This window comes from Grus americana, chromosome 17 (genome assembly GCF_028858705.1).
Source record: "Grus americana isolate bGruAme1 chromosome 17, bGruAme1.mat, whole genome shotgun sequence".
NCBI classification, from domain to species: domain Eukaryota; kingdom Metazoa; phylum Chordata; class Aves; order Gruiformes; family Gruidae; genus Grus; species Grus americana.
In genome coordinates, this window is record NC_072868.1 from 1,495,145 (window position 1) to 1,562,641 (window position 67,497).

Consider the following 67,497-nt stretch of genomic DNA (forward strand, 5'->3'; position numbering starts at 1 on the left):
AAAAAGACACAAATTACTTAAACGAATGGATTTTCATTTAAGGTTTAGTTCTGTGTATACAAGACTCACTGCAATGGTATTGCTGTCCATGTGAGAGGCTCAGAGATACTATTACATTTTAGCAATAAATAGCTATAATACTTTTCTCGCCTGTTTCTGAGTGTTGTGGTTTAACGCATCCAGCAGCTAAAACAACCCCACAGCTGTTCTCTCATGGCCCACCACACATACAGTGGGATGGGGGAGAGAATCGAAAAGGAAAAAAAAGAAAAACTCACAGGTTGAGTTAAGGCAGCTTAACAGGACAGAAAAGGAAGGTGGTAATAATAACAATAACAATAATAATAAACAAGTGATGCACAGCACAATTTCTCACCACCTGAAGCCAATGCTCAGCTAGCTCCTGAGCTGTGATTCTGCCCTCCGGCTAGCTATATAGAGAGCATGATGTCATATGGTATGGAATATCCCCAAACCAGCACACTGAGAAAGCATTGGTGCTTCAGAGCTTGTTCTCTAAACAGTACAGTTGGAAGTTGAAGATCCCAACTCTTCCAGGAGACCTTTTACTTCCGTAGACTCAGGGCAAGGGACAGCACATCTTGTGCTGTTCCCCTCTGTGCTGGGCTATTCAGCACTTAAAAAAAAAAATCCTTTTGAATTCTCTACGCAGAGCTGATGAACACTACTGCCTGACCAATGGTTCAATTCACTCATTAGTCACAAGTATCTCCTGGTGATGTTGTATGAAAACACCCACAGCAGGCTTGTAAATGACTGACTGATCTGCGTTAAGTCTTTCTAAAGCAGACAGAAAACACTCGATGAACTCAGGAGATCTTCCAAGTGCTGTCCACTATAATGGAAGAGAAAGAGGTCACTCGTCTGTTGTACTATATGAATCAAGCTTGTATTAAATGAGGAAAATAATGACACAAGAGATTTCCCCCACTTCTCTAACTCAAACTCAGTAGTCGCTTTGTTAGATTAACTCAGGGCAACATCCTGAAAATTGAAGGTATTGGTGGTGTCTTTGGGGGATTGCTTTGCTGACATTGGTGCTCACAGTCTTGAGGTGTTAAGCGAACACAAACGGCTGGGAAAAATCTTGGGAGTAGGTGTAAATGTGGCTTTTTCACCTTAAATATTTAAATTGTATAGTATACAATATAAAAATGTATTAAATATACATTTATAGTTTATATCAAAAACACAAATCATAGTATACACCATTAAATAGCAGTACAATGTAAAGGCCAGCATATTCAAGCAGCGTTTTTTTTAATAGATTGGATTTTTCTAACTTCGAACATATACTAAAGGGAAACCAGGACACGGAACTTGCCAACTTCAGGCTGGTATTAGGGATTGCTGCAACGGTGCCTAGAAAAGCACCCCCACCAACAGAGCTCTCTGCGCTTCCCGGCCTGCGAGGGACCTGCCAGGAGCCAAGGCAGAGCTCTCCGCATCCCAGGGCTTTGCTCCGCCTGACCCCGAGTTACGGCACGCCGGCTTCGGACGCGCTGCCACCAGCCAGGCCGCTCGCCGCCTGCCTGGGCCCGGTCCCACCCAGCCGTCACTCAGAGGGGGGTGAAGCGGGCCCGGTCGCTGCTGGCTTGCTGGCTGGCTGGCTGGCTGGCTGACTAACTAAAGCCGGCCCGCCGGCCCCTGTCGGCTCAGCCACGCACCGCAGAAGCTGCGGGTGAAGGGCCGCGGGGGGCACCAACCACCTGGGCCGCGATGGCGGGGGCAGCGGGCCGAGCCCGGCGGGGCTGAGGGCGGTGGAAAGGCCCGGGCCCACCCGCCCCGGGACGCGCCCCCGCACATGCGCAGCGCCGCCCGCCCGCCCCACTCGCCGAAGCCCGCCAGCGTCCGGCGCACGCGCAACGCGGGCTGTCGCCTCGCGAGCGCACAGGCACGGCGCTCTGCGCATGCGCATAGCCACCCTGTCCGCTTCCCTCCCTCCCCTCCCCCTCCCCGTCACCGCCTGCTCGCGGGAGCGTGATGACGTCCGCGCCGCGTTCCCCTTCCCCTGCCGGCCTGCGCCGTTACGTCCGCACCGGGCCCCGCCCCCCGCTATAAAAGCGGCGACGGGCGGCAGGCGCCATTGTGCTGCGGAGCAGGCCGCGGCGGTGGAAGCGTGCGGGCCCGGCAGCGCCGCTTCCTCTCTCGCCGCCTTCTCTCTCTCTTTCTCTTCCCCTCTCTCTTTCTTCTCCTCTCCCTCCCCCTTCCCCCCTCCCCGTCCGCCGCGGACATGCCGCGCGTCTATATCGGCCGCCTGAGCTACCACGTCCGGGAGAAGGACATCCAGCGCTTCTTCAGCGGCTATGGCCGCCTGCTCGAGGTCGACCTCAAAAACGGGTGAGCGCCGTCCCGCGGCCTAAGGGCCGGCACCGCCCGGCGGGCTCCCCGCTCCCGTCCCGCCCTCGCCTTCCCTGGGGCCGGGCGGGCCGCGCCCGCCGCCCCCCTCCCTCCTTCCCTCCCCCATGTTGTCCGCCGCTCCCGCCCGCGTTGCCGCGTGGCGCCCGGCGCAAGATGGCGGCGGCGCGGGGGGAGCGGGGGCGCTGCGGCGGGGCCGGCTCCCATTGTCCCGGCTCGGCCCCCCCTCCCTGCTCCGGGAGCGGTGGGCGGGCGGGGCCGCGCTGCGGCTGACGGGGCCTTTCTTCTTCCTCACCCCCCTCCCCTGCGTTCCCCCCCCCCCCAGTTACGGCTTCGTGGAGTTCGAGGACTCCCGCGATGCCGACGATGCCGTTTACGAGCTGAACGGCAAGGATCTGTGCGGGGAACGCGTGATCGTGGAGCACGCCCGCGGCCCCCGCCGCGACAGGGACGGGTACAGCTACAGTAGTCGCAGTGAGTACGGGCCCATCTTTCTGCGTGGTTCTAGGGCTGCTGCGGGGAAGGGGCAGGAGGCGAGGGGAGGCGCTCGGCTGTGTTGGCAGGGCAGAGCCGGGGGTGATTGAGTGGATGGGACCGAGTCCCGTGGGGCTGAGGGGGTTGGGGTGTCGCTATCTCTGCGAGCACGGTAGTAGGGGATGCCTGGTGCATCGCCGGGAGCCAGCTATCTGCTGACTTGGTGCTGCAGGCGTTTGTCCTGGCACCGGTGCTGCACTCAGATAACCCTTAAGAAACTTAGGAGGGCAAATATGCGAAGCGATTCTGGCTGCAAAATTGTCGCCTTCTAGAAAGGGTTTCTTGTTAATTAGAAACGATATGCTCTGCTAATTTATGGGCTCCAGTGTTCTTGGGAGCATATAGATGAAACAGTGATGTTGCATCACTAACGTTAATGAATAAATACTGTTGCATAATTGGGGTAGAAGCACTCGGCTGTGAACTTTCATATGAATGTTTCAGTTGAATATACAGAAGGGGTGGGGGGAGGTTTTTGAGCAGGAATCTGTTGTACTAAGTGGGGGATATTGTAAATATTTCTATGTTCAGCTAACTTGTGTAACTTTCTGAGCTGAGCAATATAGAATTTAACTGACCTAGTACTGTAATTAAAAGTACTAAGGTTCATCTTTCGGTAATCTCTAGAAGCTTGGTATTTGGGGAGGGTGGGTATCTGTCTTTTTTTTAAAAAGAATCAAATGTATGTTGTTTAAAATTGTTGCATGTTCAATTCAAACTTTTTAACAAGTCCTTGATGTTTCAATTTAAAAGTGACCAGTGGGGCTGAGGCTGTGTCCACTGAGGCTAAGATGACTGCCTTTCCTGATTGGCCATGGCTTTTCCATACATTGTGTGACCCTTGCCCTATGACCCTTTGGCTGACCTTACCGGAAGCCATGACGACAGCAGCCTTTTGCCATTAGACGCAGGGTGATGGTGAGGATTCCAAGGGTTAGACAAAACTGGTTAAACTGAACTAGGTGACTGTTACCTTGCGTGTTTTGTGGCCAAACCACCACCAAAAACCTCATACTGTGATGTAAGTACTTAGTGTAACTAGTAAACGTTTTTGTAAAATGTAGAAATGCATGTAATTGGTTAAGTTTTATATTTTACAATGTTCTGTAAAATAAAACTTAGCAAGGTGAATCTAATAAGGAGCAGTCACTCTCTAACAGATCTTAGGAGCACAGACTTGTAGGATTTTAGTCTGTTTGATTTGCCATTAATATAGATTATGGCAAAATTGCAAAGTTTATTGGAGGCTTAGAGAAATAAAGTCCTACTCCAGTAAATATAACTGTTTAACTAACTTTTTCAGAAAATTTAGTTTCCTTCATGCTAGGAGATGATCTAACTTTATTTCTTTGTACAATAAAGGTGGGGGTGGTGGCGGATATAGCAGTCGGAGACAATCTGGAAGAGATAAATACGGACCGCCTGTTCGTACAGAGTACAGACTGATTGTTGAAAACCTTTCCAGTCGCTGTAGTTGGCAGGATTTGAAAGTATGTATTAATGTTCTATCATAGAGCCTGTTGTGACTAGCAGGAAGCAATCGCATATTAATGTTCGTTTTGATTTAGGTAGAAGTAATTGGGAAGTATTTGTGCGTGAATGTTTAAATGCATCTTGCGTTTGCTCCTACTTGTCTTAAGCTAATGTACTTGCAGAGCATAAGCATGTGGAATGGTGATGTAATTCTTCCTCTACTCCCTAAAGGATTTCATGAGGCAAGCTGGTGAGGTAACCTATGCAGATGCTCACAAAGAACGTACAAATGAAGGAGTGATTGAGTTCCGGTCTTACTCGGACATGAAGCGCGCCCTGGACAAACTGGATGGCACAGAGATAAATGGAAGGAAGATCAGGCTGGTTGAAGACAAGCCGCGGTCAAGCCATAGGCGATCTTACTCTGGCAGCAGGTCAAGGTAACTTTTGGGACATGTCAGTCTCTGTGTCAAGACTGCTTGCACAAAGAGTGGGTATAGCCCTACCTGCCACAATTATCTTCAGTTGATATTTTAGGAATAGGATGATGCCTGAGAATGTGGAAGGAATTATTTTATGTAACACAGGAAAGCCAGGTGTGAGAGTTTTTCATGTGCGAAATATCAGATGTAAATTATTGACAGCATATCGAATCTATGTGGATTAATAGTATGACTTGATGTGGCCACACTTGGTTTTCAGAAGTTCTTTAGTAGCTTTTCTCTGTTGGACGGCATAGCAGGGCACACCAGACAAAGAATAAGAGACAAATTGCACTTCAAATGTTTCTAGGTCACGATCTAGAAGACGGTCTAGAAGCAGAAGTCGTAGAAGTAGGAGCAGCCGCAGCAGGTCCCGTAGTGTCTCCAAAAGCCGCTCGCGGTAAGTGATACATTGTTTTCTGTGAGTACAGGAATTGCTACTTACCGATGGATAAGATATTTACAACTGTAAGATGTAAGTACGCTTCAGTTCATGCAGAATAAACTCTGTCTCTTTTTGAAAGATCTAAATCCAGGTCACGAAGCAAAGACCGCTCACGTTCCAGATCTAAAAGCAGGAAGTCTAGATCAAAGAGCAAATCGAAACCCAAGTCTGACAGGGGTTCACGCTCTCACAGCAGATCCAAGGAGAAGTCTGAGAAGTCTCGGTCCAGATCCAGGTCCAGGTCTCGATCTCCCAAAGAAAATGGTAAAGGAGATGCTAAGTCTAAGTCCAGGTCAAGGAGTAGGTCTCGTTCCAATTCTCCGCAGCAGCAGCCATCTGCCAAGGCTCGTTCAGAGTCACCATCCAAAAGAGCTGCATCGAGGTCCCGTTCCAGATCTCGTTCAAAATCTCGCTCACGATCAAGATCTAGTTCAAGAGATTAAGACTAGAACTCTCCTCTTACATTGCACACTATTGCGGAACATTTTCCTACTTGTCAGGCCATTAGTGTTATGTTAGTACTTCAGAAGTTGGGTTTTTTCTCTTGCAGGAGTGAATGGCCTAAGAACTAAGTAATGAGGCATAAAGGTTTAATTTGTATCCCAAATTTGAAAATATGAGATCGGATGGTGGTACAAAGCAGGAGAAGTCCCCCCTTTTGTAGAAATTCAGCTAAAAGTTTGATTTTATAGCATTTCTGCAGGAGTAACTTAACTACTCTTAAGTGCAAAGTGGGTTTTATATTAAAAATAAACTGAGTATAAACAGGCTTAAATCTGGGCTTTTTTGAAAGTATCATTTTTTTCCTATTTTTTTCATGGTTTTAGAACTATGGGTATCATTAGCTTAATAGGTTACAGCTTGCTACCAAAGGCAGGATTGCCTTGCTGGGCAGGTCAGATAATTCTCTGGTTTATCTTAATTTGTGGAAGCAGGCTGCAAACTGTATAAACTGATAACAATACTAGGAAGATTTTTAGACCAGCAATAAACTCAAGTTGGAGCATTTGTGTTTTATCTTAACTTGCCAAAAGAACATTCCCCCAGTACTGTGACTGTATTAAAGGTAATAAAGGTACTCTGGAACCTGTATCGTACAGTATTGCTGAAAAATCCTACGGTTCAAACTTGAAAGAATGAAAGTTTTCTGACTTTTTTTTTTGCTTGAATATCAAGTGTCACTCGATTGTCAGACACTTAATGTGTCTCTTGGATGTGGTCCAAGTCACTAGTATGTTGTATGGTTTGTCAGCCTCTAAATACTTATTGGATATGAAAACTAGGTAAATAAAATTGTCTTCCCTCCCTTTTGATTCATTTATGTTAACATTTTGCTTCAGACTAGGAGAACTATAATCCTATTGTGTGTAAGTCTGAACTTTATTGGAACTGTAATCTCTTTGAGCTAGAGTTCTAGTCTTAACAAAGGCTTTGCTAAACCAGTTGCCAATTGACTTAAATTGTGGAATAGGACTCATCCCAAAAATTCCCCTTTATAGCTAAATTGATTTTTGTAACATGCAATAGCAAACATTAGAACTGCCTTGTACTCTTTATACAATGTGTAGTTTGACTTGTATAAAATTAAATTGGTGACTCAAACTCTTGTGTTTATTGCAGTGTAATGGGATTCTTTTTCTGCTTCATGCTGGGGAAATCACAGTTTATCCTACTTACCTCTTTTGCTGGAGTAACTTTGTTTTAGCAAGAGACTCGGGAGCTCTTGAAATGCACTTGGTGTTGTGCTCGAGACCAGCTAGCCAACCGAGCACCGTTTGTCCCAATGCATTGTCTGTCTCTCAAGCGTGGCTGGATGTGAAAGCAGCACCTCTGACTGGTCAGAGTTTTACACATCTGTTCAGATGAATTACTGGATCAGGTGTGAGGAGCACATCCAAATGCAGCTTGATGCCAACTTTCCTTTCCTGGAATTGCTTTATGATCTAAACAGTTCTCTTGAAAATTAACGTTCAGTTTCTTGCCCTTTCCTGATCACATCTAGAAAGCTTGATCTTCTGCCTGTTGGTACGAGTAGCCGTGCTAGCACAAGAAGGGGTGCCAGGATGAGTGAAGTTAGTTTTGCCTGATAAGCTCATGTTCCTCACGGTACCCGAATGGAAGTGATTACATGGCTTGCATTGCTTTAAGGCCAGGTTACTGTTGCTTTTATATTGTACGCTTTCCCAAGCATGGAAAAGCAGCTGTTGAGCTACCAGGCCAAGCTTCCTCGTGACTGTTTGTATGACTGTGGAGTCTTACAGATCGTTCTAGCTTGACTAAATCCACACTTAGAGTGCATTTAGTACTAAAGTTTTATTCTCTGCACTTGGAATGAGGTGACTCCTATGTTTAGTTAATTTTTGATAAGTATTTTTTTTTTTAAATGGAAGCTGTTTTACTTAAGATGTATTTTAGCTTAATGACTAGAAAAAAAAAAAATCTATGCTGTAGTTCCGATCACTGCAGGTAATATTTTCTCTGCACTGGATTTCAAACGTGGAGGACTTACTGGGGACTTTCTCCAGAAGTCAAACTGTGCAAGAATAGTTTAATGCAGATTTACAGCCCTAAGCTCCGCTTGTGGAAATACTTAACTCCCTTAAACCTGACACAAAATTATGCCCCTTGATTTTATTTATGTTGATCGTGATGTAGGTCATGCTTCACGGAGAATTGCTCCCCTTTGATTAGCCTCCAGGCATCTTCAGTAAAATGCATGTCACACTCCTCGAAACAAGAATTGAGCTCGGAGCTCGGTAGATTAAAAGATAGATATATATATATTTTCAGTATCTCTGTGTGTCTGCATTAATAAGGTGTTAATTACTTTTTTGCTTGTAGATACTGGTAACAGCTTGTTTCTAAAACATTTCCAGTGCCAGCATGAGAATGCCTTGGCCTTACAGTGGCTGTAAGCACTCTGCTCTTGGTTAGCAGTGCACAACAATGGTTTTTACCGAGTATATTAGCTTTCTGAAATGAGGCAGTTATGACAATGGTTATGTTTGAAGTCATCTTTATTCATGAATTACTTGCAGGGAGGGCCCAGACTGGATTTAACCAACTTGCCTGCAACGCCTTTAAATATTGAAGATTTCTTTTTCTGTTACTGGAGCCGCACGCGATGTCTCCCTTGGCTGCTATGCGAAAGAGAAATGGCCCTTTACTGCGCAAGCGCAGCGGGAATTCCTTGGCATGACTTGCGTCCCCCTGTGTTTGTTTCCTCTGGAAAGCCAGTAGGATTTCAGTACTGAGCCAGATACTGAGCCAGGGCAGTTAAATGCAGGGCGTGTGATAACTCTAAAGGAAACCCCCACCAAAACCCAAACACTGATCCCTCTGGCTCTGTCAGCACTAGTTGTTGTAGGAGAGGAAGACTCTCAGGCTGGGGTGTACTTGTGATCGCAAGTGTGATTATTGCTGAGAGCTTTTGTAGGTTTTACAAAACTGTCTTTTGGATTAAATATCTTAAACTTGATAGAAATGACCCTAACAGAGTTGCGTGCTTGCTATGTTTTGCAGCTGTAGCATGTCTTCTGCATTACCCTGCAGTAGTAGCAATAGGCAATGGCAAAACCGTCTGGCATTACCTGATTTTTTTAACCTGACTGGGGAGTCATCTTTTCAGGGATGCACTTTAGTATTGGGCATCTTCACTGTTTTCTTCTGCATTTGGTAAAACCAATAGAAATTTGTTCTTAAAGACAAAAGAGAAACATGCATGCCTTCTCATGAAATGTGGAATACAGGGTTGACTGTGCCCTGTAGCAAATTGCGAAGGAAAAAGAAAGTGAAACTTAAAAGCTGGGGCTGTGTTGGGAGTCTGTTCCTAGCCTTTTCCTGTATTTAAACAGGCGTCCCTCCCTGTATTTTGGTGTTTGACATAAATGCAAGTTCTGCCCTTGAATCAGCAATTTGTGTAACATAAAGTACCTGCTTTAAAGTTAGCTGGTGAAAACACCTCTACCCTTTAGTGTGTCTCACTTAAACCCTGGCAGACCTGGTGAGTCGGAGCTCTTCCATGAAGCCACCTTGGAAGCGAATCAAAATCTCCCTTGCATCATTTCCCTCGGACAGCAGTGACACTGGCTGTCACACACAAATGGGGAAATCTGGTATTAAACAAAATTCATCCTTGCTTAGAGTTTCTGGGTGACCCATCATTTCTGTGCTTTGAACTTAATCTCCTTGACTGCCTGTGTCAGGAGGTGATAAAAGAGAATTCTTTTTCCCAGCTCAAAAAGGTGTTTTCTTCCATGCGTTGGCCTCTAGCTCAGTGCTTTGATGGAGAAGAGAACAAATCCCGAACGTGCCTGGTCTGGTGAGGAAGCAAGCTGCAAAATGTGGTGATTCCTGATCTAGGTAGGTGACTGACCGGTCCTGCAGCGTGAAATGAGGTGGCGCTTTAGGCTTTGGGGACTATGCTGAGCATCTAGCTGGAAGGAAGGTAATTTGTCCCCAAAGCCAGCGAAGGGGCAGATGAATGGAGGTGCTCGCTTCCTCTTTGATGCCAAGGCCCAGAAAGGTTTATCTTAGCCTTTACATCCACAGCACGTGATTTTCAGAAGCTGATAACACTACTGAGTCCACTGCTTCAAAGTCCCCGTGCCACCATGAAAAAGAATGCAGCATGCTGTAATAGGCAGATTTAGGTCTGTCTCATGTAAGCGTTAGAAATCATTGCTTAAAAAAGAGCAGGAGATGGACTAAGAACGAGGATTTGCCACAAAACGTACCCTTTGAAAGGCCATTTACATCCCTAAGAAAACACAGGTACAATACAGTTGCTTGCTCTAAGGCAGAACACAACTCCTGTGGTTGATGTACACCAAAATAAGTATCTCACCTCGCAATATTACTATGCTTAGAGTGAAACTGTGAGTGGCTAGAATAGGTGACACTTGTTCTTCCTACTATAATGCTTCTACCTCTAAATTTTGAAGTTTTAGAGTCTAGTTACAATTGGGAGATTACTCTGTCCCAAGCGAGATTGTAACCGTCTTTGCGTGAGCGATGGGGAGGGGCATTTGAAATATGATTGCTGGATTTATTATTTACACATGGAATAACTTGAACCGTTTCCAATTCCTACTTCAATCTAGTTCAGGTTGGCATTGTAACATCTGCATCTCGTCCACACAGCAATTATGTAAGTCAAAGAGCAAAAGTTGGGAAAGTAGGAATTTGTCTCGGGAGCCTGGAAATCCCAAAAATTTAGCTGAGCTGATGTTTGGTACGTCCTTGAGAGATGATGCAAAATGCTGTGATCATTTCAAAGATCAGTTCAAATGTTGTTGGTCAGAAGGTAAAGTTCCTGCGACACAATTAGCGGATCTTTGCTGTGTTTCTTGTGTGCTTTGTAATGTCTATTTAGTGTGAATAGGAATGCATTACTTTGAAAAGGTGAGAAGCAAAACTAATACAAATACTGCTTTGCGTAGTGGCAGCTATGAACAGTTGAAGAATTTTAACTATCTGTTCTTGGGGTCGTAATGGTGTCTGTTAACATTGTGATCAGCCCTTTCTCCCATGTTTTGTTCTGCGGTTAGGTGGAAAGAATCAGCTAGCAGAATGTGGGCTCTTAACTCTCAAAGCTTCTTCACGCATTATTATTTTTGCTAAATGTGTATGTAGATGTCGGAGGGGAAGTTTCGGTTGTTTCATAATCCAATAAAAATTGAAATAAACAAACTGCTCTGAAGTGGCTCATAAACTTCTACCCTTGTAGCTACACCTGTCAATAATACGTCTAAGTTGGTTGGATGAACGTAGGTGAACGTTAATTGAGAGTATCTCAAATACTCATTTTTAAAAATTAGGGGGTTTACTCATTTTAAAAGCAAAAGCTTAAGTTTTGCTCCAACGTTTTGACTTTGGGCATGAACTGAGTACAGTGATTTCAGTCCAAACTACTGAAAACCGCGGAGGGAAAGCTCTGCGGGTGATGCTGGGGTTGGAGGTGACTGGAAGATGCAGCCTGTGCTGTCATGTGGATGGAGTTGTGGGGAGAATTACTGGTGCATGCAGCTCCTGGAAAAGGATTACCCTGTAAATGCGAATAAGAAACGTTAGTGCTGTTAAGTCAGTAGGTGTTAAATAGATCGCATCTCATCTGCTTGGTGTAATCACAATGAACAGCTGCACCCCCTGGATCTGCTAGTCAAAGAGCAATGTTTCTCCTAGAAATGGTCAAGTGCAAAAAGCTTCCCCCCCCCATGCGGTGTTTGTGATCCTTGTTCTGCTCGGTGTCAGCTGTCAGCATTCTTGCTCAACACCAACGTGAGAGGAAAATAATCCAGCAAACAGTCTCTCATGATCACGGTGATGCCGTACAATTAACCTGGGGGGAAATGGCAGGGTGCATCAGCTGCCCTGGGGTGGCACCTCCTGTTCTGCTCAGCTCTGGTACAAGCGTGGCACTCAGCGCAGAGTAAGTGCTCACGGTAACTGGGGAGGCAGGAGAAAACATTTTGAGAGAGCCCCTTCACTTACCTCCTCTGGGTCTATTTGCTGACAAAAATTGTTGCTCTGTGAGCTGAAAGCATAGTCCACCAGTTGCCATAATTTAGGTGTCACCTATGTACGTTTGACAACCCAGAGCAGAATTGTTTTGCAGTTCTCTATAGAGAGTGTGAAACTGAGGCACAGCGTTGCAGCGACTTGCCCAGTAGGAAGAAAAGCTACAGATGCCAGTTTGTACTTCAAACTTACTCCAGTCGCTTCATGTTTTGTAAGGTCTCTATCAGGCTTTTGGGTCAAATGAGCACGGGACGTGACTGTGGCTGAGGACAGGAATGGCAGGGACAACCGCCTGCAGATGCTGCCATCCTGTGAAGAGCAGACTGCGTGGGGATGAATCCTGGCCTAATGTGTCCCAGAGCGTCTCTCGTTAAGCACAGCCCTGCTAAGTCTGCACTAGTTAGGTGTAAGTGGTATTAATGGCATAGCAGAGTCTGATAAGCCATGTCAGAATAAATTTAATAAAAGCATTACTAAGAGCTACATTTAAATAAACAAAAGTTCATAGAATATCTCAAGTTGGAAGGGACCCATAAGGACCATTGAGTCCAACTCCCTGCTCCTCGCAGGACTACCCAAAATTAAACCACATGACTAAGAGCGTTGTCCAGATGCTCCTTGAACTCTGACAGGCTCGGTGCCATGACCACTTCCCTGGGGAGCCTGTTCCAGGGACCGACCACCCTTCTCAGTGAAGAACCTTTTCCTAATGTCCAACCTGAACTTCCCCTGACGCAGCTTCATTCCATCTCTTCGTGTCCTATCGCTGGTCACCAGAGAGGAGATCAGCACCTCCCCTCCGCTGCCCCCAATGAGGAAGATGAGGGCACCCCTCAGCCTTCTCTTCTCCCAGCTGAACGAGCCAAGTGACCTCAGCCGCTCCCCGCAAGTCTTGCCCTCGAGACCTTTCCCCACCTTGGCCGCTCTCCTCTGGACACACTCCAATAGTCTGACGTCCTTTGGGTACTGAGGCGCCCAAACCTGCACCCAGAACTCGAGGTGGGGCCGCACCAGGGCGGTGGAGAGTGGGACGAGCACCTCCCTTGACGGGCTCGCCGCACTGTGTGCTCGCTGCACCCCAGGGCACGGCTGGCCCTTGGGCTGCCAGGGCCACTGCTGGCTCCTGTTCCACTTGCCATCGCCCCGAGCCCCAGAGCTCTTTCTGCTGGGCTGCTCTCCAGCCTCCCGTCCCCCAGTTTGTAGGTATGAGTTAAGATGCCTTAGCACAGAGGTTGTGGAAATGGAAGTCAAGGCACAGGAGGGAGAAATATCTGGTATTACATCAGCCAGAGGGCTCACAGGGAAGCCAGGTGTGGTGGGTTGACCCTGGCTGGAGGCCAGGTGCCCACCAGAGCCGCTCTCTCACTCCCCTCATTCACTAAACAGGGGAGAAAAGGCATAACGAAATGCTTGTAGGTCGAGATAAGGACAGGGAGAGATCACTCACTAATTGTCGTCATGAGCAAAACAGACCAAACTTAGAGAGGGAATTCATCTAATTTATTACTAGGCAAAACAGAGTAGAGGAATGAGAAAATAAAATCAACTCTTAAAACACCTCCCCCCACCCCTCCCATCTTCCCGGGCTCAACTTCACTCCCGGCTTCAACCTTCCCCCCCTCAGCGGCACAGGGGGATGGGGAATGGGGGTTACGGTCAGTTCATCACATGGTGTTTCTGCTGCTTCTTCATCCTCAGGGGGAGGACTCCTCTCATCGTTCCCCTGCTCCAGCATGGAGTCCCTCTCACGGGGTGCAGACCTTCAGGAGCAAACTGCTCCAGCGTGGGTCCCCCACGGGGTCACAAGTCCTGCCAGCAAACCTGCCCTGGCGTGGGCTCCTCTCTCCATGGGTCCACAGGTCCTGCCAGGAGCTTGCTCCAGCGTGGGCTTCCCACGGGCCGCAGCCTCCTTCAGGTGCCTCCACCTGCTCCGGCGTGGGGTCCTCCACGGGCTGCAGGTGGAATCTCTACACCCCCTCATCCTTCCTCCATGGGCTGCAGGGGGACAGCCTGCTTCACCGTGGTCTTCACCACGGGCTGCAGGGGGATCTCTGCTCTGGTGCCTGGAGCACCTCCTGCCCCTCCTTCTGCACTGACCTTGGTGTCTGCAGAGTTTCTTACATCTTCTCACTCCTCTCTCCGGCTGCAAAAGCTCTCTCTCTCTAAGTGTTTTTCTTCTTCTTAACTATGTTATCACAGAGGCGCTGATTGGCTTGGCCTTGGCCAGCGGCGGGCCTGTCTTAGAGCCGGCTGGCATTGGCTCTGTCAGACACAGGGGAAGCTTCTAGCAGCTTCTCACAGAAGCCACCCCTGTAGCCCCCCCGCTACCAAAACCTTGCCACGCAAACCCAACACACCAGGGATGCCTCCTCTTTTTTTGCCTAAAGTAGCCGTTTCCTAGGAATTCATCATTCTGAATTCATGATTTTTTTATAGCAAGCATAGCCAGGAACAGGGACCTGATGGAGAAGGTGAATGCTGGGTGGCTTTTCAAGTGACTGAGTTTCACTCTACTACTGATTTGAATCTATCTGAAACTCCCACTCCAGCATAAAAGGATTTATACGGGAAGGCCTTTTCCTATACTGTGCCACTGAAGGTTTATTTCAAAGGGGGGAAGGAGGCAGTAGCAGCAAAGGAAATACCTGTTACTTCCTGATTTTCAGGATCTAATTGCTTCATCAAAGTTTTTGATGTCATCTTTTTAATTTATTAAAAATTTCAGAGTACAAAACTCAAGGTGATAAAAAACCCAGCAGATAGTCACACTAGAAACAAAAACTTGTGTCTGCACTCCCCGAAGCGAGCCAGGACACTCCTTGTCATGGTTAGGTATGGCAGTCGCCTCTTCCCAGCCCACCCAATGTGCGTTGAGCACCGTTCTCAGCAGCCGCTTTTCGTGCATTTTGGTCCTTGTGCTTCCAGTCTTGGTTCCTTCCACTCCTATCTTCTGCGGATAAGCGGGACAGACATGACGTGTCCAAAAGGCACGCTTCTCGGGTGGCCATAAAATACTAACGGCTGGGTGGGTAAGCTGCCCTGGTTTTTGACCAGAGCACTTAAGGAAGCGCTACTCAGCATTGTACAAGAGTCAGTCCTGCATTTCCTCTGGAAAACTAATTCCAGTGATCCTTTTGCTTCCCACTGGTCTTGGGGACTTTGTGTTCACGTTCTCTGGTTATCGCCTGAGCTGTGGTTTGAGGGCTGAGGAGGAGAGGTTTCCCCCCTCGGCTGGGGCAGCCCCTGCCCGTCCTCAGACAAGGCCTGGGGAACTGGTCTGGTCCCTGGGGCCTCTTGGCTGCTGCTGCAAGGAGGACACCTTACCTCAGTGATGCAGTCCGACCACTCTCTCAGGGGGGTTAGGTTAATGCTATTGACTTGGAGAAAAAGCAACTTCTGGCTTCCAAGCCCCCCTGTCCCATCTAACCCAAGAGAGAGAAACAGTGGAGAATTTCCAGCCACCGGGCAAGGTGAGGATGGGGACGCCAGGAGCCCGGAGCTCAACGTTTGCCTTAGGGAGCCCGGTGCCAGCGCTGGGTTCCGCAGTCCCGCGGGGACGAGCGGCTCGGTGCCCGCCGGTCCCTGCGTGGGAAGGACCAGAGGAGCCGGGGGGCGGCGGCCTTGGGGCGCCGGGGCCTGGCCGTTGCCATGGCGACCTTCCTCCCGCCGGGCAGCTCCCCGAAATCCTGCGGCGGGATTAAACACTGCCACTGCGGCGTGGAGGAATACACGGGTTACCATGGCGACGGCGCTCATTAAGTGCATGCATTTCCAACCTGCCCAATTACCGCCCCCTCCCCCGGCGCACACACTCACGCACACTCACACACGGCCCGGCCCGGCCCAGCGCCCCTCCCGCCGCGGGCTCCGCGGGCTCCGCCGCCCGAGCCCCCCCGCCCGGTGCGGCCCTGCTCGCAGCCCCGGGCCGGGCCGGGCCGTGCGGGCGCCGCGACGGCGGCCCAGCCGTAACGCGGCTCTGCGCGGCGCACGCCGGGCCGCGTAGCCCCGCTGAGGCTCGGAGCAGAGCCCTGGCCGGGCCCCGGCCGCCGGGGCCCCGCCGTGGAGGTAAGGAGCGCGGCCGGGCATTGCCCACCCCGGGAGCCGTCTCCCCGCCTTTGATTTTCCCCCACGGGCGAGGCCCTCCCTGGCCGGGCGAGCGGGGCCGGGGCCTGCTGGGGCTGGGATGGCGGGGCCGGATCCGCTCCGCGCCGCCCCCTGCAGCCGGGGCGGCCCCGGGCCCGGCGGGGGAGGGAGGTTCTGCCATCGCCGCCTTTTATCGAAAGCCAGGCGGGGCGGGCCGGGCTCGCCGCCGCCGCGTCCTGGGCAAGGGGGGCGGCGGGGGGACGGTGCCGACCGGGCCGCGGCGGGGAGTAGGGGGCTACGGGAGCGGAGCGGGCCAGGGGCTGCCCAGCCCTGCCCGGCCCTGCCCGCCCCGCGCCGGGTCGGCGGACCCGCTGTGGGTCGTTTTAGGACTGTAACATTGATGTGCAGCAAAGTATTTTTTTCCTCAAGGCAAGCAACTATGCCCAACAGTAGGGGATATCTTAACAGAAAATTAAAAAGGACGTGCAGGCGCGTATCTCCTTTGGCTAAGTTCTGGACTGGGCTGACTGGCCCCGGCTGGGTGTGTGTAGTGCGAGGCGGTGCCCAGGCGTGGCCCAGCGAGGCAGGGAATGGGACTGTTCTTCCCTGGCTTTCCCAAGGGATCTTCTTTGGGACACACAGAGGCTGGAAGTCCCTTCCAGGGTGGACACTTGACCGCGTTTCTTCTGGTGTTTCTCAAACACTGGATGAACATTTGTTGTCCTGGAGCCTGAAGATGACACCGCTGCAGTCCTCGAAAGGGTCCTGCAGCGTGGAGGGCGTTAATCCAGCCTAGGAGAATACAGAACAAACAGCCCAGGCTACAAAGAGGATGCTCCACATGGTCTAGGACAGGTTCTGGATTTCTTTCTTTACTAGTTATAAAGGAGATAAAAGACTGGACATTTTGAAATATTTCGGGATCACCTATCAATCCTCTTTGGATGTTTCTGCCTGCTTATAAGTGTAACTTGTAGAACAATACCCTGTGTTGTGCCCTAACTCTGTGCAGGCCTGGCACTGTTGGCAGTGGCTTATGGCAGCAGAGTGAAAGGTGGGACGCAGGTGTCCCCTTTGTGCCTCTCTCAGTGGTGGCTGGGGGTCTGCGCCCAGTCAGAGCTGCTGGGGCTTCAGGCTGCCTTCTGGCCTCAGCATTGAGCTTAGATGGTGTCACCTTGAGCCCTTTGGGGTGGCACATGACATCACTGGTAAGTGCTCATTCTCCCCACTTGCGGATCTGAGCAGATCCACAGGCCCAAGAGCTAGTGCCAGTGGCAGTGGCACTCCTGGGGACAGCAGGTGACACCCAGCCCAAGTGTTTCTGTTTTGGCAGCTGTGTATGAACCTTAAGCTGAAGGCAGCTTGCTGCTCTCTTGCCCTTCTCCCTCTGATCTCTGTCTTCACAGAATCTATTTGCTATTTTGAAATGTGCAACATGAACGGCATCTTACTGCATGGAAGGATGTGTCAGCCTGTTTTGAGATGTTGATAAATACCATGATCCATTCCAAACCTCACCCCATGCTGCAGCAGGACATAGGAGGACTTTGTGGTCCCTGGTTTATTCCGGAGGAGGCATTGCCTCCTGGGTTTAAAGCAGCAGTCAGACTTGGAAGGGAAGAGGCATGTGTGTTTGTCTTTCTCCGCTGGGCCACCTGCCTGTGTGAAGGGTGTTACGGAGTGTGCTCCTGTGCGTATATGGAACGGATACTTTCTGCAGTGCCACTAGTCTCTTAAATGCCTGCCTTGGGCAATGCCAGAAGACAGGGGAAGATCCAAGGGAGCAGCTCCCAGCCCACCACGTCTCTGCAGTGCTCTGGTGTACTGCTTGTATTTTTAGCACGATCCCAGCTGGTGCTTTTTCTTAAAGGCTCAATTTTGCCACTGGAGGTAATTAATAATCCATATGTCAGCTGTTATTAAGGACAAGGAAGTTCTCTGTTATGGCTGAGGAAATTCCTGAAAAAATAATTCACAGAATCACAGGCTGGTTGAGGTTGGAGGCACCTCTGGAGGTCACCTTGTCCACCCGCTGCTCCATCAGGGCCACCCAGAGCCAGCTGCCCAGGACCGTGTCCAGGCGGCTTTTGCGTATCTCCACGTAGAGAGACTCCACCTCCTCCCTGGCCAACCTGTGACAGTGCTTGGTCACCCCGACAGTGGAAAGATGTTTCCTGATGTTCAGAAGACCCTCCTGTGTTCCAGTTTGTGCCCACAGCTGCTGGCCCTGTCCCTGGGCACCACTAAGAAGAACCTGGCTCCGTCCTTTCCGCACCCTCCCTCCAGGTATTTACACGCACTGATGAGATCCCCTGAGCCCGCTCTGCTCCAGGCTGAACAGTCCCAGCTCCCTCAGCCTCTCCTCGTGGCAGAGATGCTCCAGTCCCTTCATCACTTCCACGGCCCTTTGCTGGACTCTCTCCAGTACGTCCCTGTCTCTTGTACTGGGGAGCCCAGTGCTGGCCCCAGCACTCCAGGGGTGGCCCCACTGGTGCTGAGGGGAAGGATGACCTCCCTCCACCTGCTGTGACGCTTCTCCTAATGCAGCCCAGGATACTGTTGGCCATCTCTGCTCCAAGAGCACGCTGCCAGCTCATGGTCAACCTGGTGTCCACCAGGTCCTTTTCTGCAGAGCTGCTTTCCGGCTGGGTAGCCCTCAGCGTATACTGGTGCAGATTTCAGGAATATTTAAAAATCTGAGAAGCCACAAAACCAATAAAGAAGTTAATATTGTTAGAAATACAGTTATTTTAAGCCAATTTTGTGATTAAAAGAAATACATCTTTTGACTGGACTGTGCTTTATAAAGTACTGACGGGATTGTACAGCGTCTCTGTGCTGGGAGCTGCTTTTCTCCGTGCTCCTCTGTGGCCTGTAGCACGCAGCGTATCCCTCCTCTTTCCAAACAGTGGCTCGTTCCTCATCTTTGCTGTGGTTTTGTGAGAGGGTGGGTGTGAGACTGTGGCAGAGCTGGAGGCTCTGGTGTGTAGCAGCCGTAGAAATGCTTGCTTTCCAAGCCCCTGTGTCACTGGTCCAGGGTGCCGGTGTGCCAACACCCAACATTTCTTGTTTGATGAGCTAGAAACTTTGCGAGCAGCAGAACCAGTGAAGTCTGGTTGCCTTAAAATACGTGTTTTGTGGCCAGTTTCCTCTGCACATGTGAATTACGTGTGCACGGATGAGCTGACCCCAGCCATCCTCTGGTGCTCGGGAAGTTCAGCCCACGCCCCGGCCGGACACCCTCCCTGGTGAGGTGCGGGGCAATGCAGGGACCCAGTTCTCTGTGCAGATGCTTGGTTTCCCAGACTTGAAGGTTTTACTCTGATAGAGACCACTGCTACAGAGACATCTAATCTTGCTGTCAAAACTGGTTGAAATAGGCTGGTGGGGTCTGACTACAGACGGATGGCCGTATGCACTTACGTACTCGTACATGGAGGATGTGATTGCAAGAACTACTTTACCGGAGCAAAGCAGACCAAGACAGAGAGCGCTTCTGGATGAAAGGTGTCGTGAAAAATTCTTCCTTCCAGCCAATGTGTTGTGGTCTCTCCAGAGAGGGCCCACAGGTCAGGGTGTATGCGTGGCCAGGGCTTCCTAGGGTGGCTTTTCTCCTGTCTGGTCTTCTCCAGAGTGGGAGCCTGAGGTCATTGGCTGTCCCTCAGCAGAAGGCAGAAGAGACGAGTGGGTGTGCAGAGTTTTAGATCCCTGTGGACCTAAAGGAAAGACTGAATGGCAGGTTTGCTGGGGAGTGGGGCTGGCCTACGTTCTCTGCAAGATGTACAGAATTACACTCAATACCAGGAAAAATGGAGAACTTGGGGCCTCACCGTTAAGTCCAAAATAGCTTTCACCTCTACAATTGCTTGCTATTTTAAAATCTGGATGGTGGGATTTCTGAAAACTGCTAAGTGTTGGCCTAATTCTGGTCCTGTAAGGACAGGCAGAGTTTTATCAGACATCACTGGGGCACATGTAGGCCAAAAGCTTTTTAGATCCCAAGTAAATAAAAAATTTAGAAAATAAAGAAACCTTTTGTTCATCATCTAGAGCAGTCACCAGAAAGGGATCGCACTACTTTGTTTTGCTAATTGTTGTGCTAATTTGCAGGGAGTATGGTTTCCATCCTGGGAGGTTTTCAAGACCAGTCTGGAAAAAGCCCTGAGTAACCTGGTCTGATCCCGTAGCTGACCCTGCTGTGAGCAGCGGGTTGGACTAGAGACCCCCTGAAGTTCCTTCCAGCCTGAATTATCCTGTGATCCTTAATGGGTCATACCAGGGCTTGCAGGAGACCCCTTGAAGTGATCTCTGGGGTGGTGGTACCTGCCCAGGCTCTGGCTCCATGCACTGAAGCAACTAGACTTGCCTCAGCCATGGGCATCCTCTCCCTGACATCTATCAGAGGTCCTACTCTCAGGGAGCAGGGTTGTCCAAATGGATGTGTGCCGGTGCCTTTTTCCTGCTGTGACATGGCAGATCATAGCTGTGCTCCTTTACAGAGACGCTTGCTCTCTTCTCCCCTTTTCCTCATATGCTGCTCCCGACCTGAGATGTTTCACAGCAGGTTGGGCTTCCAGGGGGTTTTCTGCCAGGGTTTTGAAAACTGAGCTGCGAACAATGTCTTCAATCCTGATTCTCACTCCTCTGGGTTGGAGATGGAGTTCTGCAGCCCGAGTGTTGTGTCATGCCCATGTCCATCCCACCAGTAAGGCTCCAGAGCACTGCAGGGTAGTGGTCCAGAGCAGTGCTCTGGGGCTTGGGACTGTGTCTGCAGGGGTTATCTCAGAAATCCTGAGTTAAAAGTTTAACAATGTGTGCTATGGTTGATGTGAGCAGCATTGGTGGTAAATTGCTGCCTAACACCATGGAAGCCCTTGACAAGAGGTGGGAGAGCCCTGGGAGTCACTTACAAGTTCACACCAAGAATGTTCTTGCTGCTTATGTGTGACCTTGGAATAGCTTTGGGCCTGTCTCCCCACCATGGATCTTAGAAGGAGAGAAATGTGGCTTGAGACGTCTGTAAGCATAAGGTTTTGTGGTGTCCAGGACCTCAAAGTCTTTGCTGCCCTGCGGGATGGAGCAGGACATGTGCTGGAGGAGTTGTGCGCAGAATTTGTGCTCAACATGTATTTGAAGGTCAGGAGTTGGGGCAGGGCGTAAGGAAAAGATTTCCGCCAACAGGAAAGAGGTTGCTCTGGCCAGAGGTGCCGAGGGAAGTGGCGACGCTGCTGCTGAGGGGCAGATAAGAGGAACAGGAGTGACAGTTTGTTGTAGGGCAGGGCCGAGGGCTGGACGGGCTCCTCTGCCTCCCTCAAGCTCCTTGGAGGGCTCCTGACCCTCTGAGCTGGGCTGCCCGGCTGTGGTGTGGTGAGAGGACATGCCCTTTGCTGCAGCGAGGCCTTTCCCAGGAGGGTGGTGGAAGAGGGATTGACTGGAGCTTAAGTTCTAAATCTCAATTATTGAGTTCTTCCAGTTTAAGGAATAGTGTCGCAATCTGTAATCCAAATTCATTCTGTTCACCCTGAACTCATAAGGCGCAGGAGAATGAGTCTTGACAGCATCGACAGGCAGCCCTGCAAGGATTTGGAGAGTGTTTGACACGTAATAATTGCTGCTGGTTATTTCCTGTGCAAGGATTTGCTGTTGTGTTCACATCGTAGTCTGCTGTACAGAGGTGGGTTTGAGCATCACCCAGCTTGGACACTGGATCCAGTTATTTCTCTTCCTTTCTAGCATTTCCAGTCCTAAGTTCTGTTCAAATAAAAAAGAAAAGCCAACAGCTCACACAAAACGAGGCACTGTCCTTGAAACATTTGACCCAAGTGATGAATCAAGGATAAATATCAGATTTAAGTGCCTAAGAAAGCAGATAGATTCCTAGGGGGGGATTAGGAAGCACCAAGACAGGTTGGCTGCCAAATTAAGTTTGGCTTTCAGTGGGAATCTGGTGTCCAGCTGAGTTACTCAATTCCTTCAGTTCTGACGCTTAACAGTGCTTTTCTGATGTTGCACCTGGAGGGCCTTAAAGGTCCATGCCATCTGTCAGCTGAACAGCAGGTATTTCTGATCACAAACCCAATAGCACTGTAAGAGAGAGGAAGAAGCAGGTCTTCTCCTAATGTGAGCACACCATCCCACTCTTTACCCTCTGTTTCTAACACCTGTATCTTAATGTCTCAGGTTTTAAATTTCCAGACTTTGCCCTTTGTAGCCAAATTCTTATTTAATGATGCTTCACTGAAATCACCATCCTGTTTTCCACATGGCTGTCTTGTCTTTCAAATTCAGGTCGCAACCTGAATCGAGTGCGGTCCCCGTAGCAGCCCTACCTCCTTCCTGGCAGAAAATGCTTTGAAGAGGGTGTGGGAAACAGGGCAGGTCCAAAATCCTTCCCCAGCCTAGTGTCCTCAGACCCCAGCAGTCGCTGGGACGCTCAGACCATCATTTTCAGTAGGCACAGAGAGATCCGCCTTCCCTGAGCACATCCGATGACACTGCTGGGTTTCTGCGTAACTCTGCGTGTCTGTCGCGTTTTTCACTAGGGCAGGAGCAGCACCAAGAGCCCTCTCTTGCCGAGGCACCCTGGGCACCGGGAGGCAATGCTGTTCTTCCCTCTGCCTTGCCGGCAGACCCTGGTCTGGGGACGTCCTGGTGTCAGCACCATCCTGCCTGCTGGGGCACAGCAGGGGCCAGCTGCTGCCCTGGGACAGGGAACTGAGAAAGGCAGCTGGCAGGGCTGCTGTGGCCAGGTCCAGCTAGGAGCTCAGGTCACCAGGCAAGGTCTGACAGATCAAGCCAGGACGTCAGCTGGTAGATCAGGTCCTTCTGCTGCCAGACAGCCGCTGGAGACCAGCACTGCTGCAGCGTGGCATAGACAGGCTGAGAGTGGACTGACGTGGAGCGCCTGGGTCCATGGGTGGGGGTCCCAGGAGAGGCTGGTCAAGGCCACTAAGGGCCCTGACACCTTGCCTACTCCTTGAAATTCATGGCTAAATGGGTTGAACATTGCCAGTCCTGTGAGAAACTCAGCTGCGTGCAGTGACTTCATGTTCCCCACCCCCTTCCACCCCAGTTAACTTCTGTCACTTGTGAAATTCTCTCTTAACAGCCATTTAGAAGATCAAGGGTGACTGCCCAACAGGAGGACTTCAGGGACCTCCATCTTCTCCAGGGTAGGATTTGCCAACCCTCAGTCACAGTCTGCGTTAGAGTGGTGTAGGCCCCAGTGGGAGCCAGGAGCAGCCGTAGCTTGTGGTGGACCTGCTGTGCTTATACCATCTTATGGTGGTGCCAGGTAAGAAAAAACCTTCAGCGTTTGTAGACTCCGAGCTGGAATCTTGCAACAGGGGCTTTACTAGGTCATGTTGGTACCAGCTGTGACCTTCATGCTCTTCTCTGTTGGATTCAATGGGCCTTTAATACATCTTACAGGGGTTTCTGCTGGGAGATGGTGGAAAGGGAGGGCCCATACTCCACAGTATCTTTCTCACTCCTTTCTCGCGTTTGTATTTGTATCCAACTTGATTTCTTTCTTGCTGTCTTCCAGTGCCTCGCTCTGTGCCTAGGCAAGGTGATGGACAGCAGAGCAGAGATGGAGGTTGTGAGAAGCACGAAGGGGAATGCTGCTGGGGAGGTCAGTGTCCACGTGGTCACCACCGAGAGCACTGTGCAGAGCACCCACCTGCCAGCGACTGCCTTCATCATACCAGGTATGCGGGACTGTCCTCTAACTGGTGCCTCCCCAGCCTTCTCCCCCGACATTGATACCTCACACTCTTTGTACATCTGTGCTCCTCCCAAACCTTGGGACGCGAAGCCATGCTGCTGCTGCCATCTTAGAGGTTCTCTGTGGCTATCCCACATCACTTGGACAATTTGTGGCCGATCAAAACCTCTTGCGTTTGAAACCAAAGCCCTGATGTCTGGGGCCCTGTGCCAGGGCAGCACAGTGTGCTGGTGCCTGCTCTGCCAGGCATGTGGACTCCTGGGTTGCCACATTATCGTAGAATCATAGAATATCTCAAGTTGGAAGGGACCCATAAGGATCCTGCTCCTCGCAGGACTACCTACACCTAAACCACGTGACTAAGAGCGTTGTCCAGATGCTCCTTGAACTCTGACAGGCTCGGTGCCATGACCACTTCCCTGGGGAGCCTGTTCCAGGGACCGACCACCCTTCTCAGTGAAGAACCTTTTCCTAATGTCCAACCTGAACTTCCCCTGACACAGCTTCATTCCATCTCTTCGTGTCCTATCGCTGGTCACCAGAGAGGAGATCAGCACCTCCCCTCCACTGCCCCCCTTGAGGAAGATGAGGGCACCCCTCAGCCTTCTCTTCTCCCAGCTGAACGAGCCAAGTGACCTCAGCCGCTCCCCGCAAGTCTTGCCCTCGAGACCTTTCCCCACCTTGGCCGCTCTCCTCTGGACACACTCCAATAGTCTGACGTCCTTTGGGTACTGAGGCGCCCAAACCTGCACCCAGAACTCGAGGTGGGGCCGCACCAGGGCGGTGGAGAGTGGGACGAGCACCTCCCTTGACGGGCTCGCCGCACTGTGTGCTCGCTGCACCCCAGGGCACGGCTGGCCCTTGGGCTGCCAGGGCCACTGCTGGCTCCTGTTCCACTTGCCATCACCCCGAGCCCCAGAGCTCTTTCCGCGGGGCTGCTCTCCAGCCTCCCGTCCCCCAGTTTGTAGGTAGAACCAGGATTACCCCATCCCAGGTGCAGAATTTGACACTTGCTCTTGTTAAATTTCATATGGTTGGTGATTGCCCAGCTCTCTAGTCTATTCAGATCTCTCTGTAAGGTCTCTCTACCCTCAAGGGAGCCCACAGCTCCTCCTAATTCAGTATCGTCAGCAAACTTACTTAATGTACATTCGACTCCTGTATCCATCATTTATAAAAGCATTAAAGAGCACTGGCCCTAAAACTGAGCCCTGTGGGACCGCACTGGTGACTGGCCGCCAGGCTGATGTGACACCATTTACTGTAAGTCTTTGAGCCTGACCCATCAGCCAATTGCTCACCCGACACATGATGGACTTGTCTGGCTGTGTGCTGGGCATTTTGTCCAGAAGGACACTGCGAGAAACAATATCAAAAGCTTTGCTAAAATCCCAAACCACCACATCTACTGGCTTCCCTTGGTCAACTAGATGGGTGACTTTGTCATAAAAGGAAATTAAGTTGGTTAAGCAGGACTTTCCCCTCATGAACCCGTGCTGGCTATGACCAATGACTGCGTTGTCTCTCAAGTGTTTTTCAATAACTCCCAGAACAACCTTCTCCATAATTTTACCAGGTACTGAAGTGAGACTGTCAGGCCTGTAATTACCAGGGTTGTCCTTCTTACCCTTCTTGAAAATTGGGACAATTTCCAGCACAGCTGACCAGTGTCTTTCAGGAAGTGTGTGAACAAAGCACGGATGTATGTTAGGTGATATCAGGAGTGTTCTTTAGAAGCAATTCTTCCAATTTTTCCTGCTCCTGGTGCCTCGGTTCCCACTGCAGAGAGGCCCTGGCCTGCACAGCGTGTTCCTTTGAGATGAAACTAAACTGGAAGATGCAGACCGGGAGCTTGCCAGCACACTCCTGCCACATCAGGGCATCCTAGTCATGGGAACAGTCTGAGGTTAGGCTGAAGTAGGAACTCTTGAATGGATAGTGTTGGTGCAACACCCCAGCACAAGCCACTGCTGGCTGCAGATCTTCTGGGGTCACGCTCCCTGCTTGTGGGTGCTTTAACCCACAACACCGAGCCCTCAGCTGGGAGATTGCGTTTTCTCTGTCATTTTGTACTGCCTTTGAGCCTTGTTTGCATCAGTTAAGTGTTCTGTGTATGCCTCGGGTTGTTTGTTTCTTTTCTTCCCTTCTCAAGCAAATGCCACTACCATCAACCTTCCCACGAGCACCTTAGAAATTCAGCGATTCCCTCGGGAACCACAGAGAAGCACAGGGGCCGAAAGGCCAGAGAGGGGAGCAGGGACTGAGCCCATCACAGCTACGGTCATTCCCCAGATCAGCGGGGTGCAGACCTGCAGCACGGTCCGTGTGCTGGAGTGGAAAGATGGGGTGGCTACTTTGCCTGGGAGTAACCTGCGGGTAAGTGTAGCCCTAGGACACCGCGTTTGCCCCCCTCCTTGCAGCTGCTTGCCCTTGTAAGTGGCAGTCCCCCAGCCTGTGCCACGCAGGGACCACCAGGATGTGACGTGTTCCCCTGGCCCCATGGCCCCTCCGCACCCCAGCTGGAGGATCCCTCGGCTGTTCCGGCTCTGCGAGGCTCTTCTTGTGCCCCATTGCTGTGCCCCTCCCATCTTATGAGCTTAGCAGAGAGAGCACGCGCATGGTGCCTGGGGGGCTGCAGCAGGTCTGCCCTGCAGAGGGATGCTACCTGCTGTGCAAGGCATCTTTCCTTTCCAAGCTGTGCCATGGAGTTGGCTCTTGCCAAACTCCTGCACTCACCCTGGAAGCAGTGGCCGTGTGCTCATCAGACAGTGGATGCCTTTAGGTGTACCCCTCAGTACGTGAAAACAGCTTGTGCAAAACGCACCAGTTTCTCAGCTGCTCCTCAGCCTCAGGGCACCACATCCTCTGGCCGTGCCCCTGCCCCTCGTGCTGCCAGCTGGTGCTGGTCTCACCCAAGTCCAGCACGGACTGCAGAGAGGGGCAGCAGGACAGGTGACTTTGGTGCTGTGCTTGCCTCTATGATTGGAAGAGCTGTTTTCTTGTTGGTCGCACTAATGACCAAACCGCGTCCCTCTCATTCTCAGAGCTCACATGTACCCACTAGCGATCAAGTTATATTTCTATTCTCCTCCTTGTTAACTGTTTTCCTTTTTTTTTTTTTTTGGTTCAATTACATAGTTTCGAATAAATGAGTACGGGACACTGAAGGTAATGAGTGCTGACAAGGTGCCTCCAGTAGAAGCTCTGAAGGAGGGCCACGCAGATAAAGATGAGGACTCAGAGGTGGCACCCACCAGCAGGGACAATCCTGCTGTGGCTCAGGGTAAGGGCACCATGGTGGCACTTCTGGGGTGGTACGATCATCCAGCAGGCACTGTCTGGAATAGGCACTGAGTGAGGCAAATATCTCCTGCTTCCTGCTCTCCTTCCTTTGCTGCACCTTGTGCCTCACTGCTCCTCTTCTCTCTAATTCAGATGTGCCAGAGCAGACCAAGCTACCAACAGCAGAAAGCATGTGCCACTGTGATACCTGTGGCCGGAGACATGTGTCGGATGGAGCCCGGGAAGGCAGGGGTTTCTGCAGTGAGCACTGTCACCAGCAGTTCAAAGAAAGGTAAAGGAAGGGGAGTCTGCTCCATGCAGAGCCATATCCATCTGTCTGTCTGCCCTGCCTCCACATGCTCTAGCAAGGGATGCAAGCACATCTGTCTCCAGCAGATGCTGGGACCCCACTTCTTTCCCTCTTCCCTGTAGGCAGCCCTGGCTGCAGTGTCGGGGGAGTAAGACTTGTCCCAAGGGACACCAGGAAGCACAGGAGCCAGATTTTCTCCTGCCCAATTTGTGGCCTCATAAACACGTATCTGCTGGAGCAGGAGGTTGCCACAGTGGGTGCTTCCAGGCTTCAGCGGCAGTGGGAGGCATGGGTCATGAGGGCGTTTCCAGCCCCTCTGCTTACTAAGGTCTGACTCCTGGGACTTGTTTTCCAGCATCTCTGTGTGACTCTGATGCAGCGTAGAGCCCTGCTATGAAATTAGATGCTTTTGATTCATCCTTGGGTTCAGGTTTCTGACACCCAAGCTTGTGATGGTGATTCTGGTCTGTACCCTGGTTCTAAACTCTTGCCGACTTGTGTGCTAAGAGGAGCGTGTACATTAGTCAAGAGGGATGGGAGCATGTGCGAGTAAGAAATAGGGTAACAGTGATTCTCCAGCAGCCACTCGCTTACCGGCACCCCAGCCATTGCCACAAAGCATGTTGCAGTGGTTTATTCTCCCTTCCTCTGTGCAGGTCCGTCATCGTGGAAAACTCTGCCAGCAGCACCAATGCCACTGAAATCCTCAAGCCGGTGAAGAAACGAAAGAGGAAGGACTACCAGAGCCCTTCGGAGGAAGAATATGAATCTGAGCAAATGGTAAGAGGAGGGCAGGGAAGGCGTGGGTGTGCATGTGCTGATGTCAAGGCTGGGCATGGGCCACCCCTGTATGTGCTGCGGGTGCACGCAGTGCTCATTGGTGCTTTGCAGTGCTGCGTCAGCTTATGTCAAAGGAGTAACGTGTTGGCTGTTAATGCCAAAAAGACTTGAATGTGTGGAGCGTCAGGGCTTCTAGACACTTGGCTGCTGTTTGGCATGCCAAGCGCCTTGGATTGGGCAGTGCTAGACATGTCCTGATGGGGCTGTAGGTACTGAGCACTCTGAACTGCTCTCCTGAGTCTGCCCCACCAAAGTAAGTGTTGAAATAGGAGAGTGTCTTCGTGATGCGTACCCTGGGGAAGGGAGAGTGACTTTGACAAGGCAATGAAGGCAATTGCCAGCCTTGACTGTAGCAGATCCACTCCAGGTGTGATTGCTACCACTCAGCACCAAAATCCCCCTTGGGCTCCCATCATCAGATCCTCTCAGCCGCCCATTTCTTGGCCAAGCATCAGTCAAATCATCGACATTGCAAAAGCACAGTATGGCCCTTGGGACTGGTGTGAGGGTACAACACACAGCATAAGACATAACACCTCTGTGCAGACCTCCAGCGCTATGGGTTTCTGTTCTGTCTGCTCTTATGTCTAGGAGGAAAAGCAGGAAGAGAGAAAAAACTCTGCGGGAGACTCTGCCATCAGCAGTGTGGAGGCTGATGCATGGAACGGGAGCCAGCACGGTATGGAGGGTCCAGGCGGGTGGTGGGGTGAGCGTTCCCACCACGGCTGTAGGGTCCCGCTGTGGGGCTGGGCCAGCGTTTTGGTGCTCCAGCAGAGTCAAAGACCCAGTGCAACGTGCTGGTACATGTTCCTGAAGGCTTGTCAGCTCCTCTGCTTGCTTGATCCTGCTCTCTCTGTCTCTTTCCATTTCTCTCCTTTCCTCTCTTTCTCTCCATGGGAAGGGTGCACCCTTACAGATACGGCTGTGTCTTCTTCAGGCACTGGGCTGTACTGTACAGTGCTTTCTGGTCCCTCCCCTTGGGAGCTGAATGTATTACTTGCTCGTGGATAGCTTTTTTGCTGCAAGAGGCACTATCCTGAGCAATAACGTGACTCTGCGCCACGTCTGGCTTTGCCCCGCCTTTGGATGGCCTTACAGGGACCTTCCCTCACATGATCAGGAGCTCACAAGTTTGGGAACTGCTCCTGTAGGTCTGATGCTTCTGAAGTCGGGTAATTTGGGGTTGTCTCACCTCATGGGGTGACATATCCTGGACCATATCAGAGGAGATCTCAAACACAGAGCTGTTGACACAGAGGGAAGGGAGATGAGCTGAGGGATGCAGTGTTTGCTTGTTTGGTTTTTTCCCCTGCAGTGTGATGGGGGCGAGTGGGAGGGAAAACTTATATTGAAACTTATACTGAAAATAAACATTTATGGGAAACCTTTGTGGCCTTCCCGAAGGGGTCAAAGGCATGAAGGATCACCTCCCTGCCTGTGAAGAGACGATGCTGTCTTCTTTTTGTGAATACCATGAGGGTAAATGCATCTCTAGGGTGTCAGGGTGGCCCTGGTGTGTCAAGGGGGGCTCAGGTGGTTGTCTCAGAGCAGAGGATAGCAGAGCTGGTACCTCTGGAGTGGTGGTGGGAGGTGAACCCACTGCTGGTTTGACTGGCCGGGAGCTCCTTGCAGCTGGGAGTGATTCCCAGACCTCTGGATGGATCCTACTGGCTGTCCCAAATCCATCAGGGCTGTGGTCATTTTGGATGTACTGGCTGGAGGAGGACTGGTTGCAGAGGTGTCCAGATGCTTTGCACAGGATGGCTTGTCCCTCAGGCTCCTTAGGTGCCTTACTAGAACATTGTACAGTGACGGAGCACATGTGGGTCATGGGGACCTGTGTGAGAGTGGTCCTCTTGGCTCTGTCCCTCCTCGGACAGCTGGCCAGGTTTGTTGGAGAATGGGCTCTGGTAGGATGGTGCTGAGCTTTGCAGGGATGCAGGACTGTGCGTGAGAGTGGGATGCGGCCCCAACGGGACCCATGCGCTCACCCGCCCTCCGCGCTGCCCCGAGGCAGGCAAGGATGGAGGCTGGAGCAGACCCTCAGCAGCGCCTCTTGTGTGTGCGTTTGTGCTGCGCTCAGGTGCCAGTGAGGAGAAGAAAGAAGGCTGGTCTTGGGCGTCCTACTTGGAGGAGCAGAAAGCTGTCGCTGCCCCTTTAGATCTCTTCCAGGATGTGAGTTGGGATTTTCCTGTCTTTTTCCCTCTTTCATCTTCTCTTTTCTTTCCCTTTTTTTCCCGCCCCTCCTTCTCCTCTCTTCCTTGCTTCCCTGTTTTGCGGGACTCTGAGTGATAAGCAAGCTCCCATCGTCACCTGGAGGTGACCAGTCAGCCTCCAGTTTTGATTTGCCCCAAGTCCCACTCCCCAGCAGGGTGTTGTCCCCCATCCCAAGCGCCCCACGTTTGCCTGGGATGCCCCTGTGGCTCTGGCAGGGTGGTGGAGCCTTTCCATCCCTTCCTTGAAGCCGGGGTGGGCTCTCCTGAGGCCACATTGCTGCACTGCACCCCTGCTCCCAGGCGTCTGATTACCAGGTTGCAAGAGGAGCCAGGCCCGTGCCCCACGCTCCCCGACTGCGGCTGTTAGCCCAGGGACACCCTGCCCTGCCAGTAGCAAGAGATGCAAACCCACGAGGAGGTGGAAGAATGTGGGTTTTTTTCTACGGGAAAAGAATTAAAATTTGGATGACAACAAAACCTGTGGCCCACAATCTCCTGGTCCCAGCAGCTCCCATTGCCTGATGGTTGCGCCTTAGGATGGCTCTAGGCCCAACTACCGGTGTAGTTTTTTCATTGTAATTTAATCTTTGTTTCCAGTACCAAGTAGCTTCCCAGCACAAGAATGGCTTTAAAGTGGGGATGAAACTGGAGGGGATCGACCCACAGCACCCATCCATGTACTTTATCCTGACAGTGGCTGAGGTAAGGCGCTCCGCTTTCCGTGTTCCTTGGTTCCTCCTCACGCTCGGGCAGCGGGAGGCTGTGCGGGAGGGGAGGTGCTGCTGGCTGGCCTCTGGAGGAGACCAGCTTTGGGCCCTGGCCTGCATGTCACTGCCTGAGATGAGCTGGTGCTCCAGCACCTCGGTCAAGCAAATGGGAAGTTTCCTTCCAGTTCATGGGGCAGGAGACAGTGCTGTGGAGCAGCCGTCATGTCCCAGCCTAGTTGGTGTCTCTATCACCCTGACACAGCAGGGCCTTGGGGGTAGAGACAGTGGTGATGGCAACAGCTTCTTTTATTCGAGCTGATGCCCCTCAGACAGGTCTGAGCCCTTGAGATGGAGTGTGTGGAGGCATCTCATTGCTCTTCGGGGTGTCCGTGGAAGCCCTCTGTCTGTGGGGCGCTCTGCTCAGCTGTGTGGCAGCTGAACCAGCCTTGCCTCGCAGTGCTCCCAGGCAGCCAGGGAGATCAGCCATACAATAGTGGCTGCTGTTCTTGCTGCTGGAGAGATTTCATCAAAGCAGCATGGCACTTAACCAAAATCCCTGCGCCAGCATCTCCCCTGGGTGCAGAAAAGGGAATTCCTGCACTTGTTGGACCCAGCAAGGTGCCCCAGCACAGCATCTCATGCACTGGCCTGAACCTCCCTTCTTAGGGCTGGCCTGCGGTGGCCTTGTGCTTACCTTGTTCCATGCTGGATGCCTTTTGGGACTGGCATGTGCCTCCCGATTTGGGCACTGGCATAGGATTGACTCATGGCTTCCCTAAGTGATAATGCTGAGATTTGTGTGAGAGGGGAGGTGCATGCGATGCTCGGACAGGGACAGCAGGTTTCCATGGTCCTTTTCCTGCCCTCCCTGCTGGTAGGTGTGTGGTTACCGGATGCGCCTCCACTTTGATGGCTACTCTGAGTGCCATGATTTCTGGCTGAATGCTGACTCCCCTGACATCCACCCTGCTGGCTGGTTTGAGGAGACGGGGCACAAACTCCAGCCCCCAAAAGGTAAGGAGTTAGTGAGTCTCAGTTGGTGGGTCCTGTCGAAGGAGGGGGACAAGTAGTGGGCCCCCAAACATAGAGCTGGAGATGGGGACAAGGTGGCTCCATGGGGCCCAGGAGCGGATGCTGCTGTGCTGGGAGGGTCCCACAGGACAACATTTCAGGCACCCATCACACTAAAGATCTCTGCTTGCTCCCATTTTTGGGCAAAGCCCTGTCACCCTGGATGTCCCAATGCCAGGCTGGAGCCAGCAGCTGTGCCCCAGGGCGAGTGGGACTGGTGCTTTCCATGGAGGAGCTGAGCTCTGGATTTCCACTCCACTGCTAATGTTTCCTAGCACCCCTTCAAAATCAGCCATTGGGCCTAAGCCACAGGCTTTAGGTGTCCCAGGGCTGCTGCAGACCCTGTCTGCCCACAGCAGGATATGCCTGGCGAGGTGAGGGCTGGCTGGGGCTGGCTGGGCTCAGCCTCAGGACTTCCCAGCTGCTCTCCGTGAACTCACTGCTCTCATTTCTCTTCCTGAGGGGTTGTAGGTTATAAGGAAGAAGAATTCAGCTGGACAAACTACCTGAAGATAACAAAGGCTCAGGCAGCTCCAAAGCACCTCTTCATGGTCCGAAACACTGTGAGTAGCAGCTTCTTCCTGCCAGAGCCTGCAGGTTCAGGTGTGACTCCTTCCCCTCCAGTCGAGCAGAATGCCGCTGCCAGTGCTGGGCTTTTCTCTGTCAGCCCCACACTTCTCAAGCCCACAGTGCAGAGGGCCAGGGGAGCATACTGCTCGCATTGCTTCACATGGCACGCTTTGCTGCTGAAGATCTGTAGCTTGGACACTAGTTTGGTGTGCCCAAAATTAGTGTAGGTCTGATTCACTGTTTCATCCAGGTCAGTCTCATGGACAGTTAAATCTATTGCCAAAGTACTGGTGAGGAGAAGTAACCGTTACTCTCAACAATTATTTTGCCAAAACCCTCAGATAATGTTTCATAAGTATAGTTATTTTGTCTCTGGTTTCTGTCTCTGCCTTTATTTTTCATATGGCAGCTTGGGTAAGAAAAGAGGGCATATAGCGAGTGCAAAATGCTGATCATTCGTCAGCTGCAGAGGAAACTCAATCTACTGATAAATCAGCCTCTCCAAGTTATTTAATGTGTCTAAACCCTCCTGTTCATTGCTGCAACAATCCCACTAGCGTGTGCGATGCAGCATTTTGCACAGATTTTGGATCCAAGAAATAAAGGCAGGGTAGGATGAAGGGCCCCACCCCAGCTCCTCCTGCCAAGCTTAGGGCATTGATTGCTGCTAACACTGGAGGAGAGTGATGCAAACAAGTGTTTTGTGACAAAATCTGAATCAGTATAAGTTGGAGGCTGTCTTGGAGGTCACTGCTTCAGATCCTGAGGGTCTGAAGATTTCTTTTCCCTTTTCTTGGTGTGGCCAAGCCGAGTTATTTACTCCCTGCCTCTTTTCTTGCATGCATAGCAGGGCACTGCCCTTCTGGGATCCTACGTGGTCCCGGGCCTACCTGGAGGCCAGGGAGGGTCTGGTTTTGGGAGGGTTTGGGCAGGTACCCCCTTGCAGCAGGCAAAGGGAGTGGTGAGGAGGGCGCTGGGACTGCAGCTCTGAAAGAAATGTGTCCCTCTGTCCTCTCAGCACGAGTCTTCCCCAGGCTTTGAGGTGGGCATGAAGCTTGAAGCTGTGGACCGCATGAACCCTTCCTTGATCTGTGTTGCCACAGTGACTGACGTGGTGGACAATCGCTTTTTGGTGCACTTTGACAACTGGGATGATACTTATGACTACTGGTGAGTACACAGAGGCTCCTGGGGTGCCAGTGCTGGGGAGACACCCTGCCACTGTTTCAGCAAGAGTGACGGGGTGCTCAGGAAAGCGTGAGACAATCCCAGCATGCTGCTGCAGTCAGGCCACCAGTGGTCCAGTGAGTCAGAGGGTCACTGCCCTGTGCTGGGGAACAAACCTTTACCTGTTCCATGGGACATTGCTATGGTCCTGTAGTTAACATGGGACGAAGACAGGCGTGATTGCATGCTGTGGGCTCACCCTGAAACCCACTGGGACACACAGCCACCTGCAACGCAGAGATCTTAAAAGGAGCTCCTGGGTCTGGAGGTGGGGGCTTGCAGCTGGGGCAGGGAGGTATCCCAGTTGAGGCTGGTTAAGGCTGATTAAAATGGCCAGGTAGCACAATCAGGGTCCTGAGAGCAACTCTGTTTCCTTTGTGGCTGGAGCCCTCTGACCTCTTACTTCTTGCCCCGAGGAGTTGTGGGGTTTCTGTCCCCAGCTGCTCCTCACTTGCCGGCGCTGGGCAGCTGCCTGCTCTGTCCCAGGGCACACCTGCGAAGCAGCAGCACCTCAGTGTGCTGTGACCTACTGGGAGCTGTGACCAGGACGTTAGCCCCTCTGATTGCTCGGGTCTCACCACCCAGGCATGGCCTGTCTCCTCGCTCACAGCAAAGGGTTGCTGTTCCCTGGGCAGCTCTGCGGCAGGGCTTGCACCTGGGGCGTGTTCGTGTCCTTTCCCGCTGAGCTGGAGTTCCCTTGCTCTGGCCCTTGCCTTGCCAGGGCCCGTGGTTCCCTGGGTCACTCAGGGACAAGGGTGCTGTAGACCTTGGCTTCTGCAGGGGCTTTTGCAGGTGGTGCAGGCTGGCGGGTGCTGCCAAGTGGCCTGCCCTGGGCCCCCACAGCCTGCACTGTCTGGTATCTCAGCCCTGTGTAACAGTTTGGGTGTGTTTTCTAGGTGTGACCCCAGCAGTCCATACATCCACCCAGTTGGATGGTGTCAGGAGCACGGCAAACCCCTCACACCTCCTCAAGGTGAGTCAGTGGCCTGGGAGCACAGCCTTTGCTTCCCAGGGATGTGTGGGGAGCCTGAGGGTGCAAACCCCATGGCCCTCGCCTGTCTGCCAGCCCAGACAGTTTGCCTTAGCAAGGCCACCGCCAGGGAGGTGACACGCTGCTGCCGAGGCTCCTGTACACATGTTCAGCTGCAGCATGGTGGGTGTTTCGGGCCAAGTGGAGATACAAGGAGGACCCAAGCTGTCTGTGCAGGCCCAGATATTTCTGCTTCCTTATACCCTGGATCTCATGGTCCATGAGAAAATAGTACCACTTCTTGATGTCTCTCAGGTTCCCACGTGCCTGGCACAGACTTGCTTGGTCCTTCTAGGCAGTAGGACATTCTAGGGCACTTGCCATCTTCATGCAGGCATGTCTCACCTTCTGCATCTTCCCTCTTCTAGATTATCCTGACCCTGACAACTTCACCTGGGAAAAGTACTTAAAGGAAACTGGAGCTTCTGCTGTCCCGGCTTGGGCCTTTAAAGTGGTGAGTGCCACATCATCTGTTCCACTGTACCTGGGCAGGAACGTGGGTTTTCTCCGTTGTCACGTCTTTGCTTCTGTGAAAAGTCAAGTGATGTTCAGTATGCTCCTGCCATGGGTTGGGGTTCAGATCTATACTCAAGGTTGAGAAGTCAGGGCTATCTTGGGAAAATAGTTCAAAACTGGGAAAAATGGGAAGTGTGACCATCCCCTCAGCTAGACAGGAGCCAGGTGATGGGAAATCGTTTAGGCTTGCTTGATAGTTGTTGTCTCCAACTGCAGCAACAGCAGCTGTGTCCAGCCAAGTGTGGCTGCAATATAGATCCCCCAAATGTGTCTTTTAGAGACCTTCTTCCCTTGGGCACAGCTCTCCCATCTTGTTAAAACACAGCTCAGATCCAGGAGGCCTGTCCCCCCTCTTTCCTGTTGCCACTGTTTGCCGGGATGGCTCTTACCTGGACAGGCCAGGGCTGGGAGCTGGGCTTGAGGAGTGCACGCTGCTGGGAAAGCTGCCGAGGGGCGTGGGAGCCCGAAGCATGGCCCTGCTCCCCGCTGACCTGGGTTCTTCTGGCCCCAGCGCCCACCTCATGGCTTCCTGGTCAACATGAAGCTGGAGGCAGTGGACAGGAGGACTCCTTCCTTCATCCGAGTGGCCAGCGTGGAGGATGTGGAAGATCACAGGATAAAGGTGCGTGCTGGAGTCTTGGTGCTGAGCCTGTGTCCAGGCTCTGTGCTGGCTTGCTCCTGCCCTTCCCAACTCACTGCCAGTTGCAGCGGCAAACTGTGTGGAGGTCTGTGGAAGCACACAGCGTGGAGGATGGCGGGTCCCAGTGCCTGGCTCCAGGAGTGGAGCACAGCCTTGTGCTGCAGTTCAGCTCTACCTGTCAGCTTGGAGGGCTCCAGACCTCCTCAGGGAGGTGCCTTGAGGTTTGAAGGGTGACCTCTCTACTTGTCTCCCCAGATCCATTTTGATGGTTGGAGTCACGTTTATGATTTCTGGATTGACGTGGATCATCCAGACATCCACCCCGTAGGCTGGTGCTCAAAAACTGGACACCCGCTGCAGCCTCCTCTCAGTAAGTCCTGCGCCTGGGTCAGTCCCTCCTACCAGGGCCAGGCTCGCCACATCCCCGCTGTCCGTGCGCAGAAATGGGAGGGCAGGTGCTGGCCAAAGATGAGCAGGGAGGAAGGGCTTTTCCGTGGAGTTGTCAGTTGGAAAAGTCCTCCCTGTTTGGCGTAGGCATGGAGCCCAGAGCCCTGGCTCTGCCTGTTGCTGCAGCTGTTACAGTCTCTCTCCTGTTTCTCCTCCTGGTCTAGGGCCAAAGGAACCAACCTCCTCTGCCCACGGGGGCTTCCCAACCCTGGGCTGCAAGAGCATCCCTCACACCAAGAGCTCCAAGTACAGCTTTCACCACAGGTGAGCTCCCCAGCGCAACTCAGAGGGGCACGGCTTCCCTGCCAGCCCATGCCAGCCCTTCCTCTGCTCCTCCGCACCCACCACCCCCACCAGCAACCAGCCCTTCCCTGCGCCCACCCCACGCTTGGCTCTGCTCCCTGCTTAGGGGCAGCCCTTGCTCTCCCCAGGCCAGGCCCCAAGGCAGCCCCGAGCCTGCGGCTAATGTCACTCCTGTGAGCTCCTGCTCTGCACCTGTCCTGTGGCACCCAGAGCTCCTGGAGATGCCCTGCGTCCCCATCTACCTGTGGGGATGTATGGGCTACATAGGGGACAGTGCCTCTAAGATGCTGTTCACTGATACCAGCTTCGAGGGTGATGCTCCTCCCATCCTGCCTGGATGCCTTTCACTGCAAGGTGAGTTGGGAAGTCCTGACCAGGAACAGTGCATCTCCCCCAGCTCAGTCAGTCGCTTGTGTGACCTTTCCCAGGGGAAACCAGGCACGGTGTAGTGCCGACCCCAGCACAGCAGGCTGGCATCGAGAGGAGCGAGTATGGTGGAGCGTCTGTGAGGATGGGGAAGGCAGATCTGGCTCCCAGGGGTTTCTCCACTGGCCACACTCGTGATACTTGCTTCCTCCTCACTCTGAAGCTAGTCTGGATGCCTGTGGGGGCAAGGAAGTGATGATGGAGACTCTGTGAACCCCAATGACCTGGTTGATCAGCACTGTGCTGACAGGGTCACCGTGACAGCAGCAGAGATGGTGGGATGGGTGTTTGTACCTGGAGGGACTGGATGTGCCCTGTCCGTGCACCCAGCGGCTTTGCCCCAGGAATTGGTTCAGCATGTCTTTGCTCTGCTTTCTGTGGCCAGGGCTACAGCGTCCAGTGCTTGGAGGCGGAGAGGGGGCCCTGCTGGCTCACCCCCGCCATGCTGCTCTGAGCCAGGTCCAATGCTTGCCTCCCCTCTGTTCTCTAGGAAGTGCCCCACGCCAGGTTGCGACGGGTCAGGACACGTGACTGGGAGATTCACGGCCCATTACTGCCTCTCAGGGTGCCCGCTGGCAGAGAAGAACCAGGGCAGGCTTAAGGCAGACTTGTCTGACACAGAGGCCTCAACTCGCAAGAGGAACCTGATCGGCTTTCCTCAGCGAAAGAAATCTCGGCACCATGGGAGGTAGGGACAAGCCTGGTGAGCCCTGACCATGATGGCCATCTGTGGGAGGGGTGGCTAAGCCAGAGAGGCTCCTTGATCGTGGGGGATCACAGTTGCTGACAGCTGGCGTTTGTCCATCCAGCTGTGTTGGGCACCTCTCTTGGTTTTTCTTTCCATGTTTTGTGTCTTTAAGCTGTCAACCCTTTGGGTCAGAGTCCGAGAGGTAATCCTTGCTCCTGCTGCCAAGGCATTGCTCTGTGCAGTGTGGAGGAGGACCCTCGGGCCAGTCCCAGCCCAGTTGGAAATGAGTCTTCCTGTCTCTTTAGAGGGCGACCTCCAAAGTACCGGAAAATCCAGCAGGAAGACTTCCAGAGTAAGTGCCATCCTCTACTGCCATGTCATTGCAGGGGCAAGGCTGGAGCAGCCGGGGTGGTGGCTGTTGGAAGCAGGTCTCCCTTGGTTCACTCAGCCAGACTTCATGTGGGTCAGCACCAGTGAGGAGCTTGTGGTTGACTGCCAAAGTTGACCATCTGACAAGGAACATCCCTGCTTCTTAGCAGAGCTCTGCTCGGTCCCTCGTCATGTGTCTTGATGTATGTCTGTGAATCTTTGAGTGCTTTGGGGCAGGGAATTAGGATCCCCTCTCTGTGGCAGCGCATTTTCCCCGGCACTTTGTCCTCTTCAGACAGGATGCTGTGCCTTCATCCTGTGGCTGCCATACCCCAAAACGTCAGTGTGGTTGTGAATGCCAAATTAATGCTGCAGCACAGAAACTGATGCTGAACAGTTTGCTTGGCATTTAGTTCTGATGACTGACGTAATACGATGACTGACATTTATTCTAGCCAGTATCTGGTTTACCATAGGCTGTCCTGCTGCCTACCCCAGTGCTGGGGGTGAATGAAGAAGATCTCTTCTTGGGAGCCATCCTTGACTCCTTGGAGCAGAGAGCAAGGAAAAAGCTTTGTTAAAAATGTGAAATGAACTGAATTATGTGGGGTGGCGTTGTGGTGTGAAATTTGACATTGAAATCTAGTTCAGTATGAAAAATAAGTGATTGAAGGTGGTGAGAACAAGGCAAAGCCAAGCTTGTCTCTAAACTTCTTCCCCCGCCATTCCCAATCCCACCAAACTGGACACTTGGATGCTCTGATACCCTATTAATTCAAGGGACAACCACTAGCTCTGCGTACCTGGACCCATGAGACCATCTGGCCAGCCTTGGGCTCACCCCTGAAGAGGGCCCTCCCCAAGGCTTGTAGGACAGGATGGGATGTTCTCACCCTTCTACCTTGTATCACATCTTGCATTTTTATTGCCAGCTATTTCTTCAGACAATATGCACCAGTCGCTCTTCATGTCTGCCCTGTCTGCCCATCCCGACCGCTCCCTGTCACTCTGCTGGGAGCAGCACTGCAAACTCCTGCCAGGGGTGGCTGGCATCACAGCAACTACAGTGGCCAAGTGGACCATTGATGAGGTAAGATGTTTTTGAAGACTGTGTGCTGGCTCCTAACCCACTGGCATGGCTGGAAGCGCTCTACCTGGCTGTGCAGCACCATGGTATGTGCACAGGCACAGAGGTGCTTCAGTAAGCTTCCCTGGGCTAGTGAGAAGGTGATCCACTGGACCTGCTTGTGGGATACTGTGTGGATAGCTGCCAGACACGAGCCCTGATGGCAGCTTCTGAGAAGCAAGTGCAGAATTACCAGGTTCTCGCTTGGCTTGAATGTGATGTTAGCCCAGGGCAGGCAGCTGAAGGCAAACAGCAGTCTCTTCATTTAGCGTGTTACAGTTTTCCAAAGAAATCAGTTTCATCTTTGCCAAGTTAAAAAATTAAACCATAGACTCTGCAGATGAGAAGTCACTGCCCTGTTTCTCTGAAAAATAAATCTTTACCTTAGATTCTTCATCATCGCCTTCACTCCCTTTCTTGACCACCTGCGATGGCCCCTCTTAAGGCCTGGGTAGCTGGAACTCTGGCACCAGCCCCAGCAGCCAGCCCTGCCTGATTTCCCCATTACCCTCCTGTGTGCCCCTCTCCTGCCCCCAGCCCTCAGTGGAATCTCTCGCTGTGCTGGAGATGGCTTTTGGAGATAAAGCTGCTGTAGCATTTGCTACTTTAGGTCTGGAGGAGGCAGGACCTGTGCCCTCATCCAAGGGGGATCTCCAGGCACAGGAGGGTGCTGCAGCCTTGGCCCTAACGGCCACGTTTCCTTACAGGGTGCAAAATGCCTCTGTGGCCTCATGGGGGGGCCTCCAGCAAGAAACATTGCTTCTGTCTTGATGTTTTTCTCTGTTTATTCCAAGGTCTTTAGCTTTGTTCAGACTCTGACGGGTTGCGAGGACCAAGCCAAGCTCTTCAAGGATGAGGTGAGAAGGGCTAGAGGATGGATGCAGGTGGCCAAGGACAGCTGTTTGCCAACAGGGCAGGGAGGAACTGGCCAGTGGCCTTCCTGCAACAGATTGCTGCTGAATGCTGAGAGCACCTCCAGCACCTGGCAGCGATCCCACCCTGCAGCCCTGGGAGCAGCAGCCCCACTGCGTTCGAGCGTGCAGCTGTCTGCCTGTGCAGATGCGGTGGCAGGAGGGGATGTGCTGACCCAGCATGGGTGAGGGAGGGCCCCTCGGAGGAGGCTTGGATGGGGGAGCGGGAGAAGGATGGTGCTGCAGCCTTAATAGCACCATTACATTCAGAGGGAAGCTGCTTACCCCTCACCCACTCATCCTTCCCCCCTGCATTCTTTCACCAGCACAGCAGTTTGGTGGCGTTGCTGTCTGTCAGCCAGGTTCATCATTTTTAGACCCCTCTGTGGACGGATGTGCAGAGGGACTGCTTTCCGGCACGCTCAGTACACCCAGGGCAGGCCGATCCTAGGCACACTGGGTACAGCAAGTGTCCCAGCCCGTTAATAAATGGCCCCTGTGCTTTAAGGGTGCGCAGGCACGCCAGGCTGAGCTGCGGGCAGCCTCCATGCGTGCCGGGACCCGGAGCAGGGAATGGACGGGTGTTTGCCCAGAGCTGGCTGCGTGCTGTGCCCTGGTGCAGAAGCCCAGGGCCGACTGCAGCGTGAGCTGCCGGGGCAGCCCCTGGAAGGGCTTTTCCCCCTCTCCCCCCTGTTCCTGCGTGCGTGAGCTCCCAGCTCTGGCTTGTCTGGGGCAGTGTGGGAGCGCTGTGGGTGGCCTCTGCCCTAGGCCCTGGGACCACCTGTGGCACCTGGCTGAGGATGAGTGCGACCGTGCGTGTCCCCAGGTCATGCCTGTGCTGGCTGTCCCTAGGAAGTCGCAGCCTGGGTTTCGGTGAGTGCCTTTGTCCCTGCTCTCCCCTCCAGATGATCGATGGCGAGGCGTTCCTCTTGCTGACGCAGGCTGACATCGTCAAGATTATGAGTGTCAAGCTGGGCCCGGCACTCAAGATCTACAATGCCATCCTCATGTTCAAGAACGCTGATGACACCTTAAAGTGACTTTTCTTGGCCCGATCGGGACCCTCCCTCAGCACCAGTGCTGCCAAACTGTCTGGTCAGGACAGAGGTTCTCCCTGACCGACCGCAGCTTGTCATGTCCTGCTCATGTCCTCTTGGATGCTGCATCTCCACTCTCCCACCAATTCATCCCCCATCCTCTCCCCTCCACTCCACACTGCCCTTCTCCTCCAGCGCTGGGTACAGGCTGACCCCAAGCCTCGGGGGCAGCCGCAGAGACAGCGGGCAGCCGCAGGACTAGCCTGTCCTAGTGTGACAGCTGCCCCCACGTCCTGCTGTTACTGCACTGATTTGGGGGGGTGTCGAGGGATGGGGGAGCAGAGCAAAGGGTGTAGCAGCGGGGGGGCTGACACCACTGCTGAAGTCACCCAGATAAGGGAAGGGACCGACTACCTGTGTACGTGCTTGTACCCATTTAAAGGCTGGTCTTATCTTTGCTCAGCAGCTGAGGAGAGTTTATTTTTCTCCCCTCAACATGTTCCTCTGGAGGGCTTATGTTAACGTCGTTTCCAAGCGATGCTCTCAAGAAGCTTCTGCTGACTTTGCCTTTTTCTCTGAATTCTTTTGACTTTCCCTTTTAAGATGATGACTCTGCTTTGCCCCTTCACCGCACTGGGAACCAGTGGCCCACCTCTTGCCCCTTCCAGGGAGCAATGTGTCCTGGCTGCTGCTCTGCCCACGATCAGCGGCCGTGCTTTATTCCTCTTTACTGTAATGCAGCAGCCCCAGGGCCACTCGGCCAGGGCTGGGTGGGTGCAGAACAAGTTCCATTTCCTTTTGCACTTCAGGCTGTCTTGGCCAGCACGTCTCTGAGTGAAAGGATACTTGGTTAGCTTGTTCCCCTTGCAGCAATTAAAAAATCCTCTGCAAAGGAGAGTTGGGCTCTCTTTGGTCCATGTATTAGAAGCAAGGAAGCATCCATTACTCCGTAGGCAGATCCACAACTCACTTCTGAAGGCGTTCCTCAGTTGGCTGACTTGATCCTGCCAAGCCACCTTCTCCCCCTTTTTTGCCCTTGCGACACCCCCAGGTTTTGCTGTTTGAAGAGCAGGATCTTCTGCTGTGCCTGGATTCCTTACCTGCTGAGCTAAAAGAAATTCAGCAGTTAACTTTTTTTTCCCTGTCCTTTTAGTAACATAGCGCCTTTTCAACAAGGGTGCAGGTGCTTTGGGAATGCCCATGTAACACTGTCCCTCGTAACAGAGGAGAGGCCGAGTAGTCTGGGACTCCAGAGCCAGGAAAACCAACATGCCTGGGGGGTCCTGGCAGAGTCCCAGGCAGCTTCTGCTAGTCCCTGCGTCTGTCATCCTTCCGTGCATGCCTGCTGTGGGTGCTGCTGGAGCAGCGGTGTGTGCAGTGCTGGAGGGCGCCCGCCTGTCCCATGGGCTCTGCCTCAATGGGATCCGTGTCCCACATCCACTTTCTTTCCTGTTCCCAAGAATGACGTATCAGTAGCAAAACAATTTTTCCCCCATCCTAGCACCCAAAGAGAGGGGTGAAGGGATCTTAGCAAGTGCACCAGCAATGTGGCTTGGAGCAGCACTGCCTTGGGAGCCGCTGTCACACCTGGGTCAATCTGTTCTAGGCTTCCCATGGAAATGTAGCATTTTGACTCTTTCTTATTGAATATTTGGGGTCACATTTGACCTGCTCTTGAAACGTCTGCTGCTTGCTCTTCACACAGGACTTGCAACTAGTCCATGTATTTGTTTTGTCAATGCTTGGGTTTGATTTAGGCAGCTCTCCCTCTCCTTTTTTATTTTCTTCCATCTCTTCAAGCACTGCAGTGTGGCCAGCTGTGGGGAGAGGGTGAGTGGGAAGGAACAGCCGTGTCCCTGGGTCCCGCAGTCACTCCCCAAGTCACCCTTGATCCACCGTAAATGGTCCTGAAGTTGGTCTCTTCAGTTGATGGGGAGTCTCTTTCTCAGGCACTGTGTGCTGGGGGAGAAGAGGAGGAGCCCTGGGACCTTCAGCTGTGAGACTGTGCGATCAGTGCTGAGACCTCTCCAGGTGCGGTCTGGAATGGAACGGCTCCCTTGCACAGGATGTGGTTACTGAGCTCATAACAAACATCTTGTGAAAACATCCTCTTCTCATCTGCTCCGTTCCTTCATGCTAAGTCATTCCTCCTGTTGAGGACAGGGCTAAGCACTGTCCCTGGGTGCTACCCAGGTGTCAGATCTGAAGCTAGCATGAAGGATGAAGAGCCTTGTCTCACACAGGGCTGCCCTGGATAGCAGAGGTAGTGGTGAACTCAGAAGATCCCTGCTGAAGGGGAAGAGGAGCCATGAGCCAAGCCATGGCCAGCCCACAAGACTGGGTATGACCAATGCCATCAGCTCTTGCTCTGCTGTTGGGTGCAGTCAAGCCGTGCTCTGCCTGGGCACCAGCAAAACAGAGGTGCATGCTCCAGACTGTGCCAGCCAGCAGGAAGGTGTGCCCGTGGGGCGCTGCCTTACCGGGACTCGCTTGACCTCCTCCTAAGAGAGCAGATGCAAACTGGACAGCACTGCTGCGGTGCTTCCCCATGGCTGGGGGGTCTGGCTGCACAGCTGGACCCCGGGTCTCTGCTGGGTCTGAGCTCTGCGCCATGAGCAGCTGCCAGGAAAACCAGCCCCTCTGGAAGGGTGATGGGAGATGTGAAGGTCTCTGTCGCACGTGCTTACCTGCGTCAGTTCATCAGGCTCTCAGGCTGACTCAGCCGTGTGGGTAAAAAGCTTCTGGATTCATCTTGAGTGAGAAAGTTACAGGGTTTGTAGGTGGTCAAGGGCTATTTACTGTTACAACCTTCTTGTTTCATTTCAAATGGAACCAAACCCAAAGCATTGTGCGCATACGTGTGGGTGGGTGTTTGTGGAAGTACCACAATGCCGTTTCCTCTACTGTCGGTGTGTCGCTGTTTCAATGTGGTGGTCTCTGTGGCTGTGGAGGTGGCAGGCTCTGGTCCCAGGGTCTCGAGCGATGTGTCCTCCGTGAGCCAGGAGAGGGAAAGGTTGGCTGCAACCCTGGCCTTGGCAGGTCCTCCATCTCCACAGAGCGTTGATTTGGAGTCCCCCCTCAGGGAGCATCAAGGGCAGCTGTGACCAAGGCAGAAGCACCAAAGTTTTTCATCCTTCCCCTGTTGCCCAACCAAACTCCTCACAGGGATGGCCACTGCCATGTCACCAAGAAGCCAGAGAGGATGATGGGGCAGAGTTTGGTCCACAGGTTCCTCTCTGGGGTCTTTCTGAGAGATGTGACTGCAGCCAAAATTTCTAAATCAATTAATTTTTCAAGTCAAATGTGGTTTTTGAGTGGAGGCCTCCACGCCTGTGCTCCTGTCATTCTTGCCCCTGCTGCCACAGATGGTGTTGGCAGGGCTTAGCCATGGGACATGTCCCACCGTGCGCTCCAGCCTCAGGCACGGTGTCTTCTGGGGTGGCTGGTCCGCAGGTGACTCCGGGTGCATGGGAGCAGTTGGAGCCCCTCGGAAAGGTGTTCCTCCCTCCTCATGGAAATGGGCAGCATCATGATGGTGCGAAGCCAAAGTCTCTGTTTCTGAGAGGAGCCAGCCTGAAGCTCAGTGAGGAGGGCGGCCGTGCCTGCCTCACCAGAGCACAGCTGCCTGCCGCTGCCTGCCTCTGCCTTCCTCCACCTTCCTCCAGTGATTTCCATGTCGATCACAAGCACTTTTAGAAGAGAAAGAAACCTCCAAATTGTCTAGGAGCACTGAGAGCTTAGGGCAGCTGCTGCCTGCAGAGGCAAATCTGGGCATGAGTGCAACGAGGGGCGATGGAGAAGAGGAGGGAGCTGTGAGAGGGATGTGACTTGGCTGCTTCTGCTCTTCTATTCCTTGTTTCTTAACCTCTGGGAGGGGACTCCTAGGTGCAGAGGAGAGGGAACGGCCTGAGGGCTGCAGCCTAGCTCCCTTCCTCCCATCCACCCCTTCCCTCTGGGCCTGAGGCTTGCTCGTCCTTGGAGGAGGGAGAGGGGGCGTGTATTTTGGATGGAGCGTGGTTATGATAACAAAAGCTTTTTTGCACTTTCATTCATTTTGCACTCATTTTTAATTTCTTTTTTTCCATGTTTTTGATATTCGCACCTCCCTCCTCTTTGTGTTTTCATAACAAAAATACTTTTGTTGTAGCCAGTAAAGCTATTCTGGAACTTTGTGTCCTGAGTATACAGAGGTTTAAAGGTCCTATATATATAAATTTATATCTGTATAAAAGTAAATTTATATATATAGATCATGGTGTGATGTGTTTCGTCAGTGTTTTAAAATAATAAACGAATGTGAGCAATGGAAGTCTGTGCAGTTGGAGACTGGTTATTCAGCCCTGCTGCCTCGCCTGGGGAAAGGTGCTTGTTCCTGCAGGGGACAGACGGACACAGACACCGACACGCCGGGGGCGGTGGGCCGTGCGCCCTGCCATGTGGGTCACCCTGGCCACACAGAGTCCAAAGCCCACCGGAACCCTCCCCATCCCACAGACTGACTCCCGGAGGCAGCTGGATGGGGAGGGATGGTTTATTTATCCAACCGTGAGGTGCTGGAAGGGAATCCCAGTGTTCTGTTACTGGTCCCAGTCACGGGGAGCACTGCATGCGGGGAGCATGCCGGCCATCCAGCTCCAGAAGCTGGAGCAGGGTCGTCTCTCCGCGGAGGCAGAGGGGAGCTGTGCCCCGTCCTAGCGGGGTCCCAGCCACCCTGGCCTGCACTGGTGGCTGCACATGGCCTCAGCCACTATCAGCCCCAGCAGGACCAGGACCACAGCCCCAAGGGCCAGGCGCACCACATTGCTCCAGGTGTAATCTGCAGGGGACAGGAAGAGACAGTCACTGGGGACCCCTGGGAGAAGCCCCCAGACCAAAGGAGTCCCATGGGGGCAACAGGGGACCCATGGGGATGGAAGGGGTACGCATGGGGCTCCCAGGGCAAATGGACGTGTATGGACAAGGGGGCACGCTGGGGAGCTCCTGGGCTGGAGAGGTATAAAGGGAAGTTCATAGGGAGCAGAGGGAGCCCCAAGGGCTCCTGTCAGCTCTCCCTCCCACATCCCTGCCCACAGTCCTGATCTGTCACCCTGCCCAGTGCCACCAAAGACGGGGAGGAAGACAGGAACACAGAGCTGGCCTTCACCTGCTACTGCCAGCCAGATGGTGCCACTGGGCTACAAGATGAGCAACTGTCCCTGGGGCTGGTAAGTGCAGGCATAGATATCCCCTGACCATTGCTCCCCAACTGGTAGCCTAGCAACCCTGTGTGGGTCTATAGGTCATCTATAGGGTTTCTGGGGAGTTGGCAAGGCTCAAACACATCTGACAGCAGCTGCAATCCTCTGCTTGGGCCCATATTGCAGCTGCTTCCTTCCCCCACATCCTCTTTTCTAGTTCCCCCAGGATGTGGTAGATGCCAGGGAGGAAGAGAAGAGTAGATTGTGGCTGGTGGGATGTCTCACCTCTCACTACCAAATCCAGGGTCTTGCTGACAGCAGACCATTCCAACGAAGTACTCTTACTGAAGCACTGGCAGCTGTAGCGGCCCCCATTGCCTTTATGCACACGGGCGAGGTTGAAATAATCTTGTTCCTTTGAGAGTAAGTCGAGAACCTTGAGCTGGCCCTCCAGGTAGAGGAAACAGCCAGCACTGGAGTGTGCGATGGTGCAACGGAAAATCACGGAAGTTCCCACAGCCACCTCATGCCCAGGCAGGACAGAGAGAACAGGTCTGGGGAGATGGAACTCTGTGGGGAGAGGAGAGGGCATGAGAAGGTGTGCAGGGCTTTGACATGGTGCCAGGAGCCACCGAGACCTCCATGACCCCAACACCTGGCTCAGTCAGAGGTAAAGATGGTCCCCACCTCTCCAAGCCAGGGAAGAGGGAAAACCCCTGCCCATTATGTGGAAAGGGAATCTAAGTGGCCATGTGCATCCCAGTCTGCCTATGTGGCATCTGACCCCACACGAAGGAGTAACAGCGCATCCCTCACCTTCCACCTGGACATCCAGGGTTTCACTACGAGCCAGCACAGTGTCTCCAACCAGATAATGGCAGTTGTAGGCACCTCTGTTGTCTGAGGTGGCATTAGAGATGGAGAACTCGGCCCTGCTGCCACGCAGCTCCAGGGTACGGAGCTGGTGGCCATTCTTGTACAGCACGAAGTTCCCATTGTCACGCTGGTAACTGCAGCAGATGGTGGTGGAGCCTCCCGGTGGGATCACCCCAGGCGGCTTCAGGAAGATGGAGATTGTGGGGGCACCTGCACAGGGAGAGAGATGCTGCCAGACAGAGATGGGGGTCCCCAGTGCCCAGCTGCCCTGTGGTGAGCCTGGAGCTGACTCCAGGCCTCACCTCCACACAAGAGCGAATTTTGTTCTGTGGGGCTGGGGAAGAGCCCTGGGAGATGGGTGGTGGGCTCAGAGATGTGTCCAAACTCCCCGCCTACCTCATCATGATACTCACTTGGTGTAGCCTTGCTCTGTGCCACCAGCCAAACACCTGCAAGCAAAACAGCCTTATAACATTTCTGTGGAGTCTCCAGATGCCTCACATGCCCTGCTGGGAGCCTGCACAGCCTCTGGCACTCACCGAAGGCTACCACATGGGTCACAGGCAGCATCGTGTCCCTCTTGGCTCCCTCTGCCTTCCACTCACGCAGGGCTTCTTCAGAGGAAGGTGTTTGCCGGAGGCACTGAGCAGCTGGGTTCCTTCTTTTGGGTCCTGATACGCCCTCGTTGACAAAAGCCACCTTCTGACCCACAGCTTCAGTTTCTGCAGACTCAGTTGCAGGGCTGGGATGATTGAATTGGAACCAGAATGTCCCAGTCACCTGCCCAGGACTGGGCATCCGTGACGACTTGGTCTTAGGATCCTGCAGACCTTAGGAGAGAAGTTATCGGGGCGTTTTTGTTTCTCTTTCTTGGCTCTGGTCACTTGATGGGGAAATGGCTTCCTCTCAGCTCTTGCGAAATAGGGTGATGTTCTGCAGCTGGGGTGGGGAGAAGAGACAGCGCAGGACTCTTTCTGAAACTAAGTGAGAAAGCTCCAACAACAAGTTGCATCTTAAAATGTTTTAATAAGTCAGCATAAAAAGGGAACTATAGATAGTAAGTGCATCTTACATCCCTTTGGCAGGGCACCCCACTTTCCTGCAGCATTGATGGACCCCGGATAGATTTTCCCATGGCATGCTGTGCAAAGCCCACCTGTGGAGATGTGCCCACCATCTGAAGGGGCATAAGATTTACTTTTGATCTATATTCCTCTTTTTTATTCTATACCATTAAAACAGATATTTTATTATTCCATTTATTGTCAGGCCTTTCTCACTGAGGTCCAGGAAGACCTCTGCACCATGTCGTGCCCCCTCATCATGCCCAGAAACTCTGCATGGTGCCCCCCGCCGCACTGCGGACCAGGTGATGGAGGGGGGGAAGGACACTGGGTCCGGCCACAGACCATGTTCAGGCTGTGCTCTTCCCTATGGTTGTGGGGCAGGCCTGGTGGCTCCACAGAGTGGAACAGGAGGGAAGTAACTTGGCTTCCCTTTTGGGCTCCTCAAGGGCTGTTTCATCCCACCTGGCCTATAGTGTCTTTCATTGGAGGAGGCACAGCAATATCTCCTACCTGTTGGTTTGGATCCACCCCACAGGGTTGGCCCCATTCCTCATCCATCCAGGCCTCCCTAGTCCTATGCTGGAGCAACAGCAAGGTCCTTACTCCAAATAACTGTTCACTTCCACCACACCTGGAGCCTGACCTCCAGCCTCCTCAGCCACCATCTAGTCTGGGTTGGCCAACAGTGTAGACAGAGCTCTCTGGCAATAACAAAGGGTTAATTAAACAGGGGAAGTTGCTTGCACCTTTGGGTGATGTGGGAGCAAGGACAGCAGGGAAAGGATGGGTTGTGGGACTGGAGCGGTGTACGACAGGTGGCAACTTGTCCAGGGATCCCACCCTACTGAGGGCTCCAGCATCTGTAGCTCCCTGCCCTCCTGCAAGCTGCAGGCTGACACGTCCTGCACTCCTCTGTGCACAATCTCTGCCACAATTGGCCCCAGCAGGAACAAAACTGCAGGGCTCAGGGCTAGGCAGATGGTGTTTATGTGACCATAATCTAGGGGTAAAAGGCAAAGTGGCCATGGACTCTTGGGTGCCCCACGTGGTCTCCCCAGACACTCTCTACCCTTTTCTTTCTTCCTCCTTCAGCCCTTTTGGTCTCCCTTGCAGCTATGGGGTAGGAGAAGTTTTGCAGCAGGGTGTCCTATGGCCTTCTTTTCTGGGGCACCTCTTCAGGCTTCACCTCCTGTCTAATCCCTCTTTGCGTCCCCCAGGCTTGACCAATTTTTGGCAATTCCTTGGATAGCCTCCCTTCAGGTCCATTCATCTCAACAGCCTCCACTGTCCATGCTGGATTGAGGGACCCCAAACTGCTCTGGCCTCACTGGTGCCCAGTGGAGAACAGCCTGCTGGCTATGCCCTGGCTAACGCAGTCCAGGACAGAGTTGGTGGCATTGCCCTGTGCCCATCCATGGGCACGTTTGACTCCTGGGCCCTCTTCTGCAGAGCCTTTTCTCACATCCTCCAGCTGGAGACCTACCTCTGGGTGCAAGTCCAGGGCATGGGACCACTGAAAGAGCTTTGCCCTCCGTCACCACTGTTAGGGGTTGCTGCATCCAGCAGCCCATGAAAAGACAAGGCTGCCACAGCTTCATGCCCCCAGGTCCAACCAGTTGTGGAGCTGACGCCATATTTCCAGCAGGCAGATGCGCAGGCACGCCTATAAAACACATGAATGCACACATACACACGGCCAGCCACACAGATCAATCCAGGCACACAGAGCACCCACACAAACAGCACCAGCAGCCTCGTGCTCCTCCCCGCTCTGGCTGATCAAGACGTACCCCTTATTGTGCCCCTTGAGGCAAATTTGAGCTTAAATATAAAAAGCTGAGTTTTTTTCCCAGTGCTTATGTCCCTGGGGATGCCTTTCTCAGTGCCCTCCAGGTCCTTGTATCCTCCCATTCCTTCTGTCCCCACACAGGTCTTGTGACTGGGGGAATGTCCTTGTCTGCCTGTCCATGGGTGGATGCCAGATGGGATCTACCAGGTCCACCAGGCAGGGACATCCTTATAAGAGGTGATCTTTTTGAAGAAGTCAGGTGGGCTTATGGTCACCCAGAGTCTCCTGTTGACCAGGGGCATGGGTAGTTGGAAGAGACCTGCTAAGCCTTCCCTCTTATCAATCCCACCACAGCCCTTCAACCCATGGTCATGACCCCATGTCCCGCCCACCCCACAGCAACCCCATCCCACAGACATATCCCAAAGTCCCCCCGCTACCCCATAGCTATGTCCCACATTACCCCATATACATGCTCCACATACTACCTACTCCATTTCCATGTCTCCATGTTCTCCCCACTCCACTGCCGTGTCCCCCATGCCCCCACCATATAGCCACATCCCAGTGTCTCCCTGACCCATAGCAATTCCACCTCACAGCTATGTTTCCATGTCTCCACATGCCATAGTGATGTGCCCCTACTCACAACAATCCCACCCCCTAGCTATGTCCCATGTAACACCATCACCCCATAGCTGTATACCCATGGCTCCCACCCCATTGCCATGGCCCACTGGCCACATGCCCCATAGCCATATCCCCATAGCCCTTGCCCCACTGCCATACCCCAATGGACCCCATCCCACTGCCGTGGTCTTGTGGGCCCTGACCCATACCCATATCCCTATGCCCCTGACCCATAGCCACGGCCCCAAGGCCCTTGTCCCATGGCCATGGCTCCATGGCCTCAGCCCCATAGCCATGGTCCCATGGTACTCTGCTGCATAGCCATATTCCCATGTATCTCTGAGCCAGTGGCCCCATCCCTACAGCATATCCCCATGCCCCTCCCTGCCCGAATTGCCATGGTCCCCAACCCATAGCCATACCAACATGTCCCCCCCCATGCCATAGCCATACTGCTGTCACCCAGTGCCCCCATCCCATAGCCATTGCTATGGCCTGATGGTCCTTGCCCCATAGTCATATCTCCATATACCATTGCCCCACAGCCTCATGGGGTTACTCCCATGTCCCTGCCCCATAGCCATGGCTGCAACCCCCCCCCGCGGTGACCTGTCATGGTATCCTCCTGGCCCTGTGTGTCCCCGCCCCCTTCCCTGCTGCAATTTCTGGGTTAAAAAAGAGAGGCGTGTACTACAGGGAAATGAAACTGCTGGGTGAGGAGGGCGGGTCCATGGCCACCGAGCGATTGGGACCCAGGCGTCCAGGAGCAGCACGGAGCAGCTCATCGGCGAGGACTCAGGCATCCTCCCTGTAGTGTCTGTCATGGCCCTCAAGCAGCCGAATGCGTGAGCAGGGCTGGTGGGGGGGGACCCTCACTGGGGTGTTATTGGGATTTTATGGGGGGATATGGGGGATGGCTGGAGGGTTCCAGGGGTCACTGGGGGCTACTGTGGGACTGAGGGCTCAGGGGTTAGTGGGGAGACCTGAAGGGGTACTGAGGGAGGTGGGGATTATTTGGGGCTTAGGACTTGCTGGGGATATATGGGGAAGTTTCAGGGTTGCTGGAGGATTCCAGGAAGAAATGGGGGCCTTGGGGAGGTGGGGGAGTCCTTGGAGGTTGTTGTTTCAGTGGGTCCTGGCAGGAGATAGGGTCCCTGAACCTCCAAGGAGGGGGACATCCTGGGGGATCCGAGGAGGACATGAGGGTCCTGGTTACCCATGGAGGCTAACACGTGCCCTCCCCGCTTTGCAGGGAAGCCTTCTTCCAGCGTGCACCCATTTTCCTTGACTACCTGCACAGCATCCTGCAGAAGTACCCTGATGGGGGGCAGATCCTCAAGGTGAGATCCCCAGGGCTGGGTCTGGCAGCTGAGGTGGGTGGTGACCCTTGCCCAGCACCAGTCCCTGGCCCTCGCTGGACAGCTGGGAGAGCGGGTCAGTGCTTTTCTCGGGGGGCTGGGAGGGCCCAGGTGTCCAGATACTGATCCTTGAACCCAGGAGCTGGTGCAGAATGCGGACGATGCTGGCGCTAACGAGGTCGTGTTTGTGTCTGACGAGCGGGAGTTTGACATCACCGGAGGGGGGCTGGAGGGCACCCAGGGTGAGAAGCGCTACGGGCACTAGGAGAGACTGGACAACGCGCAGGGGTGGCACTGGGAGGTACTGGGGGGGATTGGGGGATGCTGGTGAAGAATTGAAGAGGGGTCATAGTGGACTGGGGGAACTGGAACCAGTGAGGTATTCTGGGATGTGTACTGGGCACTGAGTGTACTGGGAGTACTCAGTGGTACTGGGGGCACTGAGGGGGATTTTGTGGGACTGGAGAGGGAACTGAGATTGTGGCAGCACTCAGTATGGGTCACTATACCCCCTACATGTCCCAAGTCTTCTCTAACCAATGGTCCTGACCCCCTCCAGGTCCAGCCCTCCTGGCCTACAATGATGCCCAGATGTCCCCCCGGGACTGGACAGGGCTCATGTGCCCAGGGGTGTCGCACAAGAGGAAGGACCCCAGCACTGTGGGGCGCTTCGGCCTGGGCTTCACCTCTGTCTACCACCTCACGGGTGAGCAGCACTGGGGGCCTCAACTGGAATTGAGCTGGGGATGTGGGTTGTACTGGAGGCACTGAACTACAGGTGCCGGGGAGTCCTGGGGGACACTGAGGGGTGCTGTGTCTGAAGTGAGGAAACCTGGAGCACTAGGAGGCTGGGGAGAGACCGGGGGGAGTCTGGGGGGCAGCTGGGGGGAGGCTGGGTGGCATTGGAGGGCAGGGCTGCAGGGGCAGACTGAGGGAGGACGGATGAATTTGGATAAAGCTTGGGATCACAGAAGGCAATGTGGGGTTGAACTTCAGGGTACTGGGTGGGCACTTGGGGTTCGGATGATCTGGGGAGGCAGTGGTGCCCATGCCATCCCTGTGGCCTCATGGTTCCCATGTCCCCAGACCTGCCAGGTGTGCTGAGCTCCCCATCCTTGGGAGTGCTGGATCCCGAATGCCAGGTGCTGCCAGGTGCTGGTGCCCGCTGGGATGTCTCTGCAGCCCAGGATTTTCCTGGCCTTTTCGAGCCTTTCTGGGCTGGGCTGGAAGCCGTGGGACAGCACCGTGGTTCTGCCCAGGGCACCCTCTTCCGCTTTCCCCTCCGACGGCAACCCTCAGGAATCGCTGCAGGGGTCTCCAGTCCTGAGCGCCTCCATAGCCTCCTCCAGACCTTCCTCACCGAGGCCCCTCTTGCCCTCCTCTTTCTTCGTCATGTCCGCCGTGTGGCCCTGCACCACGTGGCCCCTGATGGGGTCCAAACCCTCATGGGGACCCTCATGGCATCCCCTCAGCCTCTCCCTGTCCCAGGTCCATCAGGGGATGAGGGTCTGAGTCTGGCATGGTGCCTGGTGACCCTGCACGGGGATGGGGTGGAGGATAGGAGCGAGTGGTTGGTGGCCACAGGCAGGGCCACGGAGGGGCCAGCTGTGGTGCTGGGCACAGGGCTGGGGTGCTGCCCCGAGCTAAGCCTGGCGCACCCTCTCCGTGGGCCCTGCCAAGGGCAGCTGTGCTGCTTCCTACCCCTGCCAGCCACAGATGAGACGGCCACAGGGCTGCCTGTCCATGCCAGCGCTCCCTTCGCCCTCTCCGATGACCGCCGCCACCTCCGTTGGCCTGAGGAAGGCAAGGAGGGTGAGGAAGATGCCCGCTGGAACGCCCTGCTGCTCCTCGGCCTCCTGCCGCAGGTCTACAGCCACATGGCTGCCGTGGCCATGGCTCTGCCTGGTGCAGATGCCTACAGCATCTGGCCAGACCCCGAGCGCATGCCGAGCTGTGGCCGCATCCGCAGTTTGGTGACCCATGTCTGCCGGGAGCTCGCAGCTGCCCCCACCCTGGTGCCAGCCACAGAGGGGGCCACAGGGCGGCTGCGGGCCTCTGAGGCTGTGCTCCTGCCGGAGGCTGCAGGGGACATGGCTGCACAGCGGGCAATCCAGGCCTTGCTGGTGGCAGCCAGGGAGCCAGTGGCTGAGGTCCCAGCTCATGTCCGGAGGGCACTTGCTTTGGGAATGGCGGAAGGCATGCGGGAAGCCACGGCAGGCCACGTGCGGGAGGTGCTGCGGCGCCACGGGACTGCAAGCTTCCTGGCCACCGACCGTCTCTCCCTGCTGCTCTATGTGGCCAGCGACGGGTGCCATGATGAACTGCGGGGTCTCCCCCTCTTGCCTCGTGCTGATGGGACCTTTGTGGCCTTTGGGACTGCGTCAGCCATTGTCTATGTGGACACGTCCGACTGCCCCAGGTGAGTCCACGGCCCCAGGTAGCCCCATTCCCTGTGGCAGTGGGCAGGTGAGCCGGTTGCCCAGGGTGCAGCTCCCACTCTTGAGCTGAAAGGGGGGCCAGGGTTGAACCTGGACATTTGGGTGCCTCACCACCCTCCTCCTCTCCCCCAGTCTCACCGAGTGGGAGCTGAGCCAGGTGTCTAGGAAGCTGCCTACCTCCCATTACCCCTCTAGTTCCTCAGCACCTCCGTTTGTCCCCACAGGGAGCTCCTGCCTGGCTTGGCCGGGTCCTTCCTGCCCTCAGACCTGGAGCCAGGCTTGGACAGCCTCCTGCGAGGCATTGCCAAGGCGGGTAAGAGACAGGGGGTCCCTGGGCAACCTTTGGGTCCCCTGATCCCTCTCTGAACCCCAACACCTCTAGGCACCCTTGTACACCCATGGGCTCCTCTGTAGCCCCAATGTCCCTCTGTACCATGCTTATATTCCCTGTACAGATCCGGGGTCCCTGATCCCTTGCTGAGGCCCCTTTCTGGGCTTCCCCCATCCATTCAACAGCACTGTAGATCCCAAGACTCACTGTCTCTCTCCAGTTTGTGGTGCATTATCCGGGCCCAGGGCCACCTCTCCTATCCTGCATTTCCCTGTATCTCTGGAGACTCCCCTGTCCTTGCTGTTCTTCCCACATTCCCCCATCCCTGCTGTGCTCCCTCAGATCCTGGGTCTCCCTGTGGACCTCTGTGCCCCCCAGTACTGGTCCCCCTAACACCTCTTTCCCTCTCAGATCTCCTCTATCCCCACAAATCTGGGGTTCCCCTTTTCCTCCTATTCAGAGTATCCACTGTCCCTCCAGAGCCAGGGTCCTCCCATCCCCAGTATGGGGGGGTCCCCATCCCCTGCAGATCTCAGGTTCTTTCCCTGACATCCTGGGTCCCATTGCCAGGTCCCATGTAGTCCTCATCAAGCCTCTGCCTCCCTCACACAGGTCTCTTCCCCAATCTGGTTCTGCTGGATCCAGCCATGACTGTCCAGACCCTACGCTTGGCTCTGCCCCCCACCTGGACATCTCAGTCTTCAACCCCAGTGACCTGGTGCCCATCCCAAGGTCCCCCTCAGCCCCCAGCCTCCTGGTTCCCAGCCCTGTGGCAATTTCTGGCCCACCATGTGGAAGACCTAGGCCCTCTGGAGGGGCTCCCTCTCATCCCGCTGTCCCCGCTGGATGCCCCCAGCATCCGTCTGGCTCTGCTGATACCCCAATCTGGTCTTATCTTCCAGGCATGGGAAGACCAGTGCCTGCCACCTGCTGTGGCCTCTGTCCTGGAGGTCCTGGGTTGCTCAGTGGTGCCGCCAGGCACATGGCACCGCTCCCTGTCCCGCTATGTCTTTCCTCCATCCCCCCTCAATGCCCTGCGGGCCCTGGGCAGGCAGGGGGCTGCAGCTGTGGCCTCCCGCCTGGCCTCGCTGCCTGCTGCAGATGTGGACACCCTCCGGCTCTACCTGGCAGATGTCCCATCCCTGACAGAACAGGACAGGGCCACACTGGCTGCTCTGCCCCTCTTCAGCCCACTGCCCTGCTTGGCCACCCCGCAGCCCACAGAGCTGGTACCAGCCGGTGCCATTCCAGTGCTGGAGCCAGAGCTGGAGCTGCCCAGAGATGTGGTGCTGCCAAAGACCATGTTGCAGTGCCGGGATGAAGTTGATCGGCAGCTCCTGGGGAGGCTCCAGAGGTCCCTCATCAGTGCAGCCCACATGGCGCTGGAGGCCGTCAAAGCTGTGGCCCGGGGTGCCTATGCAGGGCGGGCAACTGAGACACAGGCTTTGCTGCTCTGGGTGCTGCAGCATGGAGACATCCTCTTCGCGCAGAGCTCCCCGCTCCAGCAAGCCTGCAGCAGTCTGGCCTTCCTGGAGACTCCCAATGGCCCCATGTGCCCGCGAGACCTCTATGACCCCTGTGAGAGCACCTTGCAGGCTCTGCTGGGCCCTGAGCGCTTTCCTCCTGCCGCCTTCCACAGTCCGCCTGTCCTCCATGCCTTGAGAGTCCTGGGCTTGAGGCACGGTGAGGGGTGCCTGGTGCCTTCGGACATCCTAGAGGCTGCAGCAAGTGTGAGTCAGGATAACGCAGTAAGTCTGGACAGGGCTCAGGCGCTGATCAAGGTCTGCAACTGCCCCAAGGCACTGGCTGGTTTCAGTGCTGCAAAGCTTAGGCAGCTCCAGGCCCTGCCATGGGTGCCTCGTTCCAAGTGCACTGGAAACCCTGGGCAGCTCTTCCTGCCCCCCAAGGATCTGCGATCCACCCAGTACCAGCCCCTGGTGGGGCTTGTCATGCACCTGACTGATGCCTTTGTGCCAGAGGCAGAGAAGATGCTGGGGCTGAGCCAGACTCCACCACCAGAGAAAGTGTGGGAGCAGCTGAGACAGCTGGCAGGGTGCAGGGACATGGGTGAGGTAGGTTCTGCACTCCAGCCTGTCTACCGGCACATGCAGGAAAACTTGAAGACCTTTGGGGTTGCCCCGGATGATGCTGTAGTGTGGACGGGGGCTGGGTTTGTCCTGCCATGTGATGCTGTGCTGGGCTATCCTGAGGAGCTAGAGCTGGAGCTGGGGATGCTGGTGCCCCGGGTGCCCCCTGACTTCCTGCCCTACACTTGCCTCTTCAGGGCTTGGGGGGTGGAGACGAGGGTGAGTGAGGAGAGGGTGGTTGCAGCCCTGCGCTGCCTGGGGCAGGACATAGACACACGAAGCTCCAGAGCTGGCACTGCAGCAGAGTTGCAGGTGGCTGTAGCTGTCCTGGAGTGGCTTAAGAGCCGGGGGCATCGAGGCGAGGGCACAGTGCCAATTCCTGTGAGGATCCTGGAGGGCTCAGGCTTTGCCCTCCGCCCGGCTGCCTCTACTGTGTACCTGGACATGGAGCTGGAGGCAGAGGAGGATGTTCAGGAGGTGGTGCATGAGGCAGTGCCATCCAGCACAGCCATATTCCTTGGCACGGAGCTGCTCAGTACACGGGTACTAGGGCCGGAGCCATTCACGGCCTGCAGCCTCTCGGAGCCCATCACCTTACGGCTTCGCAACATCCTCCGGGAGTACGGCGAGGAGAGCGACCTCTTCACAGAGATTGTCCAGAATGCAGAGGATGCTGGAGCTACTGTGTGCCGCTTCCTGCTGGACCTCCGACGCTGCAGAAAAGCCACCTCTGGGTTGCTAGACCCCGGCATGGCTGCCTGCCATGGCCCAGCCCTCTGGGCCTACAACAATGCTCTGTTCACAGAGGATGACCTCTGTAATATCACACGGGTTGGGGCTGCTACAAAAGAGGGCCAGGCAGGCAAGATTGGCCGCTTTGGGCTGGGCTTCAGCTCTGTCTACCGTGTCACAGATGTGCCGGCAGTGCTGAGTGGGGAGACACTGCTCATCTTTGATCCCAATGGAACCCATCTGGGCAAGCACATCCCCAGGGCTGGCTGCCCTGGCATCCGCCTGGACTTCTCCAACCGACCACGCATCCTCCGTGCCTTTGCTGAGCAGTTCCGGCCCTACCATGGTATCTTTGGGTGCCGCCTGCCTGAGCCAGGGCCCTTTCCAGGGAGCCTTTTCCATCTGCCTTTTCGCACTGAAGAGGAAGCTGCGACATCACAGATTTGCTCAGAGGCCTTTGGGACGGAGCGCATCCAGTCCCTTGGCACCAGCTTCCTTGGCTCTAACCGGCTCCTGCTGCTCTTCCTGCGGAAGGTGAGGGAGATGTCCCTGGAGATGCTGCCAGACATGGCCACCTCTGCGGAGGATACTACACATTTGACCATGGTGCAGCGAAAGGAGATCCAAGACTTGGGGGCCCCTGAGGACCTCCCAGGCTGGGCAGCCATCGTGCAGCTCACAGGCTGTGAGGAGGCATCCAAGACCACATGGCACTACCTAGTTTGGGTACGTCAAGATGATGGGGAGTTGCTGGAACTGTTTCACCGGCACACACAGGCAGGGCTCCATCCTCTGCCTCCCATGGCTGGTGTGGCCCTTCCCCTTGCCCTTACTGCAGATGGCAAGTGGTTGCCACATCTGGGTGCCGAGGAGGGGCAAGTCTTCTGCCACCTTCCCATGCCAATTGCCTCAGGGCTGCCAATCCACGTGCATGGGGCATTCAGCATCCTCTCAAACCGCAAGGGGCTGTGGAACACGGCAGAGCGGGGTGAGTGGAACCGGGTGCTGCTCCGCAATGCCATGCCAGTTGCCTGGCTCCAGGCACTGGACCACCTCCGCACCATGCACGAGGCAGGTGAGTTGAAGAACTATGAATATCATGTCTTCTGGCCGGACACTAGCACTGCCCGTTACCCCTTTACAGAGGCTGTGACTGGTTTCTACCAGGCTGTGGCAGCCATGAATGGCCCCAGACTCTTTTCTGATGGCTGCTCATGGTGCTCACTGCAGGATGCCCGCTTCCTGCATCAGGCTGTGATCAGACACCCCAAGCTGGGTGCTGTGGCGAAGCATATCTTTGCCACCACCCTGCCCCACCCCCTGTTAGCTGTGACCTTGCCAGAGCATGTGCAGAGGGGCCTCGGGAAGGCAGTGGATGCTGGCACCTATGACTGGCCCCGCTTTTACTGTGAGCTTGTGCTTCCCAACTTGGAAGACCTCTCTGTTGTTGACCGGGACTCACTGCTTCTCCATGCACTGGATATGTCCCATGATGATGTGGACAAAGTGCTGCAGACAGTGCCCTGCATTCCTGTCACCCCTCATGGCCACCTGCAGCTCATCAATTGCCTGGTGCATCCCAGAGGCCGCATTGCCTCTTTGTATGATCCTAAGGATGGGCGCTTCCCCACTGGGGATGCCTTCCTTTCCCCAGAAAGATTAAGCCAACTGGAGAGGCTGGGCATGGTTAAAGACACAGTGACCCTCTCAGAGCTGCTGGAGCGGGCAAAGACAGTGCAGCTTATCTGGACCAAGGACCATGCCCAGGGCTGCCAGAGGGCTGCCTGCATCCTTGAGCTGCTTCGGGATGCAGTGGAAGAGAGGATGAACAACACCATGCAGGCAGCTTTCCAGACTGTGCCCCTCCTCCCTGGTACACTGCCCACCGGGGAACATGTGCTGTTGCCAGCTGTCCAGCTCTACCATCACATCCATGCCCCACTAGTGGGACTCATCCACCCTGTCTTGGCTCCTAAAGTGCTGGGAGAAAACTTCAGCTTCCCCAATGAGGTTGCATCCTTCTTGGGCCTGTCCCGGCAGCCACCAGCAGCTACAGTCCTTGAGCAGCTGCAGGCACTGAGCTGTAGCTCCAACGTTCTGCCTTTGGAGAAGCTGCAGGATAGCACAAACCACTGCTACAGGTACCTGAACATGCTGCTCCAGAGCGATCACTCCAGCTGGGGTGAAGTGGCTTCTGCGGTGGCCCAAGGGGAGCCCTTCATCTTGGTGGGCTCCTGTTTTGTGCCAGTCATGGCTGTAGCTGAGACGCTGTCATTTGAGGCTGTCCCATATCTTCACCAGCTCCCAGAGCAGTACCGGCCCTACAGCCAACTCTGGGAGTGCGTGGGGCTGCGCTGCACATTCACCTGGGATGATTATGCCCGAGTGCTCTGCATCCTGGCACAGATGCATGCTGGAGAGCCGCTGCCTCCCACAGAGCTGGCTCTGGCCTTGCGGCTGGTGTCTTCTGGCTTGATGGCAGATGATAAAAAGCCAGATGCCTACCAGACCCAGCAACTCTTTCTACCTGACCAGGAGGGTGTTTTGCGTCCACGGGACAAGCTCCACTACAATGATACGCCATGGATGCCAGTGGACAGAGATGTCCTGCTGTGCCACGAACAGCTGTCCAGAGCCACAGCCCTGCACTGTGGGGTGCCTACCACACGCCACCAGATACTAGAGAGGAGCCGACTGCTCACTGCAGATCTGAGCCTCTGGGCACAGCCATTTGGTGCCCATGAAGACCTGCCGACACGGCTGAAGAACATCTTGGGTGAGTACTCAGCAGCTGCTCATGATATGGTGAGAGAGCTACTCCAGAATGCAGACGATGCTGGTGCGAGGCTTGTGCACTTCGTGTGGGACCACCGGCAGCACCCAGTGGATGCCACTTTCAGTGAGAAGTGGAACATCCTGCAGGGCCCTGCTCTCTGCATCTACAATGACAACCCCTTCCACCAGCAGGACATTGAAGGCATTCAGCGTCTGGGGGTGGGTGGCAAGCAAGGCCGGCAGGATGTCACAGGCAAATATGGCCTTGGCTTCAACACTGTCTTCCACTTAACTGACTGTCCAGCTTTCCTTACTGGAGACAGTGCCCTATGTGTCTTTGATCCTCATTGCTGCTACGTGCCTGGAGCCACAACTGAGAGTCCTGGTGGGATGTTCGCTGTCAACCCTGAGTTCAAGAGGACCTTTCCAGACATTTATGGCACCTTCCTACCTTCCCTCTTCACCCTGAACGAGGGTGTCCTTTTCCGGCTGCCCCTCCGCACTGCACTCGGGGCTGCCATGTCCAGGGTGTCTGACATGGTTGTGCGGGACCAAGACATTGTGGCCATGATGACAGTGCTGGCTGAGGAAGGTGAGGACTTGGTGCTCTTCCTCCGGCACCTCCGCACTGTGATCTTCTCCGAGATTCCCCCAGATGGGGAGCAGTTGTTGGAGAGGCTGCGGGTGTCCACAGAGCTGACAGATGGTGATGCAGAGCTGAGACAGAGTTTTCAAGCAAGATTGAGCCAAGCCACGGATGGGAACAGCCCCATCTCTGTCTCCTATATCATGACAGTCAAAACCAGCAAGGCCAAGGCCAGCACCGTGTGGAGGGTGATCTCCCAAATTGGGGTGCAGGAGGGGGCTGAGGTGTCTCCAGAGCTTGGGCGGCTGCCCTATGGGGCTGTGGCTGCCTGCCTGAAGCCACTGGACTTGAACAAAGTCATGGGCAAAGCTTTCTGCACCCTCCCACTGCCGCTGACCACAGGGCTGCCTGTGCACATCAATGCCAACTTCTCTGTGGATGCAGCCAGACGAAATCTCCGCCAGGACCCAGGCAGCACTGAGGCAGCCTGGAATGGCTTCTTGCTCCGGCACTTGGTGGCTCCACTATACTGTGCCTTTCTCACCAGGCAGTGGAAAGCCCTGGGGCCTGAAGGGCTCCAGTTTGAGTCCCTGAAAGTCTGCCAGAAGCACCTGACCTCTCGCTACCTCCAGTTCTTCCCTACTGTGTCAATGGCACACCCTACCTTTCAGGACCTGGTAAGGGATGTCTATAGGCACCTCAGTCACACACGCCTGCCCCTGGTGCCTGTGTACCACATGAAGCCCCCTGGCAACATGGTGACAATCACCTGGGCATCTCCAGGTTGTGGGGATGTGCTAACAGAGCCGTACTTCCTCCAGGCAATACCTGACACACATCTCCAGGAGGTGCTGCAGGACCTGAACATGAACCTGGTGCCAGCATTTGTCCCCCTGTGGCGGATCTATAATGAGTTCATTGAAGCCCATGTGGAGGTTGTTGCCTTTCAGCCAGTCTCTCTCCGGCGCTTCCTCAAGGCCTTGGCACTCCCTGTGCCCTGCATGCTGGCTGAGACACCCCTGAGGACCCCAAGGAGCTGCTTCATCCTGCTGAAACAGTGCCTGGACCCCAAGGGTGAGAACAAGGAACTAGAAGGCCTGCCCTTGCTGGCCACACAAGATGGCCGCCTAAATGCCCTCAGCATCCACCACCCAGTCTTCCACAACTCCTTTGCCCACCTCTTCCCCCACCACTGCCATCGCTTTGCTGACAAGTTCATTTCTTCCTTGACCTTGCCTTGCTTTGTGAAGGAGCTTGGCCTCCTGGAGGCCATACCACTCATCCAAGAGGCACTGGGACAGCTGAACTGGACCACAGAGAGGGAGAAGTGGCTCAAGGAGCTGTGGAAGTTCTTCAGCACTGTGGTCTACACATCCACAAAGACCAAAAAGCAGTTGGAGGCAGACATGAAGTCATTCATGGGTCATCTCCAGAATGTGGTTGTGCTGCCTGTTCAGGGGAAAAAGACAGGCTCGAATCACCTACTGCCACTATCCTCCCTCCCCAACGTTCTTTTTGACTGTGTCATGGATGTGGCCAAGGTGCTGCACAAACTGGGCATCCCTGTGCTCCAGAAGTCCCTGCTGCCTTCAGAGTTTGCAAAAAACTGCCTGGAAAAAAGAGCACTGCAGGCCACAGAGCCCACAGCTGTGGTGGCCCAGCTGGCAGACTCCAGAGCTAATCTCCACTGGAGGGACTTAAAAGAGTGGGATGTGACTGTCCTGCTGAACTTTGTGCAGGGAAAACTGGATTCAGTGGCACTGAAGCAGCTCAAGCTCCTGCCTCTCTTTCGAAAGTATGGCGGGGACTACGTACCTGTGGAACCCTACCGCAAGGTGCTGTTGCTCTGCAGGCGGTTACCAGAACTGCCCCGGGGTGCCCAAGCCCTGTACAGCCTGGAGAAGGATATGTTGCTGCTTACAGGAGACAAGATCCACCAGCAGCTGGCCAAGGATTTTCAGTGGCAGCTCGTAGATGAACAGCAGCTCTTCATGACTGTCGTGCTGCCCCGGCTGTCCCAGCTCACAGTGCGAGAGCTTACAGCAGCTTTGCGCTTGTTCTTTGCCCTGCAATGCATCTCTGACTCTAAGTTTGAGGAAGATGTTGTGGCAGCTTTTCGGAATGTGGCCTTTATACCCGATGCCCATGGTAAGCTGCGCCTGGCCTCCTACTTCTATGACAACATGCCCTCCTTCTACACTCTGCGGCTCCAACACCGCTTTGTGCCTGAATCTTTCTTTGTGGAGGTAGGTTACAACCGGAAAGCTACTAAGGGCTTCCTGCTTCAGGCAGGTGTCCGCACAAGCCTCTCTCTGGAGGATTTTGTGGCACTGGCCCTGGAGATAGAGCATGAAGCCACTCAGGCTGGGTGCCACACTGAAGACCTGCTGGTGCGACAGCAGGAGATGCTCGAAACGCTTGGCACCCTGTTAGACAATCCCTTGTCAAAGGGCTTCCTGGGGCAAATTGCCTCAATCCGCTTCCTGCCTCCACTGGACATCCCCCCAAACTTGAAGAATCTCCACCCCCCTTTTGCAGCCTGCACTAAGTCCGTGGCCCTGAAGGGCAGCGTTTACCACTGCAAAGATGTGGCTGAACTCCTGTGGACATCAGCCACCATCCTGCCAAAGTTCTTTGTACTCAAGCAGGACCTCCTGGAGGCCATGGGAGTCCTTGTAGAGATACCCACTGCCCTGGTGGTGGCCAACCTGGAGCAGGTGTGCAAGGCAGCCTGCCAGACACCACAGCAGGTGAACACACGGGCCAGTGTGCTCCAGAAGGTGTACAACTTCTTGCAGACCCATCTGAATGAGGTGGATGCAGGGCGCCTTGCTCAGCTGCCTGTGGTGCTGGCCAAGTCAGGGTACATGGCCATGCCATGGCAAGTGGTGACATCGCTCCCGAACAAGGCTGACTTTTACCCCTATCTCCTCATGCCTGACCCTCGCTTAGCTGTCTATGGCGACCTCCTGCAACACCTTGGGGTGGCCCTGCTCCCCACACTGACTCACTACAGCCGTGTCCTGGCCCAAATCCACCAGGAGAGCTGTGTCAGTAGGACCCTCAACGCTATCCAGAAGAAGACAGTCCTGCTGGCCACACAGCACTTCTTCCAGCTGTTGCAGAATGCACCCGAGCCCCCTGACTTCTCCACTGTGACTGAGCTGTACTTGCTGAGCACTGCTGACTGCCTAGAGTCATCCCACAGGCTGTACTTCAATGACTGTGTGTCCTCAAGTACCTCTAGGGCCTTGGAGAAGACTTTTGTGTTTATGGCTGAACTGCCAGGGACAGGGTGTAATGCCTGGTGGCTGCTGCAAAAGCTACCACAGCACCTGCGGCCGCGGGCATTGTCAGAGGTGACAAAGCAGCAGCTGGAGGAGGGCACGCTGCGGCCATGTCGCTATGGTTCTCACTGCCCTGGGCAGAGGCATCTGCAGACCCTCCTGGTATCACCGTGGTTTAGGATAGGGCTGGAGTCTCTGCTCCGGTGGCAGAGCCACAAGGCTATGATGAGAATGCAGGGGGATAGTGGCTTTGCAGTGCAGCAGCTGAAAGTGCAGTGCTGTGAGGACATCCGCACTGTGCTGGTCCACTGTGGGGCAAAGGTGGAGGGCAGCTCCCAGTCACGGGCCATCCATGTGTGTTTGGCTGGTGGTGCCCAGCGGCTCCTCTACATCCGGCATGCAGATATGGTGCTGGACCGGCACCAGCTGAGGGTCCTGGAGACGCTAGTGCAGGAGATCAATATCATCCTGGGTGGACAAATGGAGGCACCCGCCTTGTCAGTGCTGCGTGAAATGCTGGTCTGCCGGAAGCCACAGGATGTAGCCTTAGTTCTGGAGGAGAATAATGTGGCACTGGTGGGTGCTGAGCCAGAGCTGGAGAAGAGGCTGCAGGAGGAGACTGTGGCAGAGGGGAAGCCATGGAAGGATTGGCACAGCCTGATGCCAGAGGTAGAAGACGATGCGGATCACAGCCTGACAACCTTTGGGCAGCTGTGTGCTGTCAAGCGGCCAAAGGTGTTGCAGGACCTTTATCTCCGGTACAACCCTGCAAGCACTGCCCAACACCACTGCTGGGGACAGGAAAGCCATGGCTCGTGGTTGTGCAATAAGGAGGCCACGGCCCCAACTCCATCTATCCCAGAGGCCCAGCGGTGGCTGCAGCAGGCCCAGAGTGACCTACAGGCAGCCAACAATGACATCAGGCACTGTTGTCCCAACTGGGTCCTCTTCAAGGTGCACCAGGCTCTGGAGAAGGCGCTGGTGGCTGCTGCACTTTGCCATGGTGAAGCCTTTGAGGCCTCAGTGGGGCTGGTGGGGCTGGCCCAATGGCTGGAGGCGGTAGAGCCAAAGCTGAGGGGCCTGGCAGAGGAGGTGGAGTGGTTGCGTGGCTGTGGCATGGATGGCAAGGCCACACAGTACCCAAGTTACCACCCCTTCCCCATCACCCCCAAGGAGGCCTTCCACAGTGTGGATGAGGAGGAGGTACTGAAACGGGCACAAGGAGTGCTGGGGAGGCTGCAGGACCACGTGGGTGGAATGTGAGGGTGTCCCCACAGTGGGGCACTGGCAGCTGGGCCACAAGACTACCATGGACCCACCAGGCACCCACCACGGACCTATCGTGGACTCACTATGGACTTTCCACAAACCTGCCACAGGCAATTCCAGACTGTCCAGCCCTGCAGCATGGCTGGACTAAGGTAGGAGGGGTTTGGAGGCAGACAGGGGCCTTAGGACATTGAAAGTCATGTGCTGTTGGCATGCCTTGAGAGCAGGGGAAATAAAGTACAATAATAAATGTTGCAGTGCTGGTAGACCCTTCCTTAAGAGTATGTCAGGGGACATGGAGATGTCATGGGTGGCTGGTGGTGTGTGGAAGGTGAAGGTGCCACCAGGGACGGGCCACTTCATACAACTGAGCCCGCTGGCTCAGTCAGTTTTCCACTCACTTCACCATTCACTTAGTCATATCCCACCAGTCTGGCTATAAGGAGACTACGTGACACTTGAATGTTTTGCTCGTGTCAGGTAAACACCACCACTGATCTCCCATTATTCACAGAGCCATTCATTTTGTTGAGGAAGCCAATCAGTTTGGTCAGGCATGATTTCCCCTTGGTAAATCTATGCCAGCTGTTCCCAATCCCCTTCCCTCATAGGTGCCTGAAAGTGGGTCCCAGGAAGATTTGTTTCATCACCTCCCCAGGGAGTGCAATGGAGTTGCACTGTAGTTCCTCAGACCCTCCTTTGTGTCCATCTTGAAGATTGATGTAATGCTCCTTCTAGTTCTCAGGAACCATCCTCTATTGCCATGATTTTTCAAAGATGATAGAGAGCTCCCTTAGCACCCTCCAGTCCTATGAACTGGTGTATGTCTAACTGGCTCAAAAGCTGCCTGACTATTCTTCCAACTCTCCTACTGCTTCCACAGGAACGTCTCTTCATTCCTCCTGGATAACCTGATTCTTCCTCCACATTTTGAGTACTTCCTTTCTGATCTGAGGTTGGTCAGGAGTTCCCTGTTCATCTGCTCTCTTGTCATCCAGGGTTGTGATTCTGCTCTTCACCTTGCTAAATCCTCTCATTTTAAATTATGCCCTCAACCTTCACATCCTCAGCCACTTCTTCCTGTATGTTTTCAGATCAAGAAGTCCTCACTCAGATCACAGCTCACCATAAAATGAGTGAATTATCCAGACTGGGCAAGTTTCAGCTTAGATCTGTTATCATTAATTTAAGAATTGAGCCGGGAGGGAAAGGCTCTCACAGAATCAGTTTCAGCCCTTGTCCAGGGAGTAAGTAAATTGTTCCCAGTTTCCACAAAATATGGGCTCATATGGTTTGAAGAACAGTCTTCAAATAATCTCAAAACCCCAGCTTTCAGCTTCCTCGGAGTACTCCTTTCCACAATATGCTGCACCAGCCTACCATGGCCCCTGTACAGATGACATCCATTGTCACCAAAAAGAGTACTGCTTTTTCTTTAACCACCTCTGGTGAGGGGGAGCATGGACCATTATATTTTTTCCCATGTGTAACATGGAACAGAAATCACTGCCAGATCTTCCTGAATATTTACCACACAAGCATCAAAATCACTACCTGCTTAAATACATGGTGATCAGTGGCACAAGTACAGTTGGAGGCCAGGAACAAGCAGTGTACCCCACGGGACAATACTGGGTCCAGTCCTTTTTAACACCTTCATTAATGATGTGGATGAAGGGGCAGAGTCTGCCCTCAGCTAGTTTTCTGATGACATAAAACTGGGAGGAGTGGCTGATAA

At 54.1% G+C, this 67,497-nt stretch overlaps 4 protein-coding genes across 9 annotated transcripts; 3 read left to right on the forward strand and 1 right to left on the reverse strand.

Moving 5' to 3' along the window:
• The first annotated feature begins 2,082 nt into the window (after positions 1-2,082).
• On the forward strand, positions 2,083-6,915 carry SRSF6 (serine and arginine rich splicing factor 6). Its single transcript, XM_054845291.1, has 6 exons — positions 2,083-2,361; positions 2,705-2,853; positions 4,276-4,403; positions 4,618-4,826; positions 5,179-5,268; positions 5,393-6,915. The coding sequence occupies exons 1-6, from the start codon at positions 2,255-2,257 to the stop codon at positions 5,754-5,756; spliced, it is 1,047 nt and encodes a 348-aa protein (XP_054701266.1). The 5' UTR covers positions 2,083-2,254; the 3' UTR covers positions 5,757-6,915.
• An 8,839-nt stretch (positions 6,916-15,754) lies between these two features.
• Positions 15,755-45,652, forward strand: L3MBTL1 (L3MBTL histone methyl-lysine binding protein 1). Of its 3 annotated transcripts, XM_054845839.1 has the most exons (23): positions 15,755-15,897; positions 23,024-23,209; positions 23,462-23,624; positions 25,794-26,017; positions 26,780-26,924; positions 27,077-27,215; positions 27,890-28,013; positions 28,665-28,752; positions 30,157-30,248; positions 30,887-30,991; positions 31,875-32,010; positions 32,530-32,630; positions 33,656-33,807; positions 34,761-34,837; positions 35,263-35,348; positions 35,922-36,032; positions 36,306-36,420; positions 36,662-36,761; positions 37,717-37,914; positions 38,220-38,266; positions 39,216-39,373; positions 40,204-40,266; positions 41,226-45,652. In XM_054845839.1, the coding sequence occupies exons 3-23, from the start codon at positions 23,489-23,491 to the stop codon at positions 41,358-41,360; spliced, it is 2,532 nt and encodes an 843-aa protein (XP_054701814.1). In that variant the 5' UTR covers positions 15,755-15,897; positions 23,024-23,209; positions 23,462-23,488; the 3' UTR covers positions 41,361-45,652. The 3 variants fall into 3 exon arrangements, with proteins under 3 accessions (XP_054701814.1, XP_054701812.1, XP_054701813.1); XM_054845837.1 differs by lacking the exons at positions 15,755-15,897; positions 23,024-23,209 and having other exon boundaries at positions 23,446-23,624; XM_054845838.1 differs by lacking the exons at positions 15,755-15,897; positions 23,024-23,209 and having other exon boundaries at positions 23,446-23,624; positions 32,539-32,630.
• A 220-nt stretch (positions 45,653-45,872) lies between these two features.
• LOC129214175 (immunoglobulin superfamily member 1-like) lies at positions 45,873-48,284 on the reverse strand. 2 transcript variants are annotated; one of them, XM_054845444.1, is made up of 5 exons: positions 47,950-48,284; positions 47,824-47,859; positions 47,351-47,620; positions 46,820-47,104; positions 45,873-46,173 (listed from the first exon to the last, which is right to left on the reverse strand). In XM_054845444.1, the coding sequence occupies exons 1-5, from the start codon at positions 48,206-48,208 to the stop codon at positions 46,049-46,051; spliced, it is 975 nt and encodes a 324-aa protein (XP_054701419.1). In that variant the 5' UTR covers positions 48,209-48,284; the 3' UTR covers positions 45,873-46,048. The 2 variants fall into 2 exon arrangements, with proteins under 2 accessions (XP_054701419.1, XP_054701418.1); XM_054845443.1 differs by having other exon boundaries at positions 47,351-47,639; positions 47,807-47,859.
• A 3,333-nt stretch (positions 48,285-51,617) lies between these two features.
• Positions 51,618-65,991, forward strand: LOC129214263 (sacsin-like). Of its 3 annotated transcripts, XM_054845628.1 has the most exons (7): positions 51,623-51,741; positions 52,149-52,236; positions 52,394-52,496; positions 52,814-52,960; positions 53,341-54,673; positions 54,917-55,005; positions 55,636-65,991. In XM_054845628.1, exons 1-7 carry the CDS (start codon positions 51,719-51,721, stop codon positions 65,751-65,753), a joined length of 11,901 nt encoding a protein of 3,966 aa, XP_054701603.1. In that variant the 5' UTR covers positions 51,623-51,718; the 3' UTR covers positions 65,754-65,991. The 3 variants fall into 3 exon arrangements, with proteins under 3 accessions (XP_054701604.1, XP_054701603.1, XP_054701605.1); XM_054845629.1 differs by lacking the exon at positions 52,394-52,496 and having other exon boundaries at positions 51,618-51,741; positions 52,165-52,236; XM_054845630.1 differs by lacking the exon at positions 52,394-52,496 and having other exon boundaries at positions 51,720-51,741.
• The last annotated feature ends 1,506 nt before the right edge of the window (positions 65,992-67,497 follow it).

What these genes read in the sequence shown, in the direction of transcription:
- L3MBTL1 (XM_054845839.1), top strand. Translation starts at nt 23,489, where the DNA reads ATGGACAGCAGAGCAGAGATGGAGGTTGTGAGAAGCACGAAGGGGAAT. An exon ending in CTTTAGATCTCTTCCAGGAT is followed by an intron (nt 30,249 to 30,886) that starts GTGAGTTGGGAT and finishes CTTTGTTTCCAG; the next exon opens with TACCAAGTAGCTTCCCAGCA. An exon ending in TTATCCTGACAGTGGCTGAG is followed by an intron (nt 30,992 to 31,874) that starts GTAAGGCGCTCC and finishes CCCTGCTGGTAG; the next exon opens with GTGTGTGGTTACCGGATGCG.
- SRSF6 (XM_054845291.1), top strand. Translation starts at nt 2,255, where the DNA reads ATGCCGCGCGTCTATATCGGCCGCCTGAGCTACCACGTCCGGGAGAAG. An exon ending in GTACAGCTACAGTAGTCGCA is followed by an intron (nt 2,854 to 4,275) that starts GTGAGTACGGGC and finishes TGTACAATAAAG; the next exon opens with GTGGGGGTGGTGGCGGATAT. An exon ending in TACTCTGGCAGCAGGTCAAG is followed by an intron (nt 4,827 to 5,178) that starts GTAACTTTTGGG and finishes AAATGTTTCTAG; the next exon opens with GTCACGATCTAGAAGACGGT.
- LOC129214263 (XM_054845628.1), top strand. Translation starts at nt 51,719, where the DNA reads ATGGCCCTCAAGCAGCCGAATGC. An exon ending in GCCCTCAAGCAGCCGAATGC is followed by an intron (nt 51,742 to 52,148) that starts GTGAGCAGGGCT and finishes CCCGCTTTGCAG; the next exon opens with GGAAGCCTTCTTCCAGCGTG. An exon ending in CTCTGTCTACCACCTCACGG is followed by an intron (nt 52,961 to 53,340) that starts GTGAGCAGCACT and finishes CCATGTCCCCAG; the next exon opens with ACCTGCCAGGTGTGCTGAGC.
- LOC129214175 (XM_054845443.1), bottom strand. Translation starts at nt 48,208, where the DNA reads ATGCCCAGTCCTGGGCAGGTGACTGGGACATTCTGGTTCCAATTCAAT. An exon ending in CCTGGATGTCCAGGTGGAAG is followed by an intron (nt 47,105 to 47,350) that starts GTGAGGGATGCG and finishes CTCTCCCCACAG; the next exon opens with AGTTCCATCTCCCCAGACCT. An exon ending in CCTGGATTTGGTAGTGAGAG is followed by an intron (nt 46,174 to 46,819) that starts GTGAGACATCCC and finishes TGTCCCCTGCAG; the next exon opens with ATTACACCTGGAGCAATGTG.